This window comes from Phaseolus vulgaris, chromosome 9 (assembly GCF_000499845.2).
Source record: "Phaseolus vulgaris cultivar G19833 chromosome 9, P. vulgaris v2.0, whole genome shotgun sequence".
In the NCBI taxonomy this organism is placed as follows: domain Eukaryota; kingdom Viridiplantae; phylum Streptophyta; class Magnoliopsida; order Fabales; family Fabaceae; genus Phaseolus; species Phaseolus vulgaris.
This window is the reverse complement of record NC_023751.2, coordinates 31,385,367-31,446,770: the sequence shown is the minus strand read 5'-3', so window position 1 is coordinate 31,446,770 and position 61,404 is coordinate 31,385,367. Positions and strand designations below refer to the sequence as shown.

Genomic DNA, 61,404 nt, shown 5'->3' with positions numbered 1-61,404 from the left:
TGATGGATTGTTTTTAGGGATTTTTTGTATTAAATAAATTAAATATTTAGTATAAAATAAAATGAAAAATGTTTAGTATAACCTTTTGGTGATGACCATGATCCAACCCAGGTAATATTTTCAATTTTAATTAGATATAGTATATTCTTTTCTTTAAAAAAAAACTAAATCCAATCACATTTAATAAAATATCTTATTAGAACTTGAAAAATAGGTATCATCTGATCTACTCTAATAACTAATATATAAATGGAAGATTTTATTTAACTATATTTTTTTTACACTGATTTATAATATTTTATAAAATAATAAACAAACTTAAAACTTCTTTCAAAATTTATTATGATTTGTTTCTTCATTTTAAATATTATATATATATATATTTTAAACATTGTACAATAATTTTTTTAAAATACTAATACATTCAAATGAAACATTGTGATACATTCAAATGAGGGTAAATATGGAAATAAGGGATGCTGACATGGCTTTCCCTCAACATCTCTTCATTTTGAGGGGAGAGGATATTTACTGTTCACAGGTATATCCTCTCCTTCACTTCCCTGCACATCCCTTGATCCAAACCATGGATATCCACTCACATCCTTCCTCTTGAACAGTACATCCATAGAAGCAAACATGGGGTAAGTGAATTCGTAGAAGACCTGTATAACTTCAATGTAAAATAATACTAAAGTCATACAATTTATATACAACTTCAATGATATTATTTTACATTAAAATTGTACAAACCATGTCAACTTTCACTCTAAAGGCATTCACATTGTATATGACTTAACCATCTTTGTAAAAAAAATATTTAAAATTGTAATTTACAACAAAAATAGCACTACTTTTGTTCAAAAATTCAAGTTAACGGTTGACTTGTCTGCCAAAAAGTTTTGGTCCAACTCTAAGTTTTTTTTAATATTTTGTTGTTTATTATTTGAATATATATAATTAAAAAATAAATTTAATCATAGAAATATTTAGCTTTGTATTATTTTGAATTGGCATAGTGGGGTATGACGCAAAGTTTGAATCCAGTCCACAATTAGCTGAACATAAAAAGAAAAGACAGTGTTTTGGTGTAAAGAAAGAAAAAAAGGCGAAGGTGCAACGTTATTTAGTTGTATTATATTGGCCAACCTAAAAAGGACAAAAACAAAAAAGAGATCCATTGATTGTAGCCCCACTAGAGTTTTGGTTTTCAATTTTCCATCTTGAAGAATCAACACACGCTTTTATAATCAACTTTCATAGTCTCCTTCATTTCTGGCCATGCAATGAACCCTAACACCCTGAAAATCAAATTCATTGCACGTCTGAAAGCAACCCAGGAGATAAGTACCATTCTTAATTTCAATTTTTTCATGGGACCCCATTTTGAAAACATTTTTCACTAATCTTTTCTTTCTTTTCTCCTAAGTCAACCCAACTCAACCAATTTGTCTCGCACTTCATTCTGACCCCACCAGAATGCTAATGACTTTATAGAGTGAAAATTATGAAGCCTCGTTAGCTAGAAGGATGCCTTTTACCAAAGTTATTACTTGAGTATCAGCTGACCAAATGAAAAAGTACAAGAATGTACATGTGTTTCTTATACAATTTATAATATAGAATGAACAATTTAGATAGAAAGAATGATCTTCTTGTAAATCCTTTGAGTGTATGAAATTATAATTATCTCTTATGATAGGAGTGTTTGTATTTCATATCCATTTATTTGAGTGTGAAATCATTTTGTGTTTTTGTGTTGTATTGCTTGGAGAGACTTTGTATAATTTGTGTACTTTGTTTGAAGAGACTTTTTTTTCTCATGCTAAGGAGAAAAGATGTACATGTTCAAAGATGCTAAGGAGATGTTGGATACTTTGTTGGTAATGTATGTGGGTTCCATGCAAGTATAACGAAATAAGTTATTTTTTCTCACCTACCAATATTAGTTGTTCAATATGGAACCAAATGAAAACATACATAGTATCTTTAATAGATTTCACACCATATTAAATGAACTCGGGTCTCTTGGTAAGCATTACAATAATTAGAATCATATTGATAAAATATTGTAGCTTGCTTAGCTTTTAGAGACCACAAGTTCGTACCTTCAGAACCTTTAAGAGTTTGGATAACATATGCATGGAGGAACTCATTAGCATTCTAAAGGTGCGTGAGTTGAAGCAAGATAGAGTTATCAAAAAAAGAAAAATCCATAACACTTAGGCTCCCAACTTAAACTATATGTCCACCAAGGCACTAAATGTAAAAGAACGATAAGAAGCACCTTCAAACGAAGATGATTCTAAAATGGACAACCAGATTTTCTTCACCAAGAAAGAAAAAAAAGTCCAAATATGGAAAATAATGTAGGATACAGAGGAAGAAGCGTTCAAGCTTAGCAACGTAAGGGTAAAAAGACTCATGTTGTATGCTATAAATGTAAGAAACCTAGGCATTTCATATTAGAGTGTCTAAAGGCTACTAAGAGCCAAGAAAAACAATGAAAAGTATTTAATAAGAATGTTAGGAATTTTTTGATGTCTACATAGGAAGACTTAGATGACACAAAAAGTAAAGAAGAACAAGCAAAAAAACTATTAATCTCTACCTTATGATTGACACCTTGTTTGATATCTCATCAGATAAGGATAAAAAAGATGTAAACTTCATTGATTTCCACTCTATTATAGAAGCATATCGTGAACTCCTCACATATTCCAATCTCTTATCCGAAGCCCATAGAAAATTGAAGAGATCAAGACATTAAAAAAGCAAGTTGAGTCGTTGAAAATTAAATCTATTATGATAAAAAAGTTATATTTTAAAAACCAAGCTTGCTGATTGAAATAAAAGACTAAACTCGGAGCTTAACAACTTGAAAGACAAATGAAAGACTAAACTATTGAGGTTCAATTTTTGAAATTAAGAGCATACATGCTAAATTGAGTTTTTTTTTTTTTTGATAATTTAATGTTATGAGTTTATTATTCTCTCCTCCAATTTCAGATTTGCACTTTATGATTGTAACTTGTGTTTCTGATTTTAGAAATTAAATTAGGAATTAATTGCATCTTGATTTGATCATATCATACAAATTATACTTAATGATATTTTGATGTAATTCATATTTATAGTTCAGAGACATTTTTTTATTGAAATAATTAGTTGAACCGAACAAAATTTCAAACTTGGATCTAAAATTTTCATAGAATTATGATAAAAAGATTATATAGATCTTGAATTTGTGAATTGTCCTTTCATCGTCTAGTTTTTCGTTTTTCAATTTGTGTTTTTCGTTTTCAATTCATTTTCATTAGAAAAAACACTAAAGTTATTTTGTATGGGAAGTATATTAAATATTGAATACAATCAATATGTCTCCTCTAAGAATCAACTTAGGTTGTACTTAATATTACAAAATTTTAGAGAAATTTTTTAGTTTGATTTCATTACGATAGTTAAAATCAGTAAGACGTCTAAAACTTGAGTCATTTAATGATTCTTGATGTAATCTTTACAATAATGAGAGGATCTTGATCAAGAGGTAATGGAAAACTCAAAACCCATGGAAGAACACATATTAATGGTGGAAGCAAAGAGATAACATATGGTTATGTTTTGGCAATTATAATACCAAAAGGAAAACATGACAAGTTGTACAAAAAATGGATTGAAGAGAGAAATGTTGTAAGAACACGCCACCTTCAAGATGATGCCCAAATGATAAGTTAAAGGAGGATTCACTACTTGAAATTTTTTTTGAAGATAATAATCAAAGCAAGAGAAGAGAACTCTCAAGATTCTCAAAGAGATATTAGAAAGTGATTTTCATATATTCTTCAAAAGTGATTTACAAGAGGAGATTTGACTCTCTTAAATAGAACATAGTCATGACCAAGAGCATGAAAAGGCATCTTTTTTTTTCACATAAGAACTGAATACATCATTCACGAAAAGGCATCTCACATGTGTCTAAAACAATTAGAATCCTATGTGTAATCATAAGATTACTTAACTTAAGTTGAGGCAAGCAGGAGGCTGGAATAATAATCTAGAGTGGATTTGGAATTTAGGATGGAGAAGGAGCCTGATTGATTGGGAAAAACATTTAAAGCAAGAGTTGGCTATGATGTTGGATACAAAAAGCATTTTTGAAGAAAAAAAGGATAAGTGGGTCTGGAAGGTAAGCGTTGCAACAGAGTTTACAGTCCAATCGGCTTACAAAGTTCTAAGAGGTGAAGGCCAGGAGGAAGAAGTTGCTATGTACGAGGAGTTTTGGAGGATTAAGGCTCAACCGTCAGTGCAATTAACAACATGGAGGATGTTAGAAGATAAAATAGCGTCTAAACGGAACCTGGTGAAAAGAGGGGATAAGCGTGGAAAGCAGTGTATGTAGTATGTGTGGGGAGGGTGAGGAAACCACGTTTCATCTCTTTTGTACATGCAGAGTTACCTGGCTGGTATGGTCTAAGTGCTACGAGTGGGTGGGAAAAAAATTTGTTGTACATCAGGAGTCGAAGATGTTTTTCTCACAGTTCAGGCTGATTGAGGAAATTATAGTTGTTAATCGGATTTGGTTGTGTGTGTGGATAACATTTATAGGAGAATTGTGGAAGTATAAAAATAAGGAGATCTTCAGGAACGGGCGCGTAGATCACTTGGAGATTTTCTCAATGGCACAGTTGAAGGTTTGGTCATGGGTGGCATCGAAGGTACGCCTAGCATGTTTTTCTTACTCAGATTAGTGTCTTGAACCTTTGGTTTGTATGAGGTCCATCAAAAAATTTAAAGGTTAGTGGAGAGGTAGGAATAGTAGTTTTGCTTATGGGTAGAGGATGTTACTAGTTTGTTTTGTCTACTCTTCCTGTATAAGGGTTGAAGTATTCATGAAATATCTCTATTTTTACTGGTAAAAAAAAGGATTACTTAACTTAATGATTAACTCAATTAATCATATATTTAAAACTCCTAATTAAACTATGTATATGGGTGGTTCTATAAATTAGGACAAAGAACATGTTAATTCCTAAATTTAAGGAGAAATTCATAATTACTCATCCAAAAAGCAAATGTGGTGCATGAAATAAGAAAAATTTATATGAAGATGTTACAACCATCATTGTACTTTGAAAGTGACATGTGTTAGTTAGAAACTCTCCATGTATCTTTTTCATATGTTCAATTCCCCAACATGTGTCCCTTGGTGTCTTTTGAATTGTAGAATATTCTAATAAAATCAATGAATATTTTGTGATTTGAGAGTTTTACAAAAAATGAGTGTTTTTTTATTTCTTCTTCTAATTCTTTTAATGTGCCTCTTGTGAATCTTCATTATAATTTTTTCTTGATTTCTTCTTCTTTATTTTTCTTTGTCATTCTTCTTGTATTTAATCTTATTTGTTCTTCTTCTCCATCCTTAGCATACTCTTCCTTATCTTTATTTACACCATCCCTTAGTGTAGGAGGGAATTCATCCACGAATTTGGAAGTCTTGAATCAAATAGAAAAATTTATGATACATTGAAGTTATGACTGATACTATATTCTTCGGGGATATCTAATAGATATACATTATTACTTATTTGTTTTATGACTAAGGTCATCACCCCTGTCCCGGAGTTTGGATTTCCTTGGATTAGGAAACCTATGTTTTTCAAATAACTTATTTTCTTTCTTTATTTGCATTACATGCATATTTTTCTACATTCCTTTCTATTTATTGTTTTACTTTAACATGTAGATCTTTTAAATGTTTCACTCTTTTAGAAACAACTACTCTATTGTATGCAAACTAAATATGAGTTATATGTTCTTCCCACTCCTTGAGATATTTAGTTATCATGCATCTTAAAAGTTGAGACAAAATTATATATCCACTTATGTTACCATCAGTTTGGGGATGAAAAGTAGATAAGAAAAATAAGTTGAGTGCCCAACTTGCACCTAAAGAGTCTTCCAAAAATGGATAAGGAACTTTATGTGTCCGCTTTAGATACAATGCTTCTAGGAAGTCCATGCAACCTAACTACTTTTTTGAAGAATAAATTAGTGGTAAGACATGTATCATCAACTTTGTGACATGATATAAAATGAGTCATTTTTTAGAATTTGTCATTAAACATGTCATGTTCATTCCTTATTCTTGGCATTTAAAGTAAAAAAATTCATTGAAATATCTTTCCAAGGAATGTTAGGTATTAAAAATGGTGTGTATAATTCATGATGTAAGACATTAATTTTAGCCCTTTTGCAAACATTACACTTTTAACAAAAGTTTGAAACATATTTTTGTGTGTAAATTAAGCGAATAAAATGTTCCTTTAAAATATATGAAGTCTTATTAATACTAAAGTACCACTTAAGTTCACCTTATGCTTTCTTTATTAGAAGTGCCATCAAGATTCTTCTACTACAAAAGGTCTTTATCTTTAATTTGACGACTTTATTCTTCATTTTCATAACAAAAACTAAGAAAAATTTAAAAATTCTTAAATTTCACCAAGTTTCTTAAGAAGCCTGGTTTGTTCCTCTTTCAATGAGGATTTCTTAAATAAGAACTTAAGGAGAAAGTACTCACGAAAGCAATTGTAAATCTTTTTCATTCAAAGGTGATTTTTATAAAGGGGTAAGAAAGTTTAATTATGATGACAAATTATCTTATGTGAGGGTTAGATTATATTAGGAAAAAATTACTTTAGAATTTTTTTGTCACAATTCAAAAAAAGCCTTGAAATTAACTGATGCGAGACTTCTATTTTCAAGCCTTCTCTTCAAGATTTGGGACATCATTTCCTAGACTTTGGACGTAACTTTCTTAACCCAAATAGAGGACCAAATGTATAAACATTGTAAAATGTAATTTAAATTGTCAAATAAATAAAGTATATTAGATTTAACATGTAAAATATCTATATTAACCCCTATCTATATCTTTGGTAAACGAGTTGATCTCAACTATACAATTTACAACAAAATTACAAAATAAAAAAAAAATACACTTAATATAAAAATAAAAATAATGACAACTTAAAGTGCTCTCACCTTAGAAGAAAAATAATCAGAAACATTAAAAGAAGTTTGTTCATCATAGTGTTTCAAATTTGAAGTTGAAGATGATGAAGAAGACATGTCAATCCTACTAAATATGAAGGCAATAAAAATGATTATTTTAGTATATTTGATTGATAAAAAGAGAAAATACTATGACAATTTTATTTTCAAAAGTTTTAAAATCTAAAAATGCAAGTTCAACAAAATAGACTCAAATTTAATTGAGACAACAAGCATGTAATGAAACAAGAATTTGAAAGTGGACAAGTTTGAACTCTAAAAAAGGTGCAAGGAATCTAATAGCAAGCCGAAAATAGTTTCAATATAGCAATAAGATTAGTAGGAGCATGAAGCCAAAAATTAGAGTTTCAACACTTCAACAGTAGGTGCAAGAATCTAACATGTCATTTCCAAGATTGTTGCAATGAGGAATTTGCATACTATAATTTAGATCCCATGCTTTAAAAGTTCTACTAAGATTTGTTTCTGATTTGCTATTTTATTGTAATTTCTAACTCTCTTTTTTTCTGAAGTATCTGAGTTGTTAAAACATTTCTAGATTGTTTTGCATATCTCAAAGTTTTATAATATCCTCTTTTTCTTCTATTAATCTTTACTTAAGCTTACATTTCTGTTTGATATTTGCAACAATATGATTTTGTATGTTATTTTATTTGATATTATCTTTAACCTAATTTTATCTAAAATGATTATATATGTTAATTATATGCCTAATATGATAATTATCAACTATTTTTGTACTGCTATTTCGTTAATTTACATATCTTTCGTTCTAGTATCAAGGAGTCAATTGTCTGAAAATTATATATGAATTATAAACTTTCTAAGTATTAGGGTTCTCTTTCTTTTTTTAGCAAAATACTATGGTGAATAAGTGACTCTAATTTTCCATTGATAAGAATGACTTATGTTCCAACATGGTAGCTTATTGTTAGGCAAAGGACAAAAAAATTTAAGACAATTTTTTTTAAGAATAAAGTCTATTTTTTTAGGTTTAGAAAGTGAATGATTGATTTGAAGTGATTTAAAGATAATAGAAATGTAAAGTAGGTGGTTTGATTTAATAGCTAACTTTTCAATTCGAGTACAAAGTTTATTGGTGTATATAATTGATTTGATTGAATTAATGGTCGGTAGATTATTTTTTTAGTGTAATATAAAAATTGTTGTTAGGTATTTTTTAAAATATAATCAATTTTATTAAAAAAAAATAAGTTGAGAAAATAAAAGAACTATTTCATAAAATATATTGTTTATTAATTAGTAATAATAAAAAAGAAAGGAAAATCTAATAAAGAGATTTTTTAAAAATTAAATTTTAAGCATAAGGATAAATTAATAATTTACCTAACAATTTCCACAAATTCATCCATTTTTTCTCCTTTGGCACTTTATTTACTCTTTTTAAAATTTTCCTTGAAAATCATCATAAATCATTTAAACAAAATAAAGACCATACTCACAATTCATCTCAAAGCAATCCCACAAATAGTAAATTATCCACACAATTTTATTTGTAAAAGTTTATATATAAAGTATTGAATATAACACGTAAAGTTATAGATGAGAAAGAAAAACATCATGTGGCTGTTCTTGAATTTTATTTTAAATAAATTGTTTTAGAAAAAAATAAAAAAATGTAATAAATTTGGATGGGAAATTGATTATCATGTGGAAACATAAAAAAATAGTTTTTAAGATAAAAAGGGATAAATAAAAAGTATACATAAATTCTGTACGCATATATAATTAAAAAAAAACTATTATAGGAAAACATCGATTCTCAAGAATATTTTCTACATTTCTTGTCAAAATATTTACATAATGAGGTGAGAATCTATCCATGGTATGAAAATGCCACAATAACCTTATTAACTCCCTTAACACACGTATATAAAATTTGAAATGTTTTTATTAAATATAATAGATTATTACATTTAAGAATAAAACACTAATAAATATTTTTAGTACATTTTCAATATTTTAAAAAATATTTTATTATATTCATAGTATTTGGAAGCTATAAAACTATAGTTTACCTTTTAATATATTGAATATTGTATTTTTTATATACTTTTTATTTTTCAAATCTTTAAAAAGTCATCAAAGATCCCATTAAAAACTTATTTAAGAATATTATCATTGCAAAACCCAAAACAATATTACAGTGAGGACTGTAAAGAAAAACCTTAACTAGAGAGAATGAAAAAATTTGTGATGCTCAAAACTGAGTAAAATAAAAATAATTGAGCAAACATATTGTATAATTTACATATTTACACAAAAGTAATGTCAACAATCCAAGCCCGTAATTTGATTAAATTAAAATTTTAAATTTTTCTTATTTTATGTGCTAGAAAATATTTTAATATATTATTTACAAATGTTATTATTTGTATAAATATTGTGTGCACAGTATGCATATAAATAATTGAGACAAAGTGAAAATAATTTGCATGAGATTATATAAGAAATGAAAATATAATTTTAAATTAATAAAACTCTTATAAACCGTTAAAAACATGTTCATAATTTTTATTATTTAAAATTTGTTTTAGAAGAAAAAAAGTGATACTGAAAAGGATTTTATCTGTTTGGATATGTTGAATATAGTTTCACGTTTTTTAGAATTTGAGATAAAAATAATTTATATATCTATGATGAAATTCTAAACTTCAAAATAATAATATTTCAAATATAATTATATGATAACTTTACCTTGTACCATTATCCAATCAAATATTGGAATAATAGTATTAAAAGTACAATTCTATCCATTTTGTAAGTAAAAAGAATTTAAAAAAGATAGCTAAAAGAAAACATAAACTAAGAAAGAAGATAGAGAAGAAAGTGGCTAGAAAACACGTGCCTAGTATTGAGTCGGAATAGGTAAGGCACATGTGGAAGTTGTTGGTGGGGTTGGTTTGGACTAGTATTAGAATGAGAGAGTGTATCTCTATGTTCTGGGAATGATTCATTGCACTTATAAAACTTCTTTGCACCTTCTTTTTCCATTATAAAACCATTTTTTCACAACACCTATATATTACATTGCACCCATCACTTCCCAAACACCATTGCTTTCATTCCATTCTCCCAAACACTCTTCCTTCTTCCTCATCTCATCATTTTTGCCCTGCCCTGTGGGGTTTCTTCTCTCAAATGCTCTTGACCCTTCTCTTCTCCATTCTTCTTCTTGCTCTTGCTCTTGCTGTGGATTTTCAACTGCTTCCATTCCTATTCCTGTGCTTCTGGACTCGCCTTCCCTACTCATCATGCCTGCCCTTGTCAATTATAGTGGTAAGTCTTGCAATATTTCTACTGTTTCATCTTTTTGATACTGCTGCAGGGCTTAAATTTCTTACATGTAAGATAAATAATGTTTACTTGGATCTTGGAAGTGGTGTTTGTTAATTTGGAATTTGGATTATAGAAGTTTGGATAGGAATTAGAGTTGGAAGAGGCTAATATCTAGTTGGTTGCATATGTATACACGTGGAAACTCATGGAGATTGTCTTTGTTCTAAGATAAATGTATTTGAAACTGGGATCACGGATTAATTTTGTCCGACTTTTGTTTTGGGTGGAAGTAATGTATGATTTTTTTATGATTTCCTGTTCTTAGATATAGGTTTTGTTAGTTTGGAACAGTTTTTGATGGAGATGTGTGAATGTGTTTTACAGGTGATGATGAACTCTATCCTGGAGCTTCCTTTGGTCAAAATCTCATTGATTTGGGTCGCATGTGTACTTTGGGTTCAAGTGTGGAAGGGTACTACTGCACTCCTAACAAACGAGCACGCATCAATGCCCCGGATATTTTTGAAACTCTACGGCTCAGGAAAGATCAAAAGCCTGCCATTGAAGTCCTTCCTAATGAATGTCTTTTTGAGATTTTCAGACGGCTCTCTAGTGGCAAAGAGAGGAGCTCTTGTTCCTGTGTATCTAAGCGGTGGCTCATGCTTATGAGCAGGATCTGCAAAGCTGAAATTTACAAGTCCGAGAATTTGACTGAGGGATCTGCTTCCTGTGATGTTGAAATGGCCTCAGTGGATGAGGATCTGGTTATTGAAGATGATGGTTACTTATCGCGGTGTTTAGAAGGGAAGAAGGCAACTGATGTGAGGCTTGCTGCAATTGCAGTTGGGACTAGTGCTCGTGGAGGACTGGGAAAACTATCTATCAGAGGAAACAATTCTGCTCGCGGTGTCACAGATGTTGGTCTCTCAGCAGTTGCTCATGGTTGCCCTTCTCTTAGATCCTTTTCTTTGTGGAATGTTTCCTCTGTAGGGGATGAGGGTCTGTCCGAGATAGCAAAAGGATGCCATATGTTGGAGAAGCTTGACATCTGCCAGGCTTCCTCCATTAGCAACAAAAGTCTAATTGCAATAGCTAAGGGCTGCCCCAATTTGACCACCTTAAATATTGAATCGTGTCCAGAGATTGGAAACGAGGGGTTGCAAGCTATTGCAAGGTCTTGCCCCAAGTTAAAGTGCATCTCTATCAAGGATTGTCCTCTTGTTGGGGATCATGGAGTATCAAGTCTATTATCATCAGCTAATAACCTTTCAAGGTTAAAGCTTCAGGATTTAAACATTACAGATTTCTCTCTGGCTGTCATTGGCCATTACGGAAAGGCAATTGTAAATTTAGTGCTCACTAGTCTTCAAAATGTCACTGAAAGGGGGTTTTGGGTCATGGGTGTTGCTCATGGTCTGCAGAAGCTCATGTCACTTACAGTTTCTTCATGTCGAGGGGTAACAGATGCAAGCATTGAAGCCATAGGTAAAGGCTGCATCCACCTGAAGCAGATGCTTATGCGAAGATGCTGTTTAGTGTCTGATAAGGGCTTGGTAGCATTTGGCAAAGCTGCAAGTTCTCTTGAGAGCCTGCAGTTGGAGGAGTGTAACAGCATCACCCAGTTTGGGATTATTGGTGCCCTTTCAAACTTCAAAACAACATTGAAGTATCTCACCCTTCTTAAGTGTAAAGGAGTTAAAGATATAGATGCAGAAGTATCAATGCTTTCTCCTTGTGAGTCTCTCCAACATTTATCCATTCGTAACTGCCCTGGTGTTGGAAATGCTAGCCTGACTATGGTTGGCAAATTGTGTCCCCAACTTCAGTGCGTTGATCTGACTGGACTTTATGGTGTAACTGATGCTGGCCTTCTCCCTCTTCTAGAGAATTCTGAGGCTGGGCTGGTCAAGGTGAACCTTGCTGGCTGCGGGAATTTGTCAGACAACATAGTTTCAGAATTGGCCCGGCTACACGGTGGAACCCTTGAATTGCTAAATCTTGATGGATGCAGGAAGATTACCGATGCAAGCTTGGTTGCAATTGCAGATTACTGCCATCTGCTTAAAGATCTAGACGTGTCAAAGTGTGGAATCACCGATGCTGGAATAGCTGTTCTTTCTAATGCCAGGCAGCTCACTTTGCAAGTGCTTTCTTTGTCGAACTGTTCTGGTGTAACTTGCAAAAGTGGACCTTCCCTAACAAATTTAGGCCAGACCTTGGTTGGTTTGAATCTTCAGTATTGCAATTCAATTGGCAGCAACACAGTTGAGTTGCTAGTGGAGAACTTGTGGAGATGTGACATTCTGGCTTAATCATATGATCTTAACCAATTCAATTGTCATGTCAGGGAAGGAGATATAATTGAAGTGGTTTAAGGACAGATAGTATCAAGCTTGTATAATGAACTCAGAGGCGGTGACATTCAGCGTGCTTTTTGGGCAGATTTCCCTACCTATCTATCAAGGGTAGATTGGGTGGTAGTTTGTTAACATAGTTGTTTTCCAGGGAACTTTGGTAGACCCTTTCTTCAGCCCTTTTTTTCAAGCATTTTCCATGAAGAAATGCTTGTAACAACCCTTTTGGCCTTGCTACTAGAGGCCACTTTATGCTATGGTTCCCTGAGAACGCGTTTACTATGTCCTGGTTGGTTGATGGCTTCCACTGAATAGATAGTGTACATTCTATATTCTCTTTTTGTCTTGCTGGTTGTTTTGTTCTAAGATGTTATAGTTTCTGATACTGATATATTCACAGTCAAACAAACTTTACAATCACAATTTTTTTAACTAAAGAAACTATCCTGCTACTTTCTTTCTACTCAATCCATTCTCATACATTTTTACTATCAAAAAAATTATCTTTTCATAGTTATGGTGGTTCCCAATTCTTAAGATATAATTTTCCTTTAGCTTCTTTGCTTAATTTTAGAGTAAAACATATTGCTCATATATCACATGTATACTCGATTTTTACTATTAATACAATAAAAAAAATCTGACTGATCTTTGTACAGTTGTGTTTGAGTTTTATTCACACCTTAATTGTCAATTATTGTTTGTATTAGAATTAGAAGGAAAAAAAATGATTGGTTCTAATATAATAATTATAATTTTGATTGGGTTTTACTCACCTATTACCTAGTCAGGTAAATGCTTATCTGGAATGTTTAAGGTGGAGAGAAAATGCTTTTACCTAGTCACCTCCTTCTTCAATTTAGTGCAATGAAAAATATGATTAAAAGGCGATGGACTCAACGATTAAGTTCTAAAAGAATGGGTTTATATAGAAATTGATTGGATATAACAATATCATTTGCATTTAAAGAAACTATTTTGGATCAAAGTAATACAAAATGGTCATGTGGTTTCATGTGAATAACTAACAATCACGTTTAATATTTAATTTTTTTAGACTTTTAAAATAAGTATGGATTAATATTTATAATATAAAGATTAAGTTCTTAATTAGGAAAATTCAATCTATGAAAAGAAACAAATGACTTTCTTTTCAAAGTTAACTTTAGTAAATTCTTTGAAACACTAAGAAGAAGAAAATGAAGAGTCTTACTTAACCTTGACTTTTACATTTTTAATAAACCTTAATTAGTAAAACACAATATATGACGAGCACAAATGGTATCTATCCCCGACATTTTAGAAAGTTGAATTTGGATCAATTCATTGACTTTTGATTATAATTAATTCAATTAGAACCTAATATTAATTTCACTAGCCAATTGGGATCTATTTTTTTCTAACGCTTAATTGAATAAAAATAATTATTAAAGATAAGATAAGATAGTTAATTAAGGAGTTAAAGCTTAATAATCAACCTAGGCATGAGAAGTTTATACTCTACTCTCTCCCATGTCCTCTCTCCCTCTCCCAAGAAAATGGATTTTCTTATCTCTGTTTATGTTGTGTTTCATGATTATTCTTGAATTTGTTTGTTGCACCTTTAATCATGCTTATCATGGCAAAGGGAAATTGTCTCCAATGTGTTCAAATAATCTCTTTCGTGCCATTGAAAATTCCATTTTACAAAGAGTTATGTTTTCCATTTTATTTGAATTTCTATACTTGTGTATAATTTTTTTCTAAAGCATCTCACTTAACAAAAAAACTTAAGAGACATAAGACTTGACCTTCATTTAATATTGGAAGGATTCTTACTAGGAATGGAGACTTGAATCATATAAACGAGGACTGAGTGGATTTAGAATGTTATTTTTTTTAAAAAAAACTTTGTTATGTTATAGGCAAATCACAACTTAGAATCACTGAAAAGATTTTTCTTGAAATAATTATTTTCTTAACGTCAGCAACACTAATTAATCAATAGTGTCGAATTTGTGTTTTATGTGTATGTGACTCTAAAATTGTTAACGCTAATTAGTGTCAACATTTGAAAATTGACTATAAGTAATATTGGTTTAACTAATTTTATTTTTTCACTAACTTTTAAATTAAAGTAATTTAACGTCAGTTTGATCGACACTAATGTTTTTATTTTAAAGCTAGCGCTAATATCTTTTATTTTAGAATTTATTTAATTTAGCGTTGGTTTGATCCACACTAACGTTTTTTACTTTAAATTTTATTTAATTTATCTTCAACTTGGTTCACGGTAATGTTTTTTTTTATTTTAAAGTTTATTTAATTTAGAATCAATTATTTTTAATATTAATTTAATTTGTTGGTTAATACCAATGAGAATAATTTAAAAAAAAGAGTTTTCTGTAAAACGCCTCATATTTAACAAAATAAAATATAAACAAAAAAAATTTAGTTGATGAAGGAGATAAGTGTTGAGGAAGAAGATGAATTTGAATAAAGTAGATGAATGTGAATGAAAGAATTAAGAGAAGAGTATGGATGAATGCGATATGTGTGGATGGAGGTGATAGATAGAGATATGAGTGTGAGTGAAGGAGATGATTGTAGATGAAGGAAATGAATATTGATGAAAGAAATGAGTGTGAGGAGATTTGAGTGTGAATAAATGAGATATATGTGAGGAAATTTATATAGAAAGTGAGAGAGAAAAATTGTGGATGAGAAAATTTATCATCTTTAAATTTGAGTCGTTAGATTAAAATAATTTACGACTCTTGTTTGTTGTCACAAAGACACACAAATTCATAACATATATAAACGAGTGTTGACTTAGCCGATACTATTTAAATAAATATAAATAGTAAAAATAAATAAAATTAGTATCCACTAAACCAACTATAACTTTATTTATTTTAGTTAGCGTCGTTTAAGCCAACACCAATATCTTTTATTATTAAAATTTATTTAATTTAGTGTCGGATTGACCCACACTCATATTTTTTATTTAAAATTTATTTAATTTAGTGTCGGTTTAGTTCATGCTAATGTTTCTTATTTTAAAATTTGTTTAATTTAGTTAACGTCAATTTAACTAGATAAATAATTTTACTTATCAAAATATTAAAAATATGTAGTGTCACCGTAGAGTTAGCTAAAGTAACTCCAACATTAAGTGTACTACTCTATTAAGATTGGCTAAGCTAACATTAATAATACACTAACACAAATAATTACTTATTCAAAATTTTAAAAATAATTTTATATTTTTTTATTTTAAAAAAACTTTTGTATTGCAACAAAGTCGGTTAGAGTTGCTAAACCGACCCTAACATAAATATTTATTTAATTAAAAAATAATTATTTGTTTACAATTTTTAATAATTTTTTTAAGAAAATTCATTTAGGTAACTAAAAAACAACCAAGCTTAAAAAATACACAAATAATTATAGAAAAAAATATTTTTTTAATGATATGCCATTTTCTCATAACATAATATACGTTTAAGGAAAAATATTATCTTTTGATAAAACCTTTATAATAAGACAACTTAATCGAAAAATTCGGTGAATTACAATAATATAAAATACACCTAGAAAAGTAAAATTATATAATTCTTTAGATTTTTTTTTAAAATTTCACCTTTCACTTACTCATCGAACAATATATTTTTGGATAAAAATGTCTACTATAGATTGCTATATATAAAAAAAAAAACTAATACAAACATGTTGATAATAACACTACAATAAAATATTAAATTAACTTTCAAATATTAGTATCATCCAAATTGTGACTCTATTATCGATTAAGCTAACTAACTCGAAACCAACCTTCTATGTCCCAACCACACCACCGTAATAACTATCAAATTTGTTTTTCAAGCCCCTATCAATAATAACGAGGTGGAGAAAATATTACACTTGAATTCTAGCATATAAAACGTTGTGTTTTGCATCATATACATTTTATAACAAAAAATCTTTACAAATTGGTGTTCATCTCACATTTTTCTCTATTTTTTCTTATAAGTGTTATTTATATACATTGGTATACCTTGATACAAATATTTTTTACATATATTTATTTTTACTTGCTCTTTTATTCAAAAACTCATAATATTTGTCATCATAAAAAAAGACTTTTTAGACCATACAATTTAATAATACAAACATGCAAAGGGATAAGTTCATTACTCTTCCAAGTATCCACCAAACAACTTATTAGGCCTTTGAAAATTATTGGTTTTGGTTAGCATGTTGATCCTTTGTTTGTGCAATCTAAATTTTCCTTCTTATCATGCTTTTTTTGTACTTGATTATCCATTTTTAGCATAGGAGTTTGACATTTTTTTACTGTAGGGAGATCATTGTGTCAGAATCATCTTCAACATTCGTGCAATAAACTCTGATTGCAAAAGGCAATCTGATGAATTTGAGTTTGTATCTTATATGTTGAATGTCTAACTTAGGTGTATTTGTCATTTTTGTATTCAAAGAAAATGTTAGCTTTAAAAATGAGGCTAGAATAATTGAAGATTTTTGCAAGTCTTCTTATTGGATGCTTAAAAATATCATCTAACGATTTTATAAAATGATTTTCCGGATATTTTTTTAAAAATGAGAATTTGATTTACCAAAATATTATATTATAATGAAGTTTAAATTTTGTTTAATATAATCTATTTAATTAAGTAACAATTTGATAATAAAATATGAAAATCCTTAATATCATTTTTAATGTATTTAAACTCCATTGATTTAAATTAAATCAAATTATCCTTTACATTTAATAAAGGTGGTAAAGTATTATATATATATATATATATTATTACTATAATAGATAGTAGATTTGGAATTGGGCTAGAACACAAAAGACACGTGTGGACGAGCCTTCAACACTGTAGTATATATACGTACGCGGCTACATGCTAGACCCAAGTAAGTGAGCGCAGTGTTTTGACATACGTCTCAGCTACAGTATATTTGCCTTTACCTCGGCTTTTCGTTTTTAACTTTTCCACAGTTGCCGATTCGGCCACTCTCATGGCCTCTGAACAAATCACGGCGTCGGCGCCTGAGGAGAGAGGGGCCGGAGGCAAGCTCCGAAAGCCGCCGCAGAGAAAGCCGCTTCCTAGCCCTTACGCACGTCCGCCGGAGACCACGAGCCACCGTTGGATTTCGAAGCTCGTCGATCCTGCCTTGCGCCTAATCGCCGGCGGAGCCACTCGTCTTCTCCCTTCCCTCTTCTCCCCCGCGACTCCTCCCTCTCCTCTCTTTTGCCCTACCTCTGCGGCTGAAGATCAAGGTTACATTCCTTTTTGTTTTTTTCTCTGTATTTCTCTCGTTTAATCTGTTGCTCTCTTTGTTTGTTTTAAATTCTTGATTGATTTGTTTCTGTTATCTGTATTAGCAAATTCACATTTGGCTTGTGGCAACATGCGTGACTGTTGTTTGAATATATGGTTATGTTTCTTTGCCATTAGTTTGAAATTAATCAATGAATAGACATTATTGTAAGCATGGACATTCGCTGTGTAGTGATTAGAAAGAAAATAAAATGTGAGTGTTTATAGTCGATTTAAATGGCGAATTTGGTTTGCTCCAGAGTTGCTGCGTATATATGTTACGGTTCCTAGAAGATGCAAATTCTGCTATTCTTTTCCTCGTCAGATAGACGTTGTTTGATGTCGGATGATAGAGTTTGGATTTAGAATTGTTAATTTGTTAGTCGTACTGTAGTTCTTTCTCTCCATTGTTCAACCCGTTAAACTATATCAGTTTTGTTTTAATTTTAGTGGCAAAAAGTGTATGAAGCCTACTTAATCACTTAAAAAGCTGTAGTAGTTAATAGTCTCAAGGAGCAGTTGCCCCAAAATAGCTAAAGTGGAATGGTCAAAAATAAAGAGAATTTCGTATTATTAAAAGCATATTCATAACGAAAAAACAAACAGAAGAAAGAGAGATGTGTCTTTGAACTCACTGAAGATTGGCCGGGAAACTCACTGGAAACTGGTGGGTTAGCACCAGAAAATGAAGAACCAACCTGTGGATATCAGAAAACTCACTGGAAAGTCGTCTGTGAGCAGCTGTAACAAGGCAGAAACAGAACAGACGAAGAAGTTGCAGGTGTTAGGGCAAGGAAAACAGAGAGTGACAAGAAGCAAGCAAGAATGAACACAAAATGCTTTAGATTTATCAGGCTGGGAGTTCTACAAGTTTGCCCCCTAAAAAACTCCTGATTACATTGGATTTAGGTGCAAATTTAACTTCCAGCATTTCCTTGCTGTTGCTCTAATTTTGGCTGCAATATGTGCTGCATCACAGCTGTGAAGGCCAGTAACACATGCGACTGCCCTTGGAGTAGTGGTAGGGTGTCTCTTCTCTAAACTCTATGAAATTGCAAAGCTATAGTGCACAGATGATAACAATGCTTAAAGCAAAGGGTAAGATGGTTGAATTAATGAGAGAATTGAATGTTTAATGTCTATCTCTATTGTTTTCACGAAAAGGATCGTTGAGTTTAACTTAAAGGACTGTTTGGTCGGTTAATAGGAGGGAGGTGATAGGGGTTTTACCATTTGATATACTTTTTTATCCTTTAATTTTAAATTTCAAAGCATTGATAGTGATATTTTAGTCATTATAGTTGAAATTAGACAGGGAGGGATTTTGCTAATCTCTGCTCTCCTCCTAAAAATTAAACCAAACAACTTTCCTGCCTTCCATTCCTTTCAACCAAATACTATGTAAGTGTCCATATCTGCGAAGCTACTAAGCTACTAAAAGTTATACTTTCTCATTTCTACCAAACATTTTTTTTTTATTGGAGTGACATTTATTGGAGCTACAATGTCGTTATTCCTAATCTTGGTTACTTCATGTTTCGTAAATGTCTAAAGTTTTGGAGATTGGTGAGTGAGTATCTATTATCTCATTCAGCTGTTCAACATGTTAATGAAAAAGTAAAATCTGGTGTTGGTATTTTAGCAACAGGAAGGGCTTTGTTTGAGCATTTACAATGCATTACAATGCATGGAAAAGAACATAGGTTGCATATTTCTTTATAGATGGCCTTTGGATGATTCAAGATTGTGAGATAGTGTTAGGAGCATGATAAGACATATGTTTTTCCAATCTTAAGATGGTGGATTTTGTGTTCCTTTTTCAGTTAGTTGTTTTTATGAGAGTTTTAGATATATATAGAAAATTATCACCATGTTGTACTACAATTAATTTTGTTATAGTATTTTGTGTAGTTCCTTGTATAGATGTAAACATGGTAGTCAAAATCGTGATCCAAGTCGTAACATCATACGACTCTACGATCTTCAACTCCATCTCCGATCTCCGATCACTTGGAAAGTGTGATTCCGGTGGATGGCGTCGTATTGACGTTGCAAATTGCAACTCACATGGGAGTGGTGAGTCTCGCGATGTTTCAAATTGCCTCTCTCAACAGTTCTCACAGCGGCACCTCTAGCGGCGCCTCTTGTTGTGGTTCTCGTGGCGGTGCCTCTTCTTGTGGTTCTCGCGGTGGCGCCTCTCGCTGCGTTCCTCACAACGTTGATTCTCGTGCCTTCTTACCATACCTTTCGACGATGCTTCTCACGTCAGCATGGTGGCGCCTTTGGCGACATTGTGGCACTTGCGGTGGGTGCTCCTCACACTCCTCTCTCGTGGTGCTCAACATCCTTTCTTTTTAGGGTTTATAAATAATAACTTTATTGGGTTGAGATGGGAGGCAGGAGTCATGCCGCGTGGCCAATTAAGTAAAGCCCAATTGGTATTTTTTAAAGCCAATTGCCACAATTTCCATTCCACATGACTCCTCCTTCTCTTCCAACTTCCAAGTTCAACTACTGCGTTGTGACTGGATTAAGAGAATCACAACTGATTTATTTCACGAATCCCTCTCTCCTACAATTGTGATTCACTCTCTTCCCCATAAGCCTATAATTATGACTCACTATATTCCCCATAAGCGCCTAAGAAACTGGGAATAATTGAGTTAGATATAATGATTTTATGTGTATATAATTTTTTATAAAATTTGTAGGATCTTACGAATCCGTGTTACAATCTCTCAATTTACAATTTATATTTCTCTTTCTGATCTTGTGTAAGATCTCTTTTTTGATTACCATGGCTCTAAAGGTTTTCTCCTCTCATTGTAAAATCAGAAAAGATTGACTGGTCACAAATTTTTCCTCTCTTGTATTCTATAATTTTCTCTTTTCTCCTGTCATAACTTGGTATGAGCTTTGACAATTGAGTAATAATATATTGAAAGAGATTATTCTCTAGTTCCCCTGAACCTTCTAAATTTTCAATTTCTCAAGCATATTATCCTTCATTATGTCTATATTTATGTTCTATATTATGTGTGATCAGTGTAAATCATCTTATGCTTGACAAGTGTTGAATATTTATTCGGTGCCCCTTGTGCTTTCAGCTTGTGGACATAATGAGCCCTTTTAATGGGGAATTAATTCTACTGCCTATTCTTCTTATCTGTTTCATATATAATATAATTTTCTGATTAATCTATAATATGGTGACTCACTCAACTTTCTGATAAACTTTTTCACTGACAATAGATATACGGGAAACTGGTGACAGTCATGGAGATGCTTCACGCAAAAGTGATATACATGTAAGAAATGTTTACGCTTCTCTGAAACTTGAAAAAATGCTTCTAATTTTTGCAGATTTACCCAATCTCTATAAATTTTTATGGAGTTCAACCACAAAATTTGCCAACCAACCAAAACTATATACTTTGTTTGCTTGGATATTTTTAAATCCTAAATTATATAAAGCTAAAGAAGTTGAAGCTACTACTTGTAAAGTTCTAAAATCCTAAATAAGTTTTAGTCTCTGTAAATAAGCAAAAGGAACTGAAACCAAATTCTAATTCAAAAACTTATCCATACCATTTTTAATCTGTGATTCATTTTAAATACTATTGGTTTTTGCATTGTGTTTGTTTGTGGAAAAAGTGAGAGGAATAGATTAAAGAAGAGAAAGAATATAAATAACTATACACTTTCTCTTATTTGGTTGATGATGATGTGGAAAAGAAGAGACAAGTTGACTTTAAGAAGCAGGCCTCAACTTTCTTTCCTCCTTCTATTTCTCTTCAATTTAAATTTCAAAATTTTTTATCCCCTAATTTTTTCTCCATTCAAACAAATGGTCTCTCTCTTTATTCCAAATCTGTACACCCTTTTATTCATTCCTGTCATGTGATTAATTGTTGATTATCTGAATTTTACCTTATATGTCCTTGTATGTATATAATCAATTTTCTTTTTCTCTTCATCATAAAACTTATATATGTTTATATGAATCTATTTTCAATTAAAATGATTAAACTATTTTATCTGTCTCAACTATTTCTGTACTGAGTGTCACTGTTCATAATGTTGGTTTTGTATCTTAAATATCCATCTTGCAGTGGTCATTTGCCTTGCGCAAATATATTTTTTGCATATTGCTTAGCTGCATTCTCCAACCTTTTCCTTGTTCTGTATAATCTAGTGGAGTAGGATGTTACTACATTTTATTTCTTTTTCTCATCTCCATATTTTTATAGTTTGAGTATGGTTATTCTTTTGAAGCTTTTGGCATCCAAATCATCTGAAATGGCTAGTGCTGATGACATCAGTGGTAAAGTGGAAAGCAGTTTAGACATGGCTGTTTCCAGACAACATGAAAAAGTAGAGAAGTCTGATAAAAATATTTCTGATATTGAGCAGATGGTCAAAGGGAAGAAATTCTCTAGGTACATTAGTTTATTTTTTATAAATTAAATTTCTTTTTCCTTGCTTGAATTACTCATTCCTTAATTCTACTGTGAAAGTTATTCATGTTGTACAAAAAATACTTTGCCCTAATATCCTGGGCCTTTATTTTCATCATTCTTCAACAGTAATAAGTGTTTTTGTTTGGCTGTTGAAGTAAAAAATGTTCATCGTTATCATTCTTTAGTTAATTAATTAATTTATATTTTTTATTTACACTTGATGTGTGAATGTCGTAGAGAACCAAAACATGTCACATTGCATTGGTATGTTATTAGCAATCATTTCTCCAATTTGGTGAAGCTAGGGATTATTAAGCATTTTGGGCCAATGAGTTAGGTTTAAATTTGTTACTAAATAAATTCTCTCATATATATATTATTTTGTTTAATGGTACTATAATTAGACAAAAAAGTCTTTCTTTTTCTTTTCACATCTTGCTTCCTAGTTGAAGTGGAGGTTTGATTTTTCACTTTTTAATTGAGTAGAGACTGTAGAGTATTGTAAAATGTTTATAAATAGTAATAAACATTACTTAGAAGGTTACATTGATAATCTTTCATTCTACCCCATTTTAGTTTTATTTTCAAACAAAAGAATATTTAATCAAAAAAAGGGAAAATTTACCCTTTCGTACTTTCCCTTCCAAGATTTCCCTTCGTGAAGAAAATATATTTTTTGTATTCTATTCTATGGACTATGGATGTACCATGTCTAACAATCTTTAATCTCCTCATGTAGAGATGAATTTGATCATTTAGTGGCAGTAATAAATTCAAGGGTAATGGACCTTTCTAATGTTAAACAAGGTAAGGAAAATACAAGTTTGACTTCTAGGAAAGATCCTGAGTTCCTTGCAATGGCGCATGGGCTTCCAAATGTTTCAAATGAACAAAGGCAGGAAGAGTCAACTGGAGCTATGTGGGGGACCTCAACACCTTTTGGTGTTTCAAAAGTGAGTAATGTAATATGATATCATTCATGGGGGTTAAACTTTCCTTATATTCTTCATCTCCATCACTGTTGTATCTTTCTGATACTGATCTAAGCATGGGGGAAGTATCAATAAAAAAACTTCTATTCATTGCTCTAATTCTGGTTCAGTCCCAATATGGAATTTGTTTGAGACAAATTAAAATTTTTTCGTAAACATTTGCAAGCATTGTTCTTTAAATTTCTGTCGTAAAAGTGAAGATGGAGTTTTAAATATTGAATCATCTTAGGATGTATTTGCATTGTAGAATATGCCTCTTTTGGGTCAGGCAATTTTACTTTTCTGAGATAGTCAAATTAACAAATCTCCAGGTTCAGGATCAAATTGCTGCTTCACCAATAGAGATTGCTAGAGCTTACATGGATTCTCGTGTATCAGAGGCAGGTCCCAGTTCTAAGGATATGATTCATGTTGTTGAAAACACGGTGTTGCATGGTGTTGATGGTGCAATAAAACCATATGATCCATCACCATCAAAGAAGTCGTCAACATGTTGGCCAGGTGCTGTGGTGCGGGATGCTTACATAACACCACAAAGTCAGAGAAGATATGGACTTCAAAATTTCCCCCGTACTCCTTATTCTAGAACTCTTTTAACAAAGTCTAAATCAAAGGTACTATTTTTGTTTTCTTGTACTTTAATCCTTCAAGTTGAATCCATACTTGTAATGTTTCTTTTTCTCTTTTTCTTTTTCACCAGTTCATTCACATACAAGGAGAAAATAACCACGTTTCATCAACTCCCATCTTTCAATCAAGGACTGCTATGTATCTACAGGTACCTTTCAGTATAATGATCCTTTCATGATTGCATATCACTTGTAATTTGTGTAGTACATCAATTCTTTTAACAATCTGTAAATTACTAAAAGTGTAAATCACTCTCTTGATGCTTTCATGTCCTGTGATTTTTTTTTTCATCCTGCTGTATCTTTGTACCTGTTCTTGCTCAATACTTAAAGATATTATGGATATAAACATGCATGCATACATTTAAATAATGATATTTGTTGAAAATATTAGTGATAATACAAGTCACGGAGGATGGTATTGCTTTTGTACCATGTTGAGAAGAGAGAAACCAAGAAGAAATATGATTAATTCTGTGTACTGTGTACAAACGAGTGTTCTTATTTATAATGAAGAAGAGACCAATAATACGAAACAAAGTCAATATATAATAATGAAAAATATTTGGCAAGATATTTCCCTATTAAATCGTATCATGTCTCACTATTTGATGTAATCAAATTATATCTCTAACATAATCAAATTATACTCTTAACACTCCCCTTCCAAATGTTATCAACACAAGACCCCTGAAGAGACTTTGTATACATGTCGGCCAATTGGTTGTTGAAGTTGAGAAAGTAAATTGACTTTCTATATGTTAAAGTAACCGTCAATCTCCAATATCCTTCTTTCTTTCTAATCATATCTTCAACATAATTGTTAACTATAGGACATAGAGAGTCATTGAGATGAAACCACGTGTTTTTGAGACAACATATATGGAGAAGACAAACTCAGTACAATCAATAGAAGAGATATGGTATCCTCTAATAATAATGATGTGATGCAGTAATAAATAAAAGCATTCCTAGATATTTCTGATTCTGAAAGATTATGAAAGATATTCTTGATTATAAAAGATTTGTCTTTTTTCTATCATTATAACACTTAACGTCCCTGTTTCTCCTAAAAGGTCATGATCATATTCTCTTTGAGAGATGACCAAACCATCCTTGGACTGTGCAACTTGTATACCAACGAAATAATTCAAGTGTCTTGAGATCTTTTGTCTGGAACTTTTGAGTGAAATATTCTTTTAGTTAGACAATACCTTATCACTACCTTTGATAACAATGTTGTCTGCATATAAAATGAAAGTAGGTGCATCTATGGAAAGAATCATGATGAAATAGAGTGATCAACATCACTTAGTATCATTCGAAACAGCTATATGACAGTTTGAAAATGCCCAAACCATGTACATTATGATTGCTTGAGGCTATATAGGGACTTATGAAGATGACATACTATATCGGGTAACTCCCTAAGAAAAAGATCTAGGAGATTTATCTATGTAGATCAATATCACCAAGTAGAAATGCATTCTTGAGGTCTAGTTGAAACACAGTTCATTGATGAATATATGCAATGGAGAAAAAAAGTATGATGTGTCATTTTGGCAACAAAAGAGAAAGTGTCGAAATAATCTTGTACTTAGATTTGTGTGTGTGTTTTGGCAACCAGACGGGCTTTATAATGATCAATTTTACCATCATCCTGTTTTAAGTGCGTAAAATCATCAACAACCAACAATTAATTTGCCAGTTGGAAAATGAACCAATTCCCAAGCACCACTACTTTGAAGTGTACACATTTCATCATTCATCACTTGTCGCCAATTTGGGTGAGATAAAGTTTCACCTGGAGATGTAGGAATAGAAACAGAAGATAACGAGGACAAACAAGTATAATGTATGGTAGAAATTGAAGATAGTGTCGGGGAAGGATCAGGCATGGCCTGAACTATATCATTATTTGTTGATGATGGGTTATGCATTGGAATGTCAATAGGTTGTGGGCAATGTTGATCAATGTTATCGATATCAAATAACGGAAAATATCGAGGACCCTAAAAATTCTTTATAAAGCTATAACGGAAACCATAACGAGTTATAGTGGAAGTATTGGCTGCTGTGTATAGAATATTACTAGGTTAACATTATAACTTTTCAATTGGACAGGGTATGGTATGACCGAATTCATTTTAGGTTTTGTTTTGCTGTAGGTTTTTTTTTTTCGCAAATCACTCTAAGTCATGCCTATAGGCTGCTGTTTATGGGTTATTATTAACATTTCAATTGGGTCAGGTATGGTGCGGCCCAATTCATTTTAGGTTTTGTTTTGCTGTAGTTTTTTAAAAAATATTAGAGTTCCTCACATGCCACTCTTGAGTTGCATCACATTGTTAAACATGGTGCTCATATTTCTGCTATCGCTGTCGCCGCACACCTTCATTGGAGATTGTGCTGCTGCTGCCCACCCACATCATATCTTGTATCGTCGCCACACAACCTCCTTCTCTCATTTTTCGTTATCCCAGTTCACTGCTAGCATACCGTGATGCAAAAAGCAGCCACCACAGGCCACCATGAAAAATTCGCCTTGCCACCGCTATGTTGTGGCAACAATTATTAAATCCGCCACCGGTTTCCATCATGTTGCCGTCATAATCGATTTTGGATAACATTGGTGTTGATCTACCATTAATGGTGCTGGAGAAGCATCTTGAGGTATGGTAGGGTCATTTGGTGATGAAGGAAGATTGACGAAGGTGGGAAATTGACTACATATATCTTGGTTAGAAGGAAACAAGTGAAATACGAGACAAACTCAAAGAAAGAGATATGAAAAAAAATATCAATTAAGTTTAGGAGAGAAACATCAATACCTTTTTTGAGAATGATGATATCCTAGAAAAGACATTTGAACAATTAGGGAATGCAATGCGAGCTGGCCTGTCCCGCATTTGGTCCGCAAAATGCGGGCTGGGTTGACCTGTCCCGCATAGAATATGTGAGTTGATTTTATTGGCTAGCTCCGCATAAAAAATGTTTTTTTAAAATTAATGAAAATAAATTTTTAAATATAAATTGTGAATAAATTTAATTTTTTTTTTCATTTAGATTAATTAGGTAGATGGTCTCACAATATTATTCTCACACATGCGTAATAAGATATTAGTAAAATTTTCGTGATGTGAAATTCAGAGACTTTCGGAGTTATAGAACTTGGAAGTTAAAATTTGTGTTTTGGATTGTACAATATCCCAGATTTCACAATCCAGAATACAAATTTGTATTTTAGATTGTAGAATTTGGAATGGATAATTTTAGAATTTTTAGAATGAGGTTGCATGAAGAAAATGGGGGTGTAGAATGAAATTTCTAAATTTTTAAGTATTGCATGTTATGCAGGTTAGCTCGCCTTTCCCCCCATGGGCTGCGGGTTATGCGGGCTTACATGGGCCAACGGGTTGGAATAGGCAGCCCGCCCCATGTTTTTCTAAGTGGGCCGCTGGTAGTCCCATCCCTAAGAACAATCGTGGAGAAAGTTTAGCTTGACCAACAGTAAAGTTATGTATAAAAACATGTGGAGAAAAAAACGCATGGATGAAGGTGGTATAGATTGGAATGAGGGAAAAGGATAGGGTGAAGTATCTTATCATTAAGGATGGATGATGACATTCAATTAACGAGATAACATGCTCTAAGGACAAAATTCTCCCAAAAGCAACATGGAGCGTAACTCTAAAGGACAAGGATTTGAGTAGTTTCTAAGATGTCCATTTTTGAGTTTAGTTACTTCATTTTGTTGAGGAGTATAAGAATACGAAGTTTGATGGAGAATATCATTGGATACCACGAATTGTTGGAATTTGTGAGATAGGTATTCATGTGATTTTTCACTTCAAAAAGGCAAACTAAATCTCTTAAATTAGTTTGTTAGGTGAAGTTTGCCCCCTTCTATACTATAATTTGATCATATTTATAGTCGATGTTGGATCTCCAACAATTATTAAATAATATCTTCAACAATTTTACAAGAATTCATTTATTTATTTTTTCACATTTTACCATCTATTTGTAACTCAAAATAGAAATTTTGATTATACTAGCCAACTTTCCAAAACTTTGCTTCTGTAACTTTTATATTTATAATTTTGTGTGGCTATAGAAGTAATGCATTCTATTATTTTTAGAGGTTGTGATTGCTTCCAAATATTTGGTTATAGCTTATAAAGCTTAAAATTATGGCTGTGTAGTGTAGGCTGATACCGATAATTGAAATAATCTCATATAGCAAGTTAAAGGCATTCAAAATAAGGAAAATATCTTATCATGCAAGTTGGATTTGATGTTTTCTTGCTTATTTTACTGTTTTAGACATAAGTTTTTTGACACTAAATTTCTTAATCTGTTGTTTAGCTTATTTTATTTGTTAATTTTCCTTCATTGGAATTATATCTCTTAAATTTATCTTTTGGATTTTTCTCTTTCTTTTGGATCCTAATTTAATTATGTTAAACACAGGATAAATCCACATCTGGAGCATCAGAAAGTGGATATGGATCTGTTGGACCTGTTCGTCGGACTAGGCATAAGTTTGGTGCACAATCTTCTTCAAGAAAACCAGCTTATTCATCTCTGAATGGTCCTTCACAGAGAGAAAGTTCTGGTTTTGTTGATGGTTTCACTCCTGTTGCAAAGAGCATGGAAACTATTGGGGCAGGCTCCACTAATAAGCCACTGGGCTTTCCGGCTGGTGTTCCAACAGTTCACTTGCATACTAGTTTGATGGCTAAGAAAATATTAGACCATATTGATAGAAACATTCCCACACCTAAAGAGAAATTTGCTGAGCTCAAGATGGCACCAAAATGGAGGAACTCTGAATCTTCTATTGAGTTCAGTACTACCTTTTCAAATGAAGATAACGACTTGCATAAATTAAATGATTTTAGCCCTTATAAATATGATGGGCTTGAAGGAAAGAAATCTACTTTATTGATTGAAGGCAAGGGAAACTACCATATTGATACGCAACTGAAGGATAGTACTGATAAATCTACCGAAGTTAGAAAAGAAGAAACCTTGGTGCCTGATGTGAATGCTTATAATAGCCGCAACCCCAGACTTGGAAATGATGTAAGCTCTATACAAATTTTTTATATTATTATATATTGGCTGTAAATGCTTCACATGTATTTTTGCTGTTTGACTATCTAAATTTGTGTTGATAATCTTATTGAAAAATGTGAGAAGGGGAAGTAGTGTCCAAGGCTGAGGTGGGTTTGAAATGCGAGAGAATGATGCATATGATTTGTTAGTGGAGAGATGTGAGGGCAGGCTGGAATTGGCTTGGGCATTTGAGAAAAGCTAGGCACGGGTTACTGCAAAGGATATTCTCTCTCTCTGTTACATTTTCTATCATCCTCAGTCTTCTATATTCAGGCACTGCGTTATCCTAATGAGTCAGATTTCAGCACTAATATACTGAATTTACTCTGGATTTCTTTCTTTTCTTTTCTTATCATCTGGTGTAGTGGTATCAGAACTCCTGATTTTGGGAGCTTTTGACTGTCAACGTGCTAGCTGGAATTGTGTCGTGGGTAGAAGAAACCTTGGAGAAGTGTTGCCACAAATGGAGGAACATAAGCTAAATTCTGTAGGGTGTGTGATAAGGTGATTGCTGAAAAGGAATCTTTGGGGATGTACCACACAGACTGGTTTTGGTGGTGGCATCAAATGTCTTTGAACTAGAAAGATGAGAATGACAGCCATGGTGAGGGGATGACAGTTGAGTTAGTGAGAAGAGTTAGAAATGAATTTTGGATTCTTGTTCTTGGATACATGAGTCTCTCACCTCCTTGTTAAAAAAAGGTATAGAGTTGGAGATACTGGTCTTCTCCACGGACAACATCTAAGGATGGATTGATAGGGTTGATTCTTATTTTAAAGGTGAATGCTGTGAAGCTGGAGGAAGAGTTGGGAGCTCTTAAAGAAAGGTTATTACTCTGGTTTCATTGGTTGGAGGAACAGAATCCATCTCCAAGTTGGGAGCAGTTCTAGGATGTTGATTTGACACTTCCAGCCAGGTTGGTGTTTGTTCCAAATCTGTTTGGGCCATTGTCAAATGGTTATGGAGTATCATCAGCAGTTTGTTATTTGAACTGATGTCTTCTCCACCGAAAGTGCAGATGGAGTGATTTTAAAAGAGGGATATTCCTTTCTGAAATGAAGGGGTTTTATTTAAAGTCAGCCATACTGTACAATTAAAAAAGGAGGGGCTTTGCTAAAGAACAGTTCAAATGAGTATTTTAAAAGGGATATGCCTTCCTCAACCGGTTGCTAGAGGAATTCATGGATAGAGCTCAGCTGTTTGAGGAAACAAATTTGGTGGCAGCAACGACAGAGGCATATCAAACAATCAAAAGAGAGAAGGGACTTTGTTTATAAACAGTTCAAATGGGGGACATGGGGGCTGGGGGGTGAAGTGCAGGACCAGCTAAGTTAATGGAAGGAGAAGAAAAGGTACTCGGACTGGAGCAAAAGGAGATGAAACTGGCTGATGAAGTGGTGCTTGAAGTACATGGTGTGTGGGGATTAAGAAAAAGTTTGTGGTTCAATTTGGGTGGTTGTGTTTGGAATAGATTGGTCTAGTTTGGGGACATGACTCGTGAAGCAAACTTCTGATACTTATAAATAGGAACCAGGAGAAAATAAGATAGCTTTGAAGGGAGATCCTTTTCCTTGTAATGCGCAAGCATCTTGGAAAGCTACGAACAAGGGTTTAGGTGAAGTGTTTATAGAATACCAACAGCTGTTTGATGTGAATGATCAACAGCTGTTCATTCAGAAATTAATGGGATTAAGAAGTTTGCTAGCAATATGTTGCGTCCAGGGATAATTAGAACAACTAATAGTCCTTATTCCAGTGTTGGGAGAACTGTAGATTGTTAATAAGCTGATTATAACCTGACAAGTTATCAATTTCGTTAATTGAGTTGTTGGATGTATTTGGGGAGGCGGGGATGATATTTCTAAAATATATCTTAAATTTGGTTGTCACCTGCTAAACTATAGGAAAGACAGAGATATTGAGATGAAACCATGTAGTTCTGAAACAACACAAATGCTTTGTTTATATTGAGAAAACGGAATCAATACAACACGAATGCCTCTGATATTAAAAATATAATATGAGAATAAATAAAAACATTCAGAATGATTATAATCTAGATACTCTTGATAATATAAGATCTTCGTCTTTTTTCTATAATTATAACACTCCCCAATTATTATTTATACACTAATTATTGTTGCAGGATGCTACGAAAATGACTCTCCCAATTGGAGGCCATCCTTATGGTGTAAATCAAGAAAAGCAGGCTTCCACTAACCCTGCGAGCATTAAACCAGTTTTACCTCCTATTTCTATTAAGAAGCCTGAATCAAAATGGACAGTAGCATCCGATAATGGCTCTGGATTTACCTTTCCTGTTTCAACTTCCTCTTCTGTATTCTCTGAGCCACCAACTCCATCCATCACGCCTTTGTTTTCTGCTGGGGATCAGCACCAATTAAAACAAGGATCTACTGAACTGTCTTATAGTTTTGGTTCGAAAAAGTCTCCGGCGGTAGTTTTTTGCTTCCCTTCCACAAGCAATTCTGCTGTTCAGAATGAAGCTGGAGACATGAAGTTCAACTTTGGTTCAAGTAAGAAGACAAATTTATCATTCTGCTTTGAAAAAAACGCTGTCCGCTGTTAAATATAATGGCGAAACTTCCAAAGTTGTCCAACTTTTTTCCTTTTTGATATTGTATTTTTTGCCTTTAACTCTGACTGTAGTGTACCTTTGCTTTTCTTTTGTTCTTGATGGGAAAATGAGTAAAATGAAAGCCGTTTTGAAACGGAAATTGTGTGGTTTATGCGGTCCTTTCCTCAGTCTTTTATGTACTTTTTTTTTTTCTGTCCTTATTTCAGTGTCAACTTATTGGAATACTGGGAAATTTTAGCTATCTGATTTCTCTATAATTGTAGAGGCTTCTTTTCACAGCTCATACAAATCTGGACCTGCACGCAATTCTTATCTGTTGTCTTGAATTTTCACCAGGAAGCTAAAGCCATAAATGGCGTTCTCGAATCTTGGTTTTAGAAGTTAGCTTCAATGATGGGTAGTAGGAGTGGTGATGCAACGCCCAAAAATATTTAATAAATAATATAATTTTAATTTTTTTTCTTTTATTTTTATTAATTTCTTTAAATGAGATAAATATAATTAATTAATAAAGTTTAAAAATAACTATTAGTTTTAAAAATTAACTTATTATAAATAAAAAAAAATTCAGAGTAGTGTATCTCCTAACAAAAGAAATATAACATCCTTTACTATATTGTCCATGTTAGTATGTGATTTGAGATATAAGGTAAGCCTTAATTGGGATTCCATATTTTCATAATGATGTTTTCTTAAGTGAAATATTTTCTAAATTACGTACATTTGTTGTATTTAAGGAATTGCAGAAGGAATTTCACAGGATTATTACGTCTCTGTTCCGGATATATGTAGTAGCAAATACGATTTTTTTTTTCTGGATTCACAGTGGAAAGGAATTTGGTAGACTATATGTATCTCAACAGGTACTTGAGAAGTAGGATGTACCTTTCTAGAAAATAGGGAAAACTTTAAGAAACAAAAATAATTTACTATCATAGCTTACAAACGTGGTATAATGCAATTCAACTAGACACGGACGCTTTTGTGGTCTCGTCATGCCATATCATATCTAGAAAATAATTGTAAGGATGAGTCTCATCCTTAGTACTAATCGTTTACTATTAATCCTTCTTGGTACAACTAGCTTTAAAAAGGTGAGTAGTTAGAATAAAATATTAAACTTTATTTTCAGCATATTAGACTACACCATATTGAATCAAGCAAAAAAAAAAACATAATGTTTCACTAAATACAAAAGTTGTGTTGAATTCTCTTTTAAACAATTAAGTTAGGAGATTTCACCAATCAATTGAATGATTAGAAAGCAAGTACGTAACTTTTAATTACAAATGAGTACACGAATTATTTTTTATTTCCACGAATGTATTAACCACTTCTTGTTAACTTTCTTAATCTCCATCAAAGATTAAAAACTATGAGTGAACTTTAATGTTTATCTTCAACACACTTGATTCATAAAATTTTTATTTAATTCTTCCATGTGCCCTTGCAATTTTTCTGCTTAAGGAAATAATTCAAATTGATTTGTATGTGATAATTAATTGTGATTAGGTATGACAATGCGAGTTTTGGTATGTCTCATATTTGGCTCATAAAAAGCGGATTAACGTGCTATCTTTCATCATCACAAAGAAAAATACAAATAATCTCTTTAGTAGTGATGTAAACCTTAGAAGGTTGGAAGGATCTTGATGAATGAAAAAGTTGTTTGAAAACTCAAAACTCAAAAAAAGTGTAACAATAATGGTAAAAGTATGAAGAACATGGATAGTAGCATGAGACATGTTTCAAACAATTAAGAAAGCAATACCAAATTGTAAAATGAAATAGAAAAGGGGTTGAAAAATAAAGTAAATAGATAAAATATACCTTCAAGAAAAATTCCAAAGGATAAATGCCTTTCAAAGATGACTCACAAGGATAAGACCAAAGCAGGGGAAAATAACTCTTAAGTTCTATTTATAAAAGGAATTCCATAACTTAAAATGTGAAAGAGACACTTTCATGTGAATTAAAAGTTTAGAATCTTAAGTAGATTAGATTAATTAAAAAGATTAACTATTTCTATTATTAGTTAACTTTTAACTAAACAAGACAATGAGTGACTTCTTAAATTAAGAAAAAGACACAAATTTTTTCTTGATGTTAAGAGTTAATTGTAGAATCACAAGAGTTACTCAAAATACAAAAATGATGTAGACATGATTGAAAATTCAAAGAGTTTCAACCATCACATGTAATTTGAAAATAACATGTATTGACCCAAAACTTTTTCATTGTCTCGTGATGAAATCATTCATTATATCTTGAGATCGATTATTTGATTATAAAATATTATGTGAATCAATAAATATTTTATAATTTAAATGTTTATAAAATCAAGTATTTATCTATTTTTTTTTAATTTCTTAAACATTCTTATTCTTATTGTGAATTTCCTTTAAAAATTATTATTTTTTCTTTATTTTTTTTATCATATTACATATATATATATATATTACTTTTCTTTTTGTGAGCAAGTTCTTCCTTTTCCGACGATGTGTTCCTAGATTTATTTTTTTAACATAAATATTTTATTTTATTAAAATAAATTGTATAAAAAAATTGGTGATATTGGCATGTTTTTGTGTTTTTAACTATTATTAATATGAAACATCAATTAACTTGTTTAATTACTAACGTTTATTAACAAATAATTGATTAACCTCCTTTTTAGTGGTATGTTGCCTCCCACTACATTTTTCAACTCTTAAGTCACCAGGAATGCTATATAACTAATTGTTTGCATAACTTAACATGTGCTTTCATAGCTCAGTTGGTTAGAGCACCTGTTTAGTAAGCGGGAGGTCTTGAGTTCGACTCTCAATGAAAGCATTTGTTAATTTTTGCATTTTATGCCCAACTATTTTGGGTATCTGACTATCACAATTACCCAGGAATCTCTTCACGCACCAACACCACGTTTATACTTTGATGAATATGTTTTCATCATTTTTTTTTCTTATGGTTATCTGTTTTTACTTTTTTTCACTATTTATGTTTTTGACATTTGTGATTTATTGTCATTTATAATATGTTCATATGTTAATTCTATTGTTTATGATAAATATTTAAATCTATTGCCAATTCCCTATATTATTGTTAATATGTAGATATTTGTTTACCATATGTTATAGCACCACTTATACTAAATTTTCCAAATTTGGATGGCATATTGACAATGGAAACCAAAGTAAAGTTCCAAACGATGAACCTGTTAGATGAGGTGTGTTGTCTTCTAATTTTGTTTGGATTTCAGATTACCATTATAGAAAAAGTAACATGTTTTTCCTTTTGAAAATGATCATGGTTTAGTTGATCGTGCTTTTGCCATCGAGTTCGGGTCTGAATTTGGTCCAACTTGGTTTTTGGTGGATAACGAAGGGCATAGACATATTGTTAAGTATAATATGGACATGTATGTTCCTGAGATCATTAGAGGATGGTCTCAATTTCGCGAATTTTATGGCCTTCATGGCAATCATTTTGTATATTTTGATTATGTAGGAAATAACAGTTTTAAGATTACTTTGTTTTAGGGAAGATCGTCTTCTTCAACCGTGAATAAATTTTATGATCATATCGAGAGTCGTTGCCCTCTCATTAATGGTTCGTATCTTCATTTCACTATCACACTATCTGTGTCAATCAAGTTTATTTTACTGCATCATTTCTTAAGTTTTATTTTACTTTATATTACTTGATTACTGTGTTTATACACATGTTACTTGGCTTTTAGGATCTTCCTATTTCTTTTGCCCTATTTCATTCAGAAAAGCAGGCTAAAGTATACTGTCCTTCATGGACATAAGAGTGAAGTTAAGTGCAAAATCCTGGTATGGCCACTTCCAAAAGCTTCTGTTAATGTTACTTTTATTTCATTACAAGTTATGTTTTGTTTCATTATTACATGTTATGTGTTTGATTTTTTTTTTCAAGTTTATTTAATTTAACCATAATAGGAATAATTTAACCGAATAGTGTTCTAATTTGTCTCAGAATTGGAAATTCGAATTTGAATATTTTATAATGCAGTATTGTATAAAGCCCAATTTGAATATATTGCATGTCAGAATTGGAAAGTCCACTTTGAATATTGTATGTCAAACCAATAACTAGCTTCAAATAACAAAGACACAGAAGAGTATTTGCATGCAAAAATGTTAAGGACATACCAAATATACAAATCGAGAATACTGAGCAAACAAGATCGACAATGTTTGTGAATGTTGTTTTCCTTCTCAATAGCAATAGCCTGTTCATACAAGGAGAACACATCCTCCATTTTTCTCTGTAATATCAATATCAATGAATAGAAAAGCTGTAAACAAATCAACCTAAAATCAAGTCAAATGTAAAAACACTTAGACAAGCCAACATACCAATCTGTGTTCCATATTTGCAATCATATCTATAGAATTTGCCAAAGTCAAGTTCTTCAGAGGTATCATTTTGGATGAATCAAAGTATCTTATCTCTATTATTTGTTATTAGTCTAGATTTTTTATATTTCTTACATGTTATTTTTTTTATTATATAGACAACATCTATGTTCAGAACTGGATTGATTGCACAAAGTGGAATATAATGTATTGATTGAAGAAGCATTACTGTTGAAAAAGAGGTACTTTAAAAAATATCATTATTTGATATTGGTGAAAAGATTTTTTTAATGGATTCTAATTTTGTTTTAATGGTAAAGGATGTTAGAAACAATGGACTCTCCATCCCAGGACACACCCAACTGTGTGAATCTTCAAAGCAAACTTCTGAAGATGAGTTTCTTCAGACCACCGCCAGGAACACCATAGCAAGGTTGAAGGATTGTAGAGAAGTAAACGTCATTATATATTTAAAATTCTTATTTGTCTTTTGTTTCCACTTATTTTTTACATTTTATTGAAATAGGTCAACACATTCATAGTTCCTGCAACTATAAAACATGTTGTGGATGATGATGATTGGTGGTATATTGCCTGCATCTGTAATAAGGCAGTTTACCCCGACTCCAAAATGTTTTTTTTTTTGTGAAAAATGCAATAAACATGTAATGAAGGTCAAGTACACATTTTGAAATATGTGTTATTGATTTATTCTCGAATATTTATTATAGTACAGTACTAATGTGTTGCTTTGAACATATTGTATTTGTATGACAGGTATAAAGTGCAACTTCGTGTGATCGATGACACTGATTCTACAACCTTCATGCTTTTTGACACAGAAGCAAGTTCGCTGCTGAGTAAATCATGTGTTGAAATGTTTGAAAGTCATGATAAGGTTATTGTTGCACACCTTTAGATGTGAATTATATATATATATATAATTCAAAAATATATATATAAATTTATATATATATATATATATAACCTGTGCATTGATTAATTTGAATTTCATTTTTATTTTAGAACGAAAATCTTCCAAATGAATTTGCAGAAATATTGGAGAAAAATGTTTTGTTTAAGGTTAATTCAAAAATGGATAAAGGCTTCAGGTTTGAGCAAACCTTTAGAGTGAAAAAAAAATTGTGTGGATGAAGACATCATTCAACGTTTCATCAATGACAATAATAGTTCATTGGTAAGTTATGTTTTACTGTACAATGTCTGTAATATAAAATGTTTGTTATGTACTGATTTGTTTAAATCCTCATTTATTTGATAAGGAGATATATGACCAAGATGGAAAAAAAAGAAAAGGAAAGCTAGCATTAACTGATGCTTTCTATGAGAACATCACAGAGGTATAAATAAATTCTAATAGACAATAGCATTAGTTGAAAACATTTGTTATGAACGTGTGTATTGAAACAATATTTGTTGACAACGTTTGGGAGTGAATGCAATGAGTCGCAATCTCAAATTATGGATTTGAGTAATGACAGTGTTACAGTGACTTCATTCTTATTTAAACATGTATAATTCATTTGAGATTTGATTATTAATGTGAATAATCAAATGTGTTGTTTGTATCTTTCAAATGTGTTATGTCGTGCATAACTTTAACCGTGTAATGGATTTATTAATAGGTTGTAATAAATGAAATTTCAAGCGTAGTATTGGATTTGAGCTCAAATATTCTTTCTTTGGTGACATTACGATGAATAGATTGCCCAACTGTTGCTAAACTTTATTGATATTTGTGAATACAATTACACAAAAGAATTTGCATTAAGCCTTATGAATTTTGTGAATGAAAGTTATGACATTCAAATTCAAGTCAGCTAAGATGCAATTTTGTAAGAGTTGTTGAATTTTGACATTAATATCATGTTCAAAAGCTTCCAATAATTCTGAAAACAAATTGCATAAAAAACCATCTCCTTTTATTATTTTGTATAAATTTAGTATCTTTGTTATATTGTATAAATTTTTGTACTTACAAATGGTATGAGATTATTGTATTAGGAGAAAGTATATATGTTGTAAAATTTATTATTATTAAAACATTTCAATTTAAGGTCGTATAAAATTATTTATATAAGACACTTTAATATAATATATCTCTATGCATCTTTATTGCAACAAAAAAGTTAAAATATATACCTACATAAATTACAATTATTTAATTATTTATTAATATATTAATAATATTTCATAAATACAATCTTTCCCATTTTCATAGATAAAATCTTTCTCGAGCAAGTCACGGTTAATAACCTAGTATCTCCACAACCAAAACTTAATAGAATTTAACTATTTTTTTTAAATAAGGGTGTTTTTAGAATTAAATAAGTTACTGGGGTGCACAAGAAGGTATAGAGGTGCAGTAAGAAGCAGCCCTTAGCAGGGGCACCCCAGGCCTAGGCCCGTTAGCATCTAATTTTCCCGCCACATATAGATGTTGATCTTCCCGCCACTGCACTACTCTCACACATCAATCGGAGATTCCTTCCTTTCCCATTTCGCAAATTCAATTCTTCGTTCCACTTCACAATTTCGGTCGCTAAGCAAATGATCCCACAACAAGAACCCGATTTCAATCTCAATCACCTCAAGCTATATTACGGTTTGTTACTTTCGCTTCCCGTTTTTTCTTTTCATTTAATCTCCGTATCAAAGTATCATAATTTGTATTTTTTCGTACTGGGTTTGACCTCTTCAACGTTTTATCTTCTTGTTTCCTCAGGAAAGCTGTTTCCTTTTGCTGATTTAGTCAGATGGGTGTCTTATGGCAACGGTAATATCGCCAAATGCTTGCTTCTGACGAGTGTAGAATGACGGCACATTCTTAATTCTAAGCTCAAGAGTTACATGTGTTTATAGTCCTACAAATAAATGGATATCTGTTTTTAATCCATCTAAAATAATAGTCTCGTTTTTGTTCCGCAGTTATAGAAATATGTTAGGTTTTGTTGTCCTTGTTCTTTTCTAAAATCCGACTCTTTTTGCTTTTTCATTTGTGGAAATAGGATCCCACATGACACGTTTGGTAATTTTCATAAATGGACAAAGTGAACATCTCCTAATTTAGTGCCCTCAAGACATGATTCACTTTAGTTTTAAGTTATGTTTTTATATTTTTGTTTGTAGATGGGAAGCACCCAGGTTGTGATCAGTCCTACTTGGGGCGAAGAGAGTTTTCCTTCACTTTGGAGAATGATATTTATCTGCGTTTCCAATCTTTCAACAATACCCTTGAGCTCGAAAATTCAGTCAAAGAGAAGTCCCCTGTTAAGATAGATATTGGACCTGTCTACTCTGTTGATGTAATATGTCCCCCCTTCTTGTTATGCAACAAGTTCTTATAATTCATGCAAGAATTATGATGACGTTTTTTTTCTTCATTAATCTTTTTGTGATGATAGCTTTTATTCACTCACCTATTCTGTTCCTTGTATTTTATTTGGTTTAGCCTGCAAAAAGGTATGCCTATGCACAGGGTGAAAATAACGTCTTTGCCCCAGTTGAGAGAGAGTTGATTTTTGATATAGTAAGAATTTTCTTTCAGTCTCCAAGTGAAGCCTTTAGCTATTGTGGCCTCCTTCACGTTTGACACCCTTTATATTTTTTGGGTTTCTGTAGGATATGACAGACTATGATGATGTTAGATACTGCTGCTCAGGTGCTGATGTTTGTTTGGTTTGCTGGCCGTTGATGACTATAGCAATCAAAGTGATTGATACTGCCTTAAGAGGTACTAGTTTGCATCTTATTTCATATTAGAGAGACAGTGCAATTTTGGCATATACATTCATTGCATTGAAATAATAAGATAGCAGTACATATCTTAACATAGAAAGACCATGGGAGTGGGTGGAAATCCTACCAAATAACTAAAGTTTGCCTCATAATCACCAGGTGACTTTACTGGATGTGGTCATCCCTAATCATAATAGGTTTCTTTTTGCCGAAGAAGGAAGTGACAAGATTTCTACTTGAAAATTTATGGGTAGTTGTAGTCTAGATTATGTCTTGCACATTTCGTTATTGCTGGGGAATATATGGCTTCAACAGTGCCTGATATACCTTGTTAGAGGAGACTCGGTGCTTAATTAAGTTATTCCGTGATATTTCCTATTATTTGATGTTAATTACACAGATTGCATGTTATGAGGTTCATCCAGCATCTCTTTAGTATTGTTCTCATACCACTTCTGATCTTTCATTGTGGTAATCGTATCAAAGATTGCGATTTTCATTTCCTGATTCTTGTTGTCCTTCAGGTTCAGATCCTTGTTATATGAAAATAGTTAAAATACTATGGGGGAGGGGATATAGAATATCCAACATGCATTAAATTTATATACACTAGCTTTGTATGCGGCAACATGAAGTGGGTGTTATTTGGGTGCGTGTGCTCTTGTTGTAACTTTTGTGTTGACTTTGCTTTGGGGCTACTGTTTCAGATGACTTTGGTTTCAAACACGTTCTATGGGTATACAGTGGACGCAGAGGTGTTCATTGCTGGGTCTGTGACAGGAAGGCAAGAAGGTGAGACACTAAGCAATAAAAAGTTATCCTTTGTCTACTTCTGACCGTACACAGTCATAAATTCAAATACCACGTTTACTCATACAGGTTGTCTAATGAGCAGAGAGGTGCTATTGCTGACTATTTTCGAGTGTACAAGGTAAGTATACTGATGACAAGTGTGTTTTGAGTACACGTGGAGTGTTTGTTGATTTCGTATTCTCTCCAGGGCAATGAAAATAGTCATAAGAAGGTTTCTTTGACGGGTGCTGCCCTTCATCCTTTCTTGGCGTAAGTCTTAATGCGGATGATTAACTTTCCGAACCAGATCTCTTATTTCATATCCTAACCTGTATTTTATTATTCCAGGACATCATACACTAATGTTCTCAAGGACTATTTCGAGAAAAATCTGCTTACCGGACAAAATTTACTTGCTACTGAGGAGAGATATGAGAAGATCCTAAACATGATTCCTGATGAATGTACTTTTTTTTTCATGTCCTTCATATGAACATTGTTACTTCATTTCCTGTTATTATCTTATGCGATACACGGTTTACCTCTTGCAGCTATTGCTTCTGAACTTAGGGGAAGATGGCAAGATAGTAGGCGGTCTTCTAGTGCAAAAGAAGACATCAATGTTGTTCGATGGGAACAATTCAAACAGGTGCTGCAATCTGGAAAACATAAGGTATGTAAGCTTCCTTTTAGGAAATGCAGTCTGCTCTCTGCAATATTTGTTCGAACATTTTGATTGTAAATTGTATGCAATAATGTGGAATTTGCTAGAACTAGCATGATTTGTTGTTTCCATTTATTATTAATGTTTTGCTAATACTTTTTGAAGGCACAAGGGCTGCGCCGATGTGTTGAAGAGATTGTGTTCTCCTTTACATATCCCAGGCTAGATATGGAGGTTTGTCGATCAACTGCTTCCCTTTTTCCTATATTCTGTTATTTTTCATATTAGTACCGTTTCTGTAGTCGAAGTGCCGGCAATGTCTATATTACCAATAACACCTTTTGGCTAATTTTAAGTTCAGTCTTAATTTTTGTTCATTATGAATGTTTATGTAATAGGTTTCTAAACATATGAATCACTTGCTTAAAGCACCATTCTGTGTACATCCTAAAACAGGTCAGTATCTAAAATGCCCAACTTTTATTGACATAATAAGTTGAATTTTTTATTTGAGGCTTGAGAGTTCACCGATGACATTATAATCATATGGTTTTGTCTTGTGATTTTTAAAAGGAAATTTTGAACTATAAAGTTTTCTGCCTGTATAAATTGCTTGATACATTCACTAGCTTATTTAATTGTTTAGCATTGCATGGTATTCTTCTTTGTTCTAGGTCGTGTTTGTGTTCCTATTGATCCAAATCGGTGTGACGAATTTGATCCTACTACAGTACCCACCCTTTCACAGGTAAACATATTCTGCAATGACAATTTTATGACCTGCATTCAAGGGAGGGGAAAGCTTTCCACTGGTTCAGTTATTTGCGTAGTTTTCGTTAGGGATGTTCCTATTTATTACTTAGAGAGTATTTGGAACATGCATAATGAAACTTGCTCTCTTGTCCAACACATTCTCATGTGGAAAAGGGAAATATCACCTTTTGACATGGCTAAAGTGGGGGGTATAAAGTATGCCTGTATTCCACCGTTGCATTTGTAGTTTTGTACCATAAAAAAACTTTCTGAACACTGTGTCTGAATCTTGCTTGATTTTGTGAGTTGTGAGTTTGCAGCTGATAGAGGAGCTTAATTACGAGGGCTCAATATCTGATATTGATGGTGGTAAGTTAATTTTATACTCAAACAATCAAAATTTCCTTTTTGTAAAATCTTCACATTGCCATCACCACGTGTCTTGGACTCTTCGAGTTCAGGTTATGTACATTTATATGTTCCCTCCCTCTAATGCTAATTGCAACCTGGAGTCCAGTACAAGTGAAAGTGGTCTAATACCTTGTTTGATAGCAGAATTGAATAGAACTTCGATTGGAAATGCCATTACGCTCTTCAGATCGTCATTCTTACAGCCTTTACTAAAAGCCTGCAAGGTATATTTTTACTACTGCACTGAACTGCATTCAGTAAACCTCAGGAACGTGACTCATTTTCTGTTTTTCATTTATACGCATTTTTTGTGGCATTGCAACTCAAATTCATCAGAACATTGGTGTTGATGCTGTTAATCTTAATAACTTCACACCCTATTATTACAGATTCAGCATTCAAGTATATGTATCTTAACTACTTTAAATAACGAACATTGCAGGAAGAGATAGAAAATTCGTATAACTTAAAGTTGCAGCAGTCAAAGAATTCTCTTGGTTGGTAGAGCCAAGTATGCTTGATTGGTTAGATAGAGTTGTCAAGAGGTCATATTAGTGGACACAATCAGAAGATGAAATGTTGGTGGTAATTATAAAGAAGCATTTTAACTCCTTTATTTTTTCTACAACTACAACAGTTCTTTCTGCTTCTGGTGAGAGAAAGGCAATTTATTTGAACCTATGTCTTGTGTTACTAAGTGGGCAGATGGCAAAGTCTCTCACAAGGACTTTATATGTAATTACCAATAACATAATTCCTTTAACAATATATGTATTGATTTATTTAGTTTATTGTCACTAATAACATAATCTCTAATGTAATTACTTGAACAAATCTAATACCTTGATATTATTTACATTTATTATAAACAATTTTACTATAAAAGATGCTTTCAATTAAAAAAATAATAAAATAGTTTTAAATATTATTTAATATAGAGTGAACTATAAATAACTTAGAAAATTATAAAACTTACAAAATTAAATGAGTGTGAAATAAATAACTACTTTCAAGAGGGAAAGAACTTAGAAAAACAAAAGATGAAGCGTAAACAACCTTAGATATAAAGAGGAAAATTTTGCAAGAGATGTCGATCATTTTATAGACATTTTGAAAGAATTTTAATAGTAAAGACAAAGGAGTAGATTTTGATTTGTTTTAATAAAAATCTCACTAGAGAATGTAAGAGGAGTTTACTGTATTGTTGCTGTGTTGTGAATTGAGCATCAATTTCACTATGTTGTAAAATTTTATGAACTTATCAGTACCACATACAAGCAGAATTAGAATGGACTAAAAGATTCTGAATTCCACTATGTTGTAAAATTTTAGAAATTTTGTCCAGCTTATATTTGACAGCCATTTTAATACAGGTTGGTCATACATTACTCTTGAACCTAGTTCTTTTTTGGAGTGTCAAGAAACATGTTATTTATGAGCTAAATTGTTTGGAAAGAAAAAGTGACTCTAAGCTGTTAAGTTATATTAGCTGTTATTTACAAAGAAAATGTTTTCGCTTGAATAGTTGACTATTTTTTCATGCACTGACTTATATGAGCCTTAAATGATAAAGATGGTAATAATCAAAGTTAACATTTAAGATAAGAAGAGCCACAACTCTGACAAGTAAATGAAATGTGTTTCTTTACAAAGATATTTTATTTGATGCACCTCAGTAAATTTGCCATCCATATTCTGTGGACTGTAAAGGAGTGTTATTATACCTTCTGTCATACTGCAACAAAAAATATATACAGTTCCAAAGTAAAATTATTGGAAGACTACAAAACAACTTATAACTAAACAACAAGCAGGTTCCAGCACCAAGGGCTGCATGGTTTGAAATTTCAACAGAACTTTCTTTCAGAGTCCTCTGATCATGCTCACGAATCAGCAGAAGGGCTATTACCGGACAAAATCATTATTAGACTTAATTAGACTTAATTAGACTTAATTACAGGAATATAATCACTTCCCCAATCTCTTGGAAAACCCAGAAACAACAAAGGGTTTCTGTCTTCTGAGGCTGAATATCGATCAATGGCTAAGACCACCCGAGAATTAAAGTGGATTAAAGACATTCTCGCTTCTCTACATGTTCCTCATCCTGACCCAATTCGTCTTTATTGTGATAGTCAAGCAACACAACACATTGAAGTTGACTGCCACTTTGTTCGAGATGAAATCATTCACAAGCGCCTTCTTCCATCCTATGTGCCCACACATACACAACTAGCTGACCTTTTCACCAAAGCTCTCGGTGCTAAAAAGTTTGGAGCCATCTTGATCAAGTTGGGCATTCAAGACTTACATGCTCCAACTTGAGGGGGAATATTACCGAACAAAATCATTATTAGACTTAATTAGATTTAATTACAGGAATATAATCACTATTAATGAGTCTATAATTAGACTTAATTATAGGAATATAATAACTATTAATGGGTCTATAATTAGTCTTAATTACAGATGTTATGTTAGGAAAAGAATCTGTAAGGTTCTGTACGGTTCTAATACTATGGTTATATATATGTATCATTGCTATAGATGAAAGACAGATTGAATAAAACAGAAAATATTCGGGCTTTTCATCTTAATGTCAGATTCATGCTCTGCTGCAAATGCTAAAGTTGACAAGAGTGACTTTTGACCTGAGTTTGATGCATGCTTATGATAACCAGATTTTAGGTGTTCAGAAGACTGGATTGAAACAAAAGGCCTTGGTGTCGCTGAGGTTTTATCTGGAAATTTTGATTTCATTCTGAGACAGAATGATTTTTTCCTAAAATCTCATTTAAGAATATATCAGTCACTGATACACTTTGTTTTGTCCTGTGTTATGAGAAGAATTAACCTGCTCAGGCAAACCAAAATTGAGTAACTGAGGTAACTTGAGACCATTTTCTGTACTCACATTGGCACGAATATGACTTTTGAAGTCACAGACAGAGCTGTTGCCAAAAAGAAAGAAAGTTTACTCCCTTTGGTGTCACAGATGGCAATTTCTTAGCAATCTCCATCTTGTTTTGAGTTTTTTCAAATGCCAAAAATTCTAAAGTTGATTGTTATGTTAATTTTTACTACTAATAATTTCTGCAATTATATCTTTAATACACTTGAAAGAGTAACTTGCTAGGACTATGATCAATTTCTAAATTGGTGTTTTTTCATTTTTTTATTGATCTTTGTAAAAAGAACCTATGTAAAATGATTGTACAAATACAATTTTAATGGAACAAATTTCCAATTATGAGTGTTAGGGTGAGATAAATTCGCCTCAAGACTTGAGCAAAGACTGAAGTACGAAACATGAAAATCAAGAGGATCTGAAAGATCTGGTGGCAAACTTAAGAAATATGTAGTGCCCCAAGAAAGTGTTGGCTCAAGATTTTTTTGAAGAAAATGATGAAGCAGTTATTGGATTAAAAAGGATCGAGAAACGATTATAATGCAATTGTTGATTAGAAGAAAAAAATGTGGCACTGCTAACTATTTAGAATCCATTTTTCACTTCAAACAATTATTATATAAGAATCCATTTTCCACCTAATTAAAATAATGAGTTAAGAGAAAGTTTAAGTTCAGCACCTGCAACCATAATTAATATCAAACTTTGCTTATTAGTTAAAATATAATAATGTTTTTCAAACATGATAATCTCTCCAACTTCTTTAGCTAATTTTTGACGTAAGTAATGAATATTAGAAAAGCAGAAAAGTAGCTTTATCCAACAATAATGTAATTATTTCCGTTGCATTTTGAAAGAAGTGGGTCATTTCATTGATTAATTATTAGGGTGCATATATACAAGAAAAGGATAAGTACTGTATGTTTTGTACGTGCATGTTTGGCTATAAACAACTAAATTGAATCCACGAATATGTTTAAGGAAGTTCTATAAGAATTTTAATATAAAAAAATCAGTTTTTAGAAATAAAAAGTAGTTTATACATAAATTATAAAATAGACCTTGAAGAAAATGATAATAATTCTTATGAAAAATAAATTATTTAATTTTTTTATTGCTATTCCATAAAAATGTTTATTAAGAAGTTTTGTTCAAACACGTATAATTTCTGGTAAAGAGACTTTGAAGTTGATAAAATATGAATACCTAGGTAGACTAATTATAGGTACTTGGTGAAGAAGAAGTGTCGTAAACTTTTTGGCTTTGCTATGTTACCATTCCCTAATGAATAGAAATGGATGTTGGGAAGAAAGTGGATATTGAGGATTAAATAAATTTCAGGTACTCCATCACTTTTATTATAAATAGAATAGAGATAGATAAAAGAAAGAAAAAACATAAAGATAAAAATATAAGAATAATATCTTTTCTATTCATTGAAATTAGAACTAATGATCTGAACATATACCAGCAGTATATTCATTCTAGGTCTAGGTAAATAAAAAGAATGAAAAACAAAGACTCAATCAATAAACACTAGAATCATAATAGACAAATAAAAGTTATACACCTCTATAAAAAAAAAAAACTAAAAATTAGAAAAGACATAATTAATATTATCCTCTATAACTCTTGTATTCATATCATTTAATATGTTTTAGAATATAATATTTAAAAAAAAATATTTGTTTTTTATCATATGGTGGTGTATTATGTCAATACTACACCGAATTATTTTTAATACAAATCATTACTTAAGACTACATATTTTGTGATAATTTAATAAATACATAATGTTTTTATAAGGATAAAGTCATATTCACTCTATCAATGAGGATATGTCTTCTTCCTCAACTTGATTGGCAAGAGAAAGTGTCCATCAAAATGTTCCCACACTCATGTTAAATAAGTTAATAAATACATAATAAATAAATAGTGCATATTTTAAAATTTTCATCTATTTACAACATTTTAAGAAAAATTATCTCTTAACATCGTTATTCATTAAATACATATATTTAATAATTGATTTTTTTAATAAAGTATTATATACCAATAATAATATACATAGTTGTAGAGCGAATGTAAAAAAGGAATAGTTGTGTAAATGTATTATGATTCATATTTTAATGGATTTTTACTTGTAAGTTCCTTGGTCTTGCGTTCAACTTGGAATTAATATTTGATTAACGTACAATAACTTGATTGGCGTAGACTCAATGAATGTTTGGGGTATGCATCTTTGTATGGAGTTGAAGTCCTTTGGATTTATCCACACACTACCCACGCACTTAAATTCTTACATGCATGTAAAAAGTTTGAAGAAAAATCATTTCTTCGATTAAGGTCTTCTCAACATTATTTGTACAATGACCCTAAACTTAAGGAGGGATGAGTGATGAAGAGTTATGACAATAATTCATTGGACATGCTTAGGCATCATGTTTCATGATGGTGGACGAGGCATAACATTTTTGGAAAAAGAGAAATTGCAGAATGATTTTTATACTAGTTTGAGTCAACTCAATTCTACATCTAATATCAATCTAATCAATCTTAAAGAGATTATTTTCACTATTTTGCAAACTCATATTATAACCACACTTCACAAACGACATATGTAATCACATAAGATGTGGAACTTAAACTCTTAAAAACTCTTAAGAGATGTAAAAACCTACCGTAGAACAAAGACTGAAGATATCAACATCCAAAATTCCTTATTGAAGTTATTATCAAAATATATTCAACGAGAGTTTCTCAACTTCTTGAATTGTTTCTTGAAAGCATGTAATGAGTAATATCAAAAGTAAGTTACATTTCAAGAGAACACTAAAACCAATTTCTATAAAATAGCCGTAAGAAAACCTTAATGATTATGTTTAAAGGTAATTGAATATTTTGTTCTTTGTAGTATTTGAAAACACAACACAAAAAAACATAATTGATCGTTCCATCCATTAATCGATTAAATATGCAATTTTTTTTAAAAAGATAATCAATCATATAAAAAATAATTGGTTAAATGTGCTTGTAATTTTTGAAATAAGTTACAATCTAATTTATTAATACTAAAGATAATTAATTACTTCACTAATGGTAATTGATTATGTTAGGTGCTAGTTGATTAATATGTTCTAAAAAGGCTCTAAGATGACTATGTTTCTAATTCTAAGATAAATTCATGATTCACACTCATTCAATCTTGAAAGTTATAAGCAATCAATAAGTTATATTATATTATATTTGAAATAAAAATGAGTTATATTATATTTGAAATATCTAAATACCAAGTTCAATAAGTAGTTTAATATATTTCTAGCAAGAAGTTTAGCAAAAAAATTAGCTAATTGATTTATTGTATCAATGAATTTTATTTCACACTTCCTTCTTAAGACATGATCTCTAATAAAGTGGTGTTTTATCTCAATGTGTTTGGTTCTACGTTGTTGAATGAGATTTTTGGTTAAATTGTTGGCGCTAGTATTATCACACATTAATGACACCTTATTTAACTTAATATCATAGTCGGGTAGTTGTTGTTGAGCCAAAGTATTTGAGCACAATGACTACTTGTAGCAATATATTCTGCTTCTAATGTTGGAAGAGCTACACATGTTTGTTTCTTATTATGCTAAGATATAGATTGTTGCCCAACATGTGACATGTTCCACTGGTTTTCTTCTTATCAAGCTTACTCCTTACAAAATTTTAGTTTGAAAATTCACCTAAGGTTAAAGGAATATCACATGGATACCACATAACATTGATTATTCCTTTAGGTACTTTAGAATTCTTTTAGTAGCAATATAGTGAGATTCATTTGGATTTGAGTGATATCTAGCACACATACAAACATCAAACGATGTCAGGACTTCTTGTTGTTAGATAAATTAGTGATCCAATAAGACCTTGCACTTGGTAGAGTCAACAATTGCTCCTTTTCATCACAATCTAAGTAGCAATTTGTGGACATTTCTTGTACAATATTTCTCTTTCTTTATCTTTTTATATTGTTGTTAACCAATCTTTTATAAATCTTGGTTTTCAAATTAATTCCATCCAGTTTCTCAAATTGAATTAATTTTAAAAGTACTTGAAGAAAGAGAAAATATTTTTAAAACCAAATCACCCTTTCTGTTTTTCTAAGCCATATATTCTTTTCTAACCGTACATATTATTAAGCCATTTTGAATTAGGAAAATTATAAATGTAGGTTTACAAATCAAGAATACAATTAGATTGTAAGATGAATGAGACACACACGGTTAATATAGGAGAAAAAAATTAAGGTAGGTTCCTTCATGATCACTTCAATTTAGAATTTAAATCAATTTAATGAAAATCAAAATTAGTGGACATGAGCAAAGATCAAGAACCGAAAAGAAAGTCAATGTCAATAGTTACAAAACCTACAATTTTTTTTTTATTAGGAATAAGTTTTTTAATCAAATAAATTAATCCAATGAAGATGGCAGCTGGAGAGATAGCCAATTACAGACAAACAACTTTCATTGTAAGTTTGGTAATGAAAGAATGAGTTAGCACAAGTTAAAGTTTATAGTTAAAAAAAAATCAAATGAAGGTATACATAAAGTTTTAATTGATTAAATTGTTAAATGAAAAAATTAAAACATTGAGAAATGAAGATAATATCAAATTATTGAACGCCATAAGTAATTTTAATCAACTAGGTCATGAATCTAATCAATTATAACATAAGAAAGTGACATGAAGGACAATAATGGAGTGTTTTTAATTGAATAAATCAATATAAGAATCAATTAAAATTGTTACTAAACATATCAAATCAATATCATATTTAGAGATTTTGGTATGGGTAGGTTGGTGGTGTATATGGGTGAATAAGATTTTGTATTTTAGGATGTCTTTGATAGCCTTCGTGGATGGAGGGGATATGAGGTGGAAAGCTTGACAATATCACAACAATATATGCAAGAAATGGAATGGAATAAAAGACAATAGATGAATACACAAATGAAAAATGAAAAATGGAAGAAGAGTAAGGAAGGGTGAAGATATTGATATGTTACAAATCTTCTAAAATGTATTTTTCTTAGTGGGGTATAGTTATTACAACATTCAAATGTTCTCTTTACATATGTTACATGTATGAATTAACTATCCATAAGCACAAGTTCAAAGTTGAATCACAACTAGTTTTCTATTTATGACAACATAAATTTGATAATATTTGCTTAAATCAAATTAATATTAACCAACAACTTCCAAAGCCCAAATTTTTTGTTAAAGGAAAAATATGACTCCTACAACATTCGTAAAAGGTTTTGAAGGAATAATTTGTTATTGAAAAAAATCAAGAAACTTAAAATAAAGTATATTTGAATGTAATCAATTATTTATTATATTAAAAGATTGTTGCATGTTTTTGTATTTACTGTTCAAATACTTAATAAGAAAAGTTAATTTTTTTATGCATGGATACTAATCCACAAGCAACACAATATCAAGCCTATAACTCTGGAAGGATTCAAGTAATTATATTATCAAGCTCAAATGGATATTATCTTAAAAGATCATACAAACACCAATTATTTTAATTAAGACCTATATCAATGACAAAGATTCTAAAGGTTCATCATCAATCAAGAAATGCATAGCATATGCAATGTATTCAATTATTTGTCAAAAAAATTCTTTGTAATATTGTATAATGGGAGTACGATAAACCTTTATATGCTTCCTTTCATGAAGTCATTCACATGTGAGGTAAATGTTACTATATTCTCTCTTTGAGAGGAATACTTCCTTTAATCTTTTTGTGTGTTTGTAGTCAGGAGTGACCACTAAGAATACTCTAGTTCTCAATCTTACGAGAGATTGAATGGATAATCAGGAGTGACTAATGAACTTGTTTGTAATCAAAGTTTTGATCAGTGGAACCCTTTAAGAGTCTCTTAAAGGAAAATTGAAGGAAACTTGAAGAGTTGTGCGTCATTCCGTATAAGCTACTAAGTTATTGTCCTTCTAAGTTCTTATTTGTTAAACATTCTAACAATTTTGTGAGAAAAATATGTAACTCTATTCAATCCTCCTTTTAGAGCATGCATACTACTTTAAACTATATTTCTAACCAATGTTTCTTTAGACTCGACTGATCTTATAGAATTGGTATCCACTACTTCTATAAGATTTTGTTTGTTCGTAATATATTGCGTTCAAAGCTTTAATACAACTTAAATCTATCTTTCTTTGTGTTCAACGTTTCTTGTTGTCTTCATTAAATTTTTCTTGTTGATATATTATCTTGTGCTACTTGTAATCTTGTATGTGACATTCTTGGCATTATCTTTAAGACATACATTTTGACCATACATACTTACCAATTTAAACAATTTGCTACATACCAAGTAACTTTGTTAGACAACTAAAACATTATATTATTTGTTATTATCAAACTATAAATGTCTTAGGTAAGATTCCTATATATAGACTTGTGTGTTACCCTCTCTGAAATTATCTTCAAGTGTATGGATCTTTTGCAATGGTACCATCTTTGTGATTGTAACTATTAAATTTACAATGCTCATTTAAAATTAGAGTATAAACAATATATTTATCTAATTAGTTTATGAAAGATTGATTTAGTATTATGGAGGCTATAGGACTTTAGACAACCCAAATGTTTATCTCAACAATTTGATATTGTATATGACAATATTTGATATTGTATATGACAATATGTGATGGATTATACAAATCAACCCATAACTCCCTGTAAAAATGTATAGGTGAGTTGGACATTTAAGTTTGCAAGTTCACGAGGCAAAGTGTGGGTCAACCCGCTTTGTCTCACAATTATATTATTTTAGATATACCTAATATTTTTATTCATTATTTCATCAATATCATATATTTACACGTGCAAATCTAATTTTTATTTCATGATCTTTAATATTTTTTTTCATAATATACTCATTTATTTACTCATAAGAAAATAGTAAATAATTAATCTTCTAAGTTTTGTTATCTCTATATTAATCCTTTAACATAGCGTATTTATTTTTCATTTTTGTAACATACAAATTAACAATATTATCTATCTATAATCTACAATCAGAAGAGGAAAAAAAGAAATTATAAGTTGTAAAAGTGATTAATGTGGTTGGGGATTGTTTGAGTTATATAGTATTAATTAGTGATTGAGAAAGGAAGGTGGAAATAAACAGAATTGAATGCATACAGCTACTTGAGTATATTCAGAATTGAAGTGAATGGTATATTTAATTGTAGTGTGCTCCATGTTTATAAAATTGAAATGTTAAAATTGTTAGAGTTTTGAAACGTACTTGGTGGCTTCATACGAATCGACTCCGTCAAACTCGAAGCAAAATCAGCAATAATGCGAATAATTTAAGCGTTATTAGTAGTTTCTCACGGACAAGAATAATAATGAGATGCAGTGATGGAGAGAATATATTATAGCATGCGTTCCCTTATGCATTGAATTCATTTTATAAACCAAAGTTTCTTGTACATACAATAAACCAAATTCTTTTTAAATTTTAACACGACCTTTTCTAGGATTCCATGTTATGTGAAATGTGATCTAAATATTTTGATACAAAGAACTTGGCATGCTCAACAACTAAGATCCAATTTGAATCAGATATGATAGGTAAATCAATTCCAAGTTCATATGGATTAATGCTTTTCGTATAATTTCTACTCTAATCTTGTCCCACTTTCAAACAACAAAAGTATCAAAAGACATTTAAAAAAAAACTCACTAAAAAATGTAATCGTATCATATGCTTCCATTTAGGTCATTGTAATACATAGTCATGGTATGAAAACCAACTCAAATCTTAGATATGTTTTTATTTTTATTTTTTCCTTTCATTTTATCTTTCTTTTATATATATTAATGTTACTTCGACAATTATTGAAATATAATTTAAAAATTGTTTTATTTTAACAAAAAAATATTTTTCTTTTCATATATAATTTGGTGTATAAAGTTGTCAACATATCACTATATAATATGAAATTGATTTTTTTTTCTAGTTCAAACTTTAAACTTTTTTGGACACTTGTTAGTAAAAAAACTATTAGAATGTAGATGTTATAATATTATAATACCGCTGAAAAATTAGTTTTTTACCTAAAAACAACTGATAAAGACCTATTTCAATAATTTTCTTATTACAAATATTTAAGAGGTTTAAAGTTTAGACTAGGAACACATAAAAAAAATACAGATGAAAAAAAAATATATAAAAAAAAATAAAATAAATATATATATATATATTTATAATTTGAAGAGAGTGTTGTGTAGCTTACCAAATGAATGATGGAGAGAGTATTATATATGGTATATGGTCAGCTGATACGAATTAATTTTTAAATTCAAGCTGTACTTTAGTTGGAAACCCAATTTTTCTTAACATTTAAATTAAGACATTGGAAATAAATCTACTCGTATTATTGTTTTGAATGAACTTGTCGGGGTTCCAAAATTTTATGACTGCAAATTGAACCTTTTTAGTATAGTAATCACGTTTTAACATTAAAGTTAATAAATAAATAATAAAAGTAAATATAAAGATTGAGTTGAAGTTCAAAGAGACTCCCTATGCTATGGACATGTTATTATATAAACTTTTGTGAGATTATGTTTTAATATGTTATGTGATATCATTCATTATATTAGTTCATACTCAATTATTAATATAATTCAGTAATATATTATAGATAAGAGTTTGTACGATTATAGACAAGAGTTTGTACGCAAAGCTTTGTCTCTTAGAGAGATTAAATAATTGATTTTTATAATTAATTAATTTATATAATAATAATCAAGTAATAACCACACAAGTCCCTTCAAAGTTAGAATATGAGTAAAATATAAAGTGAACGATTTGGAAGGATAAGAGTACCTTAAATCAAATAACTAAGTAGTAGTAGATAAGATAAAATTTTGGTAGCAAATAATATATCAATTTAAAAACTATTTTATAAAATTTTATTAATAATAAATTTTTATGTGTAATATAATTAGGAGATAATTATTTCATAATTAGTGTAAATTATTTCATAGTGTGTATTCCATTTTCTATTTACTAGGACAAATTTAATATTTTTTGAAGTTTTGATTTGTATAACTTTAATCACCTATCACATCTGCAAATAGGTTCAAAAAGTACATTCAACCTTTTGCTTTCAACTTGGTATCAAAACTTTCGATCTTAAGAGAATCTGCTTATGTTTTTTTCTGGGCAGTCTTCATTGGTGCAACTTTTTTGTTTTGTTGATTGTTGCCCACCACTGTTGACCATCATCGTTGTTGTTTACCGTTGACCATCGGTCGTCGCCATCGAAAAAACATTCCAATAAGTTTTGTAAGCGAGATCACTACCATTACAATCAGATTTCGCCGATCTGCAAAACCCAATCGATTTTGTCTCATTGCTACCAACTCTTACAAATGTTGGATGTAAAGATAACCTCTCTTAGCCCCAATGATCTCCAAGTGTTGCAAGGCAACTATCGTCTTGATGAACGCAACTACCTTCAATAAGCCCAGTTGATTCGTACTACCCTCAAGGGAAGGAAGAAATTGAATTCCCTAAAAAGAGACCCTCCAACCAAAACCAATCCTAAATAAGAAGTTTCGGGCGATGAAAACACTATTATCATGGCCTAATTATGACATTCTATAACACCAGAGATCAACAATAATTGTATGTTATTCTCCACTACTAACGAAACTTGGGAAAACCTTGGTTAGACGTACTATTTGAAAAAGGATATTGCATCATGTTACGAGATAGAAAACAAGATCTTCAATACCAACCAAGGGAGACTTTCAGTAACAAACTACTATAGGATGTTAAATGGTTTATGAATTGAATTAGATCGTTATCATAATTTGAAAATGTAATGCACAGTCGACTTTACCAGACTGGCAAAGTTCCTTGAAAGGGTACGCTTTCTAGACTGAACTCTGAATTTGATCTGATTCGGGTTTATATTTTGGGTAAGAAAAAACTCCTTTCTCTCGAATTTTTTTCACATTGTACGAGGGAAATAAACTTGGAGGTCAGTAATGTTAAACTAGGGTAACTTTGTTGATGGTTCAACTAGGGCTATTGAAAAGGCCCTATAAGAGGTCCATCCTCTTCATTTGGAAAGCTTCTCACAAAGCCTAATAGTGATGATCGTTGATGCAACTATTGTAGGAAGACAGGTCATACTAAGAAAATGTGCTTCAAACTTCATGGAAAGGAGAAGGTCTTGGAACGCTCCGGAGGATTCAAAGGTACCATATAAAGGCGTGCTAATCAAGCATCATCTGACTCTGAAAGTGCGAAAGCCCCACCTCTCCCTCAAGCAGCAAAGGAGGTCACACCTCTCAGCAAAGAAGAGTTGGAATGTTTACAAGCTCTCATGGACTGACTTAGTAAGACATCTAACTCTTGTTCCTTAACCATGATTGGTAAGACTTCTATCTTCTTATCCTTTAATGCTTTTAGTATTGAGAATATATGAATTATAGACTCTGGTGCTACTGACCATATGACACCTCATTGCTCTTATTTTTCAAACCTACATTGCTTTATCTAGTAACCAACATATTACTGTTGCTAATGATTCCAATAGCCTTATTACTGGTTGTGGTAACATCCACTTTCAACCTTCATTTATTTTAAAAGATGTGTTTCATGGTCCCAAACTATCTAATAACCTTTTGTTTATTCATAAGGTTACCCAAGATTTAAATTGTACAATAATATTTTTTCCTTCCCATTGTGTTTTCCCATGCTCTTGCCATGAGATTGTTTAACAATCTACTTAGTATGTAGTAAATTGTTCAAATTGATAAGTATGTATGGTCAAATGTAGGTCTTATACACAATATCATGAAAAAGTTTATCACATGCAACATTGGACGCAAGTAACTGAAGATGATATATCAACAAGACAATTGAAGACTACAAGAAGCGTTGGATACAAAAGAAGATAGGTGTAAGTTGTATTAAAGCTTTGGACATAATATATAACGAACAAACAAAATCTTATAGAATAACTAAATACAAGTTTTGTAAGATCAAACAAGTCTAAAGAAACATTTGTTAGGAGTGGCAATGCGGGGTAAGCTCTCCATTTTGGCCCACCCTACATTTAGGCTGCAAAAAGTAGGTTATGCCAGCCTGGTCAGCATAAGAGTTGTGAGTTGTTTTGTTAGCCCGCTCAACATAAGAAAAATCTTAAAAATAACCTACGTGCAAATGTTGCAACAATAAATTTATTTTAATGTCTTACATATATGTTGAATCCCATGAGTCTCTCATTGTCAATGAAATTTAAATAAGGTAAATAAACATAAGATTAACATCTATATTAAAAAAATATTTTAAAAAAGTTAAAATTGATTTTTCATAATTAATATGAAGTGCAAGGAGATGATATTGAGGTGGAGGGAGAATTTTACTTAGCAAAATATGTTAGTCACTTGAAAACAAAATTACTCTTTTCCTTATATTTTGTAAAAAAAATCAAGAAGCTTTTGGAAAATAAATAGTAAAAATGAGGCATTAATCTATCAGTTTTTGTTGCACACTAAATAAAGTATATTAAGCATACACAAATCGTTTTTTTGTGTGTGTTATAATCAAAACCTGAATGTCAAATGTCAGAGCCTAAAAATATTTAACACTTTTACTTTACAAGAATTTAACTCTTATTTACCTTAATAATGATTTTAAAAATTAAACATTTAAATATTTGACTATCTAGATTCATCAAAAAAATGATATGGCGTAGGAGTTATAGGCTTTGAACTTGGTATCTTTGTTCTGAAAATCTCCAAAAAAGTAACCTGAATATATTGATTTTTTTTTATCAATTAGTATATAATTTTCCAAAAACTAATTGAATATTTGGAAATTATATTTTTCAACCATACAAAAAGTTTATAATGTTTGGATATTATTGCTATTTTAAACAAATTTTTCCTTTGAATACTATAATACATCAAATTTTAGACTATAACAAACCTCTAATGTGTTTTGGTACCTCTTTCATATTTCACTTAATCAAATACTCTCGAGACCAATTTTTTTTAAAAAAACCCCTTTAAAGTCTTTAATTTAGACTTTTGAATCACTTAAAATAGTTTTGTCACAAAATTATAGCCGTTAAAAGTTGAAACTTCAATTATAAAAAGTTGAGACGAAATAATATGATTTAGTTGAATTTTTTTATATCAGTTGGTTAGTAATTTTTCAACATTAATTATATATGTTGGAACTAGACTTCGTAACCCTATCAAATTTATGTATCAATTAATAAATAAGATGTTGATATCGTTAATTCAAAAGTAATGGAGTAATTATTTTGACCAAATTAGTATGTTTATTAAATGTTGATTCGAAATCATTAAAAAAATTAGAAATACTAATTTCAATATAAAACAATTTTAGAAGTACCAAAAATTTATTTACGCTATTTCTTATATCAAAGATGTATCAGTGAACCCAAAGACTACAATATAGAAATAGAAATAAAAGACGTTCACAAGTTTTTTGGTACATGTATTCACAACATACATAATTTGTGTGCAGGTGATATACTAAAACAAAAGAATGAAAAAAATAATAATCATATCTGTTATAATAATTAAATTAAATATTATTTAAAAATAAATTTTAAATTAATTTCTATTATTAAATAATTTATAAATTTATATTTAATTAGTTATAAAAAAATTTCTATCAAATTTAAAATCTAAATAACTAATAATTAAAACTTTGATAGCTAATTAAATATTAATTTAAAAATTATTTAACAATAATAAAAATTAATTTAAAAATCAATTTTTTTTAATTTCGTAAAATAATGTTTAATTTAATCATTATAACAATTAATTATTTTTCTAAAATTAATTTCTATTTATTTTTTTAGTGCAAATTCACACCGTATAAATAAAAATACAATGAGTAGTTGATTATCTTCAACTCTTTATTATATTATAAAAGCAAAATTTGTTGGATATGAAATTAAATTAAATTTAAATCAAATCTAATAAAAACTCATCTATAAAAGATTTATATTTTATTTATTTATTGTAATTTGACTAGGTCTAATTCATGCTTTAACAATATGTTCCATCATCAAATATAATGAATCTAAATTCTTTCTCTAAAATAGGATTTTCTTGTTTACAATTTGATTCCACTAAAATATTATCTTTTGTCAATTGATTTATTACTTTACAACAATGATAAGTGACACAAACAACGAATTACACTTTATTTTTTAAACTTGATTTGTTGACTATAATAACACGTAACATGAACAATAAGTGTCGTGTCACACTGAGATTGTAACAACCTTAAGAAATTATATTCACTTTTTTTTATAAAAAAAGGTAGTACCAAATTAGTAATACCAAAATGATGAATAAAATTGAAAAAATCATCATAATATTGAAATAAAAAATTCTATTTCATTTGTAAAATAATATGATAGTCATTATCTGAATTTATCTTAATAAAATTTGTTATTTGCTATTAACTCTATGCATTTTCACACTCAAGATATTCAGTCATCTACATCAACTACAAATTATATTATATAAAAACGTGTAAATCTAATTTTCCAAATAATATTTAAGTTTAAAATTCACTGATAAATAGAATGTAAAGTATACTTCACAAATCTGTAAATTTAAATTAAGCTTAAATAATACGTTATAACAATAATAAGTCTACTTTTTTTTTTTAATGTTTTCCAACTTAATTAACAAAATAAATTGTGTTTCTATTTGTGTTAATCAACTAAATACCATATCTCAACTACTTAGATCTCAACTATGGAACACTCTGATTGAAAATGATTTACACCTTGTGTACATTGAGTAAATTATGGGCACCAAAGTATGATGCTAATAGGTAATTTTTATATATATTCTAAATTTTTAACTAGTTTTTCATTTTCTAATACACTACTGATCTTTTAATTATTTATTATATATATAATTATTTTCTTCTCTTTTTCTTATATGTTAATGATCCGATGATAATATCTTCTTTTAAATTTCTTTTTTTGCCTAGATGGAGAAAAATATTATTAATATGAAAATAGCATAACCAACGTGTATTTTTATTTTTTTATATAATTTATTATTTGCTTAAGAATTAATTGTTAAGATACTCGACCTAGAAATAATAATATTTTATAATATATTTTATAATATAAAAGTGTGTGAATCTAACCTAATAAATCAATTATATTTAAAGTTTACTTTTTAATATTAATATTTAATTTTATTATTTTTACAACACAATAAATATACAAACATAAATTAATTAAAATATATTGAAAATCAAAGTCAAAATCAAAATAATAAAATAATAATTAGTATTGTCTTAAACTTTAAAATGATATTTAAATAAAAATTATGTAAACATTCTACAATTAAAAACAGTATATTACTAGTTTATGAAAATTCATATTTATAGGATTAAAATTGAATGTATGCTGCCTGGAACCTGTGTGGATGCCCCGTGTAAATGAATTTAATTTTATTATTATTTTGTCCACTTTTTCTTTCTTAATGTCTTCTTTTCAAATGAGGTTTTCCTTGAGAGTGTGTCAAATAATAAATTAAAGAGTGAGTAAATACTTTTACTTAGCACACATATAATAAACTCTTAAAAAAATAAACTGCATTGCCAACCTTTGATAATATTCCAAAGAACAAGGTTAAATATTTTCATTACTGTAAATTAAAATATTCCTTTTTTCTACTTAAATAATATTTGTCTTAAATTTATAAGACAATGCACCTCCATCTGGATCATCATTAAACAGTGCTCTTTGAGTAATCCCGATTAAAATTATTCAATCTAATTAAGTGATATATATATATATATATATATATATTATTTTATTTGTATTACTATTTATCACCTTTGAAGGATTATATGTTTCAAAACTCAATATTTTTTGTACAGTGTACTTTTTAAATAATGTTTCTGAATTAAGAAAATATAGTGTAAATAAATAAATTATTCTTGATTTTTATGTTTAAGTGATGTAAAAATTTTCTACGCGAGGATAAGTCTCCTGATAAGAAAAAAAAAATGGAAATAACCTAAAATGTTAAAACTTTAAGTATATTAGCATAATAAATCAGGGTCAAACTTGATCGGTGGCTGGCTTTAAAATTTTGTTCCTAAAAACATTTTCTTAGTAGATTAATGAAAAAAAAAAGTGTTTATAAACCTGAGTAGTAACTATTAGGTTGTATAATTGATGGCTGTATTTATTGGCTTTAAAGAAGAATCTTGACTTTGAAGGAGAATCTTTTATAATAATTTTTGTAGTTGAAGGTGATAGTAAATAGATTGTAATGATTATTTTTATTTTATGTAAATCGATTAGTATAAAGTTATATTATTTTGGTGATAAAAAAAAACTATATAGTAACCTAAACTTTTAAGAGATTTAGAACTTTTGAGATACTGGAATAAACCAGAATCGAAAAGTAGAAAGGTAGAAGTGATGTTGAGACCTGGTCTTTGAGGTGAAGAAGTTTGTTAGAAGTAATTAGGGTAAAGAAAAAAAGATTAATTCGGTTTAATTAATTTGTTAGGAGACGGCTCATCTTCTGGTATTTAAAAATATGAAATCGAAAGAAAGAAAAGAGAAAGTTGGATAGACACAGTAGAGAGAAACATAACTGGCTTCCGATTCTGAAGGCCTAAACCGAAAACCCCTCAAACACAATGCTATTTCCATTCCCACTTCTTCTCTCTCTTTCTCTCACTCAGTGTTGGCATAAAAGGATATTGACCTGCTAGAGTCTTGTGTTATCAGTGTTTGGTAAT

General features: G+C 30.7%; 4 protein-coding genes and 1 non-coding gene across 6 annotated transcripts in view; all 5 read left to right on the top strand.

Annotated features, from left to right (window-relative positions):
• Positions 1-9,972: 9,972 nt before the first annotated feature.
• LOC137821407 (EIN3-binding F-box protein 1-like) lies at positions 9,973-13,063 on the top strand. The gene is made up of 2 exons (XM_068625991.1): positions 9,973-10,374; positions 10,759-13,063. The coding sequence occupies exons 1-2, from the start codon at positions 10,350-10,352 to the stop codon at positions 12,684-12,686; spliced, it is 1,953 nt and encodes a 650-aa protein (XP_068482092.1). The 5' UTR covers positions 9,973-10,349; the 3' UTR covers positions 12,687-13,063.
• A 4,573-nt stretch (positions 13,064-17,636) lies between these two features.
• Positions 17,637-32,006, top strand: LOC137820621 (nuclear pore complex protein NUP1). Of its 2 annotated transcripts, none has more exons than XM_068624788.1 (8): positions 17,637-18,015; positions 21,308-21,363; positions 22,331-22,494; positions 23,255-23,468; positions 23,825-24,121; positions 24,208-24,285; positions 28,610-29,224; positions 31,405-32,006. In XM_068624788.1, exons 1-8 carry the CDS (start codon positions 17,754-17,756, stop codon positions 31,846-31,848), a joined length of 2,130 nt encoding a protein of 709 aa, XP_068480889.1. In that variant the 5' UTR covers positions 17,637-17,753; the 3' UTR covers positions 31,849-32,006. The 2 variants fall into 2 exon arrangements, with proteins under 2 accessions (XP_068480889.1, XP_068480888.1); XM_068624787.1 differs by having other exon boundaries at positions 17,638-18,015; positions 23,819-24,121.
• Positions 32,007-34,618: 2,612 nt separating this feature from the next.
• TRNAT-AGU (transfer RNA threonine (anticodon AGU)) lies at positions 34,619-34,692 on the top strand. Its single transcript has one exon. It is a non-coding gene; the product is annotated as a tRNA-Thr (tRNA).
• A 4,028-nt stretch (positions 34,693-38,720) lies between these two features.
• LOC137822522 (uncharacterized) lies at positions 38,721-43,404 on the top strand. Its single transcript, XM_068627419.1, has 16 exons — positions 38,721-38,865; positions 38,986-39,036; positions 39,390-39,565; positions 39,712-39,789; positions 39,882-39,993; positions 40,706-40,790; positions 40,878-40,929; positions 40,999-41,060; positions 41,139-41,254; positions 41,342-41,463; positions 41,620-41,688; positions 41,853-41,910; positions 42,129-42,202; positions 42,528-42,576; positions 42,763-42,842; positions 43,061-43,404. Exons 1-16 carry the CDS (start codon positions 38,811-38,813, stop codon positions 43,121-43,123), a joined length of 1,302 nt encoding a protein of 433 aa, XP_068483520.1. The 5' UTR covers positions 38,721-38,810; the 3' UTR covers positions 43,124-43,404.
• Positions 43,405-61,014: 17,610 nt separating this feature from the next.
• The window catches only part of LOC137820293 (bHLH transcription factor RHL1-like), a 3,946-nt gene continuing 3,556 nt past the window's right edge, over positions 61,015-61,404 (top strand). The window contains exon 1 of the mRNA XM_068624283.1: positions 61,015-61,404. This exon is cut by the window's right edge and continues 523 nt beyond it. The gene's annotated coding sequence lies outside the window, so the exon portion shown is untranslated.

Excerpts from the sequence above, each read along its gene's own strand:
- LOC137821407 (XM_068625991.1), top strand. The coding sequence starts at position 10,350 with ATGCCTGCCCTTGTCAATTATAGTG. Across the intron at positions 10,375-10,758 it reads TGCCCTTGTCAATTATAGTG|GTGATGATGAACTCTATCCT; the intron begins GTAAGTCTTGCA and ends TGTGTTTTACAG.
- LOC137822522 (XM_068627419.1), top strand. The coding sequence starts at position 38,811 with ATGATCCCACAACAAGAACCCGATTTCAATCTCAATCACCTCAAGCTA. Across the intron at positions 38,866-38,985 it reads TCACCTCAAGCTATATTACG|GAAAGCTGTTTCCTTTTGCT; the intron begins GTTTGTTACTTT and ends TTGTTTCCTCAG. Across the intron at positions 41,464-41,619 it reads TGCAATCTGGAAAACATAAG|GCACAAGGGCTGCGCCGATG; the intron begins GTATGTAAGCTT and ends TACTTTTTGAAG.
- LOC137820621 (XM_068624787.1), top strand. The coding sequence starts at position 17,754 with ATGGCCTCTGAACAAATCACGGCGTCGGCGCCTGAGGAGAGAGGGGCC. Across the intron at positions 23,469-23,818 it reads CACCTTTTGGTGTTTCAAAA|GTTCAGGATCAAATTGCTGC; the intron begins GTGAGTAATGTA and ends ACAAATCTCCAG. Across the intron at positions 24,286-28,609 it reads GGACTGCTATGTATCTACAG|GATAAATCCACATCTGGAGC; the intron begins GTACCTTTCAGT and ends TGTTAAACACAG.